This window comes from Amphiprion ocellaris, chromosome 6, assembly GCF_022539595.1.
Source record: "Amphiprion ocellaris isolate individual 3 ecotype Okinawa chromosome 6, ASM2253959v1, whole genome shotgun sequence".
In the NCBI taxonomy this organism is placed as follows: domain Eukaryota; kingdom Metazoa; phylum Chordata; class Actinopteri; family Pomacentridae; genus Amphiprion; species Amphiprion ocellaris.
In genome coordinates this window covers 19,770,328-19,841,939 of record NC_072771.1, presented here as the reverse complement: position 1 = coordinate 19,841,939, position 71,612 = coordinate 19,770,328, and the positions used below count along the sequence as shown (strand labels likewise).

General features: G+C 38.8%; 4 protein-coding genes across 6 annotated transcripts; 1 reads left to right on the top strand and 3 right to left on the bottom strand.

Annotated features, from left to right (window-relative positions):
- Nucleotides 1-15,838: 15,838 nt before the first annotated feature.
- LOC111582159 (E3 ubiquitin-protein ligase NEURL3) lies at nt 15,839-18,631 on the bottom strand. Its single transcript, XM_023290709.3, has 4 exons — nt 18,473-18,631; nt 16,922-17,431; nt 16,662-16,793; nt 15,839-16,575 (listed from the first exon to the last, which is right to left on the bottom strand). Exons 1-4 carry the CDS (start codon nt 18,501-18,503, stop codon nt 16,415-16,417), a joined length of 834 nt encoding a protein of 277 aa, XP_023146477.1. The 5' UTR covers nt 18,504-18,631; the 3' UTR covers nt 15,839-16,414.
- A 3,113-nt stretch (nt 18,632-21,744) lies between these two features.
- On the top strand, nt 21,745-24,581 carry nkx6.3 (NK6 homeobox 3). Its single transcript, XM_023290710.3, has 3 exons — nt 21,745-22,159; nt 22,802-22,971; nt 23,415-24,581. Exons 1-3 carry the CDS (start codon nt 21,745-21,747, stop codon nt 23,643-23,645), a joined length of 816 nt encoding a protein of 271 aa, XP_023146478.2. The 3' UTR covers nt 23,646-24,581.
- Nucleotides 24,582-26,573: 1,992 nt separating this feature from the next.
- On the bottom strand, nt 26,574-47,659 carry inpp5l (inositol polyphosphate-5-phosphatase L). The gene is made up of 16 exons (XM_023290691.3): nt 47,148-47,659; nt 39,589-39,630; nt 39,123-39,223; nt 38,611-38,698; nt 35,314-35,377; nt 34,613-34,716; nt 34,154-34,206; nt 32,249-32,368; nt 31,928-32,012; nt 31,727-31,822; nt 31,572-31,646; nt 31,247-31,320; nt 31,049-31,160; nt 29,507-29,575; nt 29,348-29,407; nt 26,574-28,449 (listed from the first exon to the last, which is right to left on the bottom strand). The coding sequence occupies exons 1-15, from the start codon at nt 47,205-47,207 to the stop codon at nt 29,366-29,368; spliced, it is 1,185 nt and encodes a 394-aa protein (XP_023146459.2). The 5' UTR covers nt 47,208-47,659; the 3' UTR covers nt 26,574-28,449; nt 29,348-29,365.
- A 2,235-nt stretch (nt 47,660-49,894) lies between these two features.
- LOC111582156 (glycerol-3-phosphate acyltransferase 4) lies at nt 49,895-66,637 on the bottom strand. 3 transcript variants are annotated; one of them, XM_023290695.3, is made up of 14 exons: nt 66,483-66,637; nt 65,363-65,759; nt 65,115-65,282; nt 61,329-61,398; nt 60,938-61,238; nt 58,382-58,456; nt 58,197-58,286; nt 54,247-54,340; nt 54,003-54,118; nt 53,695-53,750; nt 53,496-53,581; nt 53,256-53,384; nt 52,517-52,596; nt 49,895-51,323 (listed from the first exon to the last, which is right to left on the bottom strand). In XM_023290695.3, the coding sequence occupies exons 3-14, from the start codon at nt 65,280-65,282 to the stop codon at nt 51,215-51,217; spliced, it is 1,374 nt and encodes a 457-aa protein (XP_023146463.1). In that variant the 5' UTR covers nt 65,363-65,759; nt 66,483-66,637; the 3' UTR covers nt 49,895-51,214. The 3 variants fall into 3 exon arrangements, with proteins under 3 accessions (XP_023146463.1, XP_023146461.1, XP_054867412.1); XM_023290693.3 differs by having other exon boundaries at nt 65,115-65,759; XM_055011437.1 differs by lacking the exon at nt 66,483-66,637 and adding an exon at nt 66,028-66,158 and having other exon boundaries at nt 65,115-65,759.
- Between the last annotated feature and the right edge of the window lie 4,975 nt (nt 66,638-71,612).

Sequence of the window (71,612 nt, the reverse complement as noted above, 5' to 3'; positions counted from 1 at the left end):
GGCCGCGAGCGGGAATCGAACCCGGGCCAGCTGCGTCGGGGACCAGCCCCTGTACATGGGTCGCCCGCTCAACGCGTTGAGCTATACGGGCGCCCCCTGCAGTGTTTCTTGTTCGCAAGTTTTTGGTTTTGCTCATTAGTATTATCTCATATATGCACTTTATAAGCGTAAAATAATAAGTTTGGCGTATATTAATTAACAAATGCAGTTGAAGCGTCCCTGCCCCTTCAGCAAGCAGCCGCTCCTCGCCACATCGTCACCGGAAGTCCAGTTTCATTAATTTGTTGAAAATTGGCTCATTTGTTGTTATGATGTTGCTGCTGATTCATTAAAACCAGATGATCCGTGTTGAAGATAGGTTTAGTTCTAGCATCAGAAGCACAAGAAGGAAAATGGAAGTTTAGTTCTGCTACATCAAAGATTTCAGGATTAAAATAACTAAATGAGTCTTTATGCCTCAAACTTTCTTTTTACAATAAAGAAATAATGAAATAATCACAGATAATAAAAATATAAATAGCAGAGAAAACCTGAGAGAATAATTTCCTGAAAAGTCTGTGAAGGAAAAGCAGCTTTTTATCCTGAAAGATCAGAATCAGCTCCAACATCTGCATCTGACAGCATCAAGTCAACCAGAAAGAAAAGAAAAAAGAAAATGACTTCTTTCTGATCACATCTGTTCCGCTGCTCACAGTCTGCTGCTGCTCACATTCTTCACATTTATAGTCCACTTTTAAAAGTTCAGCAGACAGGTCTCTGCTTTGGAGTGTGACGATGTCGTCGGTGATGTGGAGAGTGAAGTTTCCGTTTCATCCACAGCGTGCTTTATGGCGCCCAGGTCGAACTTGATGTTTGAAATACTGACCAACAGCTCAGATTTAACTGTCTGTAGTTCCGTTTTGATGGGTGTTAAACTTTCACTCAAAGCCCCCAAGAGCTGTGTCTTTAAAATAACCACCGTCTCGTTACAGAGTGAAAGTAGCACTTCCTCCTTAAGGTCAGAGATTGCAGCATCTGAGGGCCTCTTCAAAAGAAGACGTAGTTGATGAAGGCGTTCTGGAGCAGGACCAGAAAGACCACGACCAAGCAGCCTTGAGATCTTCGGCAGCATCTCCCTCAGGTGGGTGTCAACGCTGTTCACGGTCAGGTCTGTGGTAATCCCGTCAAAAAAAAAAAAACAGAAAAAAAATCTAGATTATAAATCAACATGTAACCAAAGCACTCTGTGTATAATGCCATAGTATAGGATGTAGTTCAGAAAATGTCAAAGTATAGTATACTTTTCAAGAATAACATAGTATGGCCTGTAGTTCATAGTATAGCTTGGCAAAAAAAAAAAAAAACAACTGATTATTATGTGGTTCAAAAAGTGCAAAATGATAGGATGTTGCCTAAAATTGTCATGTATGATATGTGGTTCAAAAAATGTCATAGTGCAGTATATTGTGAAAATAGTATGTTATTCAAGAAAACATCAGAGTATATGTCGTCTAAAAAATGCCATAGAATAATATTTCATTGCACAAGTAAAAGTATAGTAATTTTTAAAACTGTTCAAATTCTTATAATATGTTGCTAAAAAAACAACAAAAAACCTAAAACAAAAAAAGTCATAGTAATGTTTCAATTTAAAAAGCCTATAGTATAGCATGTCGCTCTAAAAACGTCATAGTATAGCATGTCGCTCTAAAAACGTCATAGTATGGCCTTTGGTCCAAAAACCGTCATAGTATAGCATGTCGCTCTAAAAACGTCATAGGATAGCATGTCACTCTAAAATTGTCACAGTACAGCCTTTGGTCCAACAAACGTCATAGTATAGTATGTCGCTCTAAAAACGTCATAGTATAGCATGTCGTCCAAAAAACGTCATTGAATAGCATGTCGCTCTAAAAACGTCATAGTGTAGCATGTCGCTCTAAAAACGTCATGGTATAGCATGTCGCTCTAAAAACGTCATAGTATAGCATGTTGCTCTAAAAACGTCATAGTATAGCATGTGGCTCAAAAAACATCATAGTATAGCATGTGGCTCAAAAAACGTCATAGTATAGCATGTCGCTCTAAAATTGTCATAGTATAGCATGTCGCTCTAAAAACGTCATATTATAGCGTTTCGCCCAAACAACGTCATAGTATAGCATGTCGCCCAAACAATGTCATCGTATAGCATGTCGCTCTAAAAACGTCATAGTATAGCATGTCGCTTTAAAAACGTCATTTTATAGCATGTTGCTCTTAAAACGTCATCGTATAGCATGTCGCTCTTGAAACGTCATAGTATAGCATGTCACTCTAAAATTGTCATAGTATAGCATGTCGCTCTAAAAACGTCATAATATAGCGTTTCACCCAAACAATGTCATAGTATAGCATGTCGCCCAAAAAATGTCATAGTATAGCATGTGGCTCTAAAAACGTCATAGTATAGCATGTGGCTCTAAAAACGTCATAGTATAGCATGTGGCTCAAAAAACGTCATAGTATAGCATGTCGCTCTAAAATTGTCATAGTATAGCATGTGGCTCTAAAAACGTCATAGTATAGCATTTCGCTCTTGAAACGTCATGGTATAGCATGTCACTCTAAAATTGTCATAGTATAGCATGTCACTCTAAAATTGTCATAGTATAGCCTTTGGTCTAAAAACGTCATAGTATAGCATGTCGCTTTAAAAACGTCATAGTATAGCATGTCGCTCAAAAAACGTTATAGTATAGCCTTTGGTCCATAAAACGTCATAGTATAGCATGTCGCCCAAAAAATGTCATAGTGTAGCATGTGGCTCTAAAAACGTTATAGTATAGCATTTCGTCCAAAAAACGTCATAGTATAGCATGTCGTCCAAAAAACGTCATCGTATAGCACGTCGCTCTAAACACGTCATAGTATAGCATGTCGCTCTAAAAACATCATTGTACAGCATGTCGCCCAAAAAACGTCATAGTATAGCATGCCACTCTAAAATTGTCAAAGTATAGCATGTCGCTCTAAAAACGTCATAGTATAGCCTTTGGTCTAAAAACGTCATAGTATAGCATGTCGCTTTAAAAACGTCATAGTATAGCATGTCACTCTAAAAACGTCATAGTATAGCCTTTGGTCAAAAAAGGTCATAGTATAGCATGTCGCTTTAAAAACGTCATAGTATAGCATGTGGCTCAAAAAATGTTATAGTAAAGCCTTTGGTGCAAAAAATGTCATAGTATAGCATGTGGCTCCAGAAACGTCATAGTATAGCATGTGGCTCCAGAAACGTCATAGTATAGCATGTTGCTCCAGAAACGTCATAGTATAGCATGTCGCTCTAAAAACGTCATAGTATAGCCTTTGGTCCACAAAACGTTGTTTTGTCCCGGCTGTCTGAAGTAGGTGAGGAGCAAGACAAAAACAGTCCAAACGCTGGTTTCCAGAGGGTTAGACAAGAATTTATTTGAAAGAGTAAGTTTACTGCAACACAACATGTGAGGGGGTTAAAAACAAATGGGTGTTGGTAAAATAAAAATAAATAAACAGAACTAAAGTGAACTTCATGTTGACATTGATGGGCATTCCAACCAGGAACAAAGTAAAAGATAATCAATACGAAAAAAAACTCTTCCTGTTCACCTCTTCAAGCCCAAAAACACACCGCAGTAGCACTCTAAACTAAAACTACCAATGGGTTCCCTGTTTTCCTTTCTGAACAATTCAAAGGTCCCTCTCTACCTCCCTACACATCCACCAACCACTGGAACACATCTCCAAAGTTCTGCCGGGCCAGCTCAGCTTACCTTCAGAAGAAGTTCCGCCACCTGCCAGATGAAGGAGCCTGTTGAGAGGCAGCTGGCATCGTGATTGGACTGTACTTTGGTCTGTTCCAATCCAGCTTCAGCTCCAGAGACGGCAGGCAGGACGAGTCAACGGAGGCCGGGTGGACGAAGGCATGCAGCTGAGTACAATCCAGAAAACAACAGAGGAGGAGTGCAGTGGCCCAGGGCCAGAACAACCAGAGTAGCATCGTATGTCTCTTAGAAAACATCATAGTATAGACTTTGCTATAAAAAAAAACGCCATCATATACATCGTATATTGTACAAATAACAAGTCAAAGCAAAGAGACATACATTGTAGAATTGTAGTAATTGTGGGCTGACTGATTTACTGATTATCAGTATTTTATTTTTTACTGATTTACGGTAATAAATACATTTAAAAATTGTGCTACTTTGGCTCTGAACCTTGATCTACCTGTGGTCGCTCTGTCTTCTGCAGTGATTTGATTGGTTATACGTAACGAATAAAACTCCTTTAACTTAACATCTGTAAACAAAACAAAAACGTATCAACAAAGTTTTCTGTTAGAGTTTGTGTTCTACTCCAAATGTCTCACTAATAATCATTATCAGCCTTAAAAACCCACAAACACCCCTCTATACTCGACCACACTTAGTACAGTCCGGTTCCCCCTTCTATAAATCTGCTTGGAATCTTCCACTTCCTGTTTGTCAAAGTGGCCTTCTACCTGGACAGGTTTTGTTGGAGCTCATGCAACAAACATTTTGGGTAACTGCACTTTAATATGAATGGATGACACTGAATTAGAGTCTGTTTTAATGAGACTGAGTTAAGATGTGTAGGTCTGTCATTAAATAGGACATTATTTCTCAGAATTCACAGAGAAAAGTCTGAAATGTTTGCTAGGTTAGCGTCCCACATGTTATTTGGCTCAGCTAAAGCTAACTCTCTCCAACTTCTGGATCTCTTGAGTTGCTTGTTGTTAAATTATCTTGGTAGTGGTGCTGAAGCTCAGAAAGTCTGAGATGTTTGTTCAAAATAAGTTCATTCTCAAGTCTTATCTGAACTGTCCTCTTTTGTTTGAACTTTCCCTAAACTTAGGAGTTAATAACAGAGCAGCACATCCAGACTCAGTCTCATTTATGTAGAGATTAAACTTCAGTGTCATTCATTGATGTTAAAGTGCAGTTTTTCAAATGTTTGTTGCACATGCTCCCAACCAAACCAGTCCAGGTGGAAGACGATGTGAAGAGAAAGCTCCAGAGGATGAATATCACACATTTACGTTGGAAATAAATGTCCTTTAATTAGACATTGTCATGCAAAAGTTGGATTTCCCTTTAATGATGTTCAAATCTTTGTTGAGTGTTTTGTTGATGTTGGTTTCTAAATGTTTTTTGACACTCGGCCCCAAAGATTAAAACCTTCTACGGCTCACAAGCTGCAACAATTCACACATTATCAACTATCGTTCTGACTAAACTAAGATAAAAAGTGAAAAACTGCCTGATTCCTACATCATGAATGTAAATCTTTTTGGTTTTTATGACAGTAAACTGAATATATTTGGGTTTGACATTTTATAAACCAAAACAAGAAATGAATTACTGGAGAAGACGACAGATTAATGGACAAAGAAAATGTGTTTTCCAACATATATGGCTGAATTACTCCATTACAAGATACATACAATTTAAATTCTATTTTATTTATATAACGCCAGTTACAGGTCAAATTGTCTCAAGATGCTTTATTTTTATATTTTTTTTGTCATACTTAAAATATGACAAAGTAAGAAATTTAAAGCTCTTGACTAACCCAATTTATTATTTGGTTTTTAAGAGATTAATCGACAATTAAAATAACTTTCTCCACTAAAACTAATAAACATGAGGTCAAATAGAAGGAACAGTTTTAAATACTGCAGTCCCACGACGACAAGAATAAAGTTTGTCAACAAAAACTAAATCTGCTGGTGGATTCCATTAAAGTCCTAATAAATGATAAAAGTGTGATACTAAAGGTTTGTGGTGCTAAAAATGTCCAAGTAAAGATATGAAGTTGAACATGTGGATGGAGGTTGATAAAAGTTGACCTCCCTTCATTTCTCTGGAACCAACTCCATGGATTTTATGGATGGTGGTTAAAGACCTGCTCTTCGAGTTGTCTTCCTTCTAGTCGCTGTAAAAAGTCAGTCCATCCTGGCCGACTTCAACACCTCTTCATGACAACTTGTTCTGCCTCCGACCTCGTGGAAACTCCAGAAACTCGGGAAAACCTGTGGAGACTCGAAAAACTCGTGGAGACTCGAAAAACTCGTCGGGCGGGGGAAGGTGTGGTGGGCGGTTGGGGGAGGTGGGGGAGTAGAGGGGGGAGGCCGCCACCCACCTCCCCGCCTACTCTCCGCCCTGACTCCGCCCAGACTCCGCCTTGGCTCTGCCCATGTGGTCACTTCAGGAACTACGATGCCAAAGGGACGACGAATTTATTTCTTTTCATCTGATCTGTAGCTCAGTGAGTTAAGGATTTGCCTGTGGAGCTGCAGGTCGCTGGTTCAAGACCAGACCCTTCTTAAACTTTTTGAAAATCCTGACAAAGACAACGAAAGAAAAAGGCCAGTGGTGGGTCTTGAACCTGCGACCTTCCACTTCGGAGTCTGTCTTCTTACTCCCTGAGCTACTCGCTCAGATACTAATTCTTCTTTTTTTTGCGCATTTATCACCTATTTTTTGTCATTTTCAAGTTTTTTTTTTTAACTCGAGTCTCGACTCGACCGTTTTTCTCAGGAGGTTGGACTTCAGCCTTTGTTCTGGAGGGTGGAACCCTCAGTTCCAAGACTTTCCAAAGCCTCCACACCTCCCGAGTCCTCAGGACCTGAGCTTTCACACAGTCTGAGGGCTGAAATTTTCTAAGTTCCACAGTAGTTCTCTGTTAGTTTTAACCTTCAGACAGTCTGAGGACTGAAATTTTCTAAGTCCCACAGTAGTTCTCTGTTAGTTTGAACCTTCAGACAGTCCAAGGACTGAAATCTTAAAAGTTTCTCAGTACTTCTTTGTTAGTTTGAACCTTCAGACAGTCTGAGGACTGAAATTTTCAAAGTTCTTGAGTACTTCTCTGTTAGTTTGAGCTTTCAGACAGTCTGAGGACTGAAGTTTTAAAAGTTTCTCAGTACTTCTCTGTTAGTTTGAACTTTCTGGTTAACAGAAGCCTTAAAACTTGTGACCATGAGTCTTGATTTCATGTTTAGACCATCCATCTGAGTTCTTCTCAGACCTTCACCTGTGGGTTTTTTAAGAAATCCTTCACAAACTTTGATTCTCTTCACTGAACAGTAAAGTTTGTGGAGATCAGAAGGTAACATTAGTTTGATCAATGCCTTCAACTACTAGTAGACTTTATCTGGAAAGCAGTTTTCTTAAATGAGTTCTTAGTAAATCTGTCCACAATCAAACCAAGAACATAGAAAGAGGAAATGTTTGAAGAAACAACTTGATGTTTTCATTTCAGACTAGAAAACGTTTGAAGACTTTTATCTGGTTTTGCTCTTTTTCATCCTTTTATTGTCTCTTCTGTTTAATTTGATCTTCTAAAGTTTAACTGGTGTCTTTTCAAATGCTTTGTCTTTAGTTTGATTCTTCTTAAATGTTTAGTTTTGCTCTTTTCTCACCTTTTATTCTTTTCTAATGTCTGATTTGATTTTGAAATGTTTTGTCTTTTTAATGTTTGTTGTTTTTTCAAATGTTTTATTGGCTTGTTTGAAAAATTCCTTTTTCTTTCCCAATGTTTAATTTTTTGATTAAATCTGTTTTTTTCTTTTTAAATGTTTTACCACCTTTTAATGTTTCATTTTCTTTTTAAATGCTTCATTATATTTTCTGTTTAATTCCTATTTAAAGTTTTATTGTCTTTAAGATGTAATTTTCTAATTAAACATTTAATTTTTTAATTTAATGTTTTGTCTTTTTAAAGGTGTAATAATCTAATTAAATGTTTTGCATTTTTTAAAATGTTTAATATTCTTCTTGTTGAATTGTATTTTTTAAATGTTTAATCATGGAAAATATTTTATCTGTAATTTTTAATATTTGTATTTTTGACATGTAGGGTTAGATGATGAATGATATTAAACAGACAAAATATTGAATGAGATAATTCAACAAGATACATGTCATTATGAAATTAAACAAAATTTTTAAAATACAAATATTAAAAATTACAGATAAAATATTTTCCATGATTAAACATTTAAAAAATACAATTCAACAAGAACATTAAACATTTCAAAAAATGCAAAACATTTAGATTATTACACCTTTAAAAAGACAAAACATTTAATTAAAAAATTAAATGTTTAATTAGAAAATTACATCTTAAATTTCTTAAATCTTTTTAACAATAAAACTTTTTAAAAGTTTTATTGTATTACATTTTTTTCCTTTGATTTAATTGCTTTTTGTTATGTAGTTTATTTCTTTAATCTTCTTTTTCTGTCAAGATTTTAACCCCAACCTTAAAAATGAAATAAACCCTTAAATCACAATGAAAATACTTCTGTTGTCACAGTCATGAGTTAGTCAGTTATTCAGTTTATCAATTCAACTTTATTTGTTTAGCACCTTTTACACAGATGACAAAACTAAACAAGCAAGGAGAAAAAACTATGCTAAAACTATGATTAAAACTCAAAAACATTTCAAAAAAAGATTTAATATGGTAATAAAATATGTTGTGTTCAGGGGATGGAGGGAGCTTATTGAAGTCTTCTTGGGCTCACATGGTAAATCATTTAAAATATAAACTTGATATTCAGTCTAAGGAAACTGCAGAGCGACAAAAGAACCAACGATATCTCCTGTTTTCTCCTTTAATGAGTCGACTCTTCTTGTGCTTTCAGACCAAAGAACTACAGACTCTTCACAACCTGCTCAAACTCTTGGTACAGGACCTCACCACACGGGTCAAGAAGGTTTCCGTCTCATTTCTACTCTGAAGCTCACCTTCTCCTGCTCAAACTGCTGACAAATGTTTCTGCTGCTCTAAAGTCTGGTCTCCAGAACTTCCTAAAAACTCTCAAAGTCTCTTCTGCTGCAGGTTGCTATGTAGAACTGTTGCAGAAAACCTTACTAAACCACATGGAGGGGCCTCAAGATAGTCATCCAAATGAAACCATACAAAAACCAAACTAGCACAACCCAAACGCTAAAGTCTCCTGCAGCCTACCAGAGAACCTCTGAGAACAGAGAATCAGGACAGGAACTCTTACCTTCTGGACAACCAACGTTGGTTCTCAAACAAGAATACAGAATGTGTCTGACCAAAAACCTCTAAAGCCTCACTACAGCCAAGATAAAGACAACTCAGGTGCACCAAATCCACTAATCACTGCACACATTAGCACCATGTGCTAACTGTGGCTAAAGAACCACATTTACCAAGACAACTATCCAGTACAAAGCCCTAAAACACACCAAGAAACACATTAAAGACGATTTTACTGCTGGAAGCTGCAAGCCAACGCCTAAAGAACAAACTGAAGCAACGGAGCCAAACCCGGTTCTGTGGTGAAGAGAGACAGAGGAAATGTTTGTCTGCAGCTAAATAAAGCAGGAAAACACTGAGCTGCTCAGGTGTTCCTGATAACACCAAGCAGCCACCTGGACAGCCAATAGGAACGCTTACTGGAAGTCCAGAGGGCTGGGTTAGTGAAGGAAATTTAATTTAAAGTTGAAGCAGAAAGTTAACAAAGAAAGTTGAAAACCACCTTCTGATACCTGAAATCTCTGAGTTTTCACACAAAGAATGCCTGAACATGTCAAACTGGTTCCATAGTAGAACCATCATTGTAAAAACGTCATAGTATGGTGTGTTGCTCAAAAAACATTAGGACCCGGCTGTCAGGGGACAAACATGTAAGAAACATGAGAACAGAGAGAACCCAACCAGTAGGTCACAGTTTATCATCCCCCAGTCATCTCCTGAAGTCCATATGGTGAGAGACATCAGTATCTGGTTGTTCATTTACCAGAGGATGCTTATAATCATGCTGATGTGGTCTGTACTCTACAGTATTTTAGTGACTCAATAAATGCCTATGTTGTTTTTTTTAAATGCTTTTTAGTTTTTAAACATTTAATAGCCTATATGTAATCAATAAATGGCCTTTGTCTATCTTAAGAAAAATTCACTCAACTCTGATATGTTAACAGTACTAAATAAATCAATAAATACATGCATACACACAAAAATAAGTTAATACATTAACTGTGTTAAGATAAGATTTAGATTTTTTAAAAAGTTGTTTATGTTTTTGCAGAATCCAGTATTGCTCACTGGTTGGTCATTACATTTTGTTAGTTTGATTTCACTGTTTAAAATGATGCCAATGATGCCTGTGATAATAAAACAATACAAAATTTTTAGTTCCATGTTAATAAAGCACTTAAAGCTTTACGTATGGCTAAATGCTTTTTTCAAAATTAAATATATCACTCCTTAGGTGGTAGTGGCCCCAAGTTCAGTAAAGTTGGAAAGATATTCACAGATTCGGACTTCCAGCATCAATAACTCGTTAGATATAGGTTGTCAAAACATAAACGGTGCCTCTTTCCCATTGTTGCAAGGCAGACAATGTGCTACAAGCCCAGTTTTATCAAAAGTAGCTGTCTTTCAAGCTACAGGAATAACATTGGTGTCTACGGAGTGAACAGGGTCCGTCTGCAATTTGCAAAACCGCTGCAACAGTAAAGAGAGACAAATATTCAATAACTTCACTCTTATACATTGTAGTGTCACTAAAATCACTGCAGCCTTCAACTGGCTCCTGTTGACAAAGTGTTTTAACAGAAATGTAAATGCTGTAATTCGATTCTTTTAATGAACCATGTAACTTGAATGGATGTGATGCTGGTGTGACCACAGTGCACACGTCTGATGTTGCTCACAGTGGTCCAAGGGACGCTCAGGGAGTTTGTGTGTTTGCTCAGACTCAGGAAAAATTAGAGGGAACATTGGTCAGAACCCTGGCAAACTTATTTTCATCAGTTTTTTAGTGGAAGTCACAAATAAAGGAGCTCTTGGTTTTTCCCAGCGTTAGTGAGTCAAAAGCTGCTGTTTCAACACAGACATGTTCACATGCATCCACAAACCTCTCAGTACTCAAACACCCACAGACAGGCGGCCGGCTGGACCGAGGCTCGGTGGCGTCCTCAGACCCACGAGTCGGGGAGTCGGTGAACTTGTTGGTCCAGTTTGAAGGCCTCCGTGTGGTCCAGTAGAAGTCCACGTAGTCGGTGTTGGCTTTGAACAGCAGCGACTGGCCGCCATCAGGTGGACCGGCTCGTCCTCGTAGGGCTCCTCCTGTAGCCTTGAGGGGACCACAGGAACATTCAGTAGCTGTTGGAGTTCTTCCTGTCAGGCTCGTGGTAGAACGGCTCTGAACAATCTTGTACTTGTCTTATCTGGAACAATCTAACAGCCTAAACTGTTAACAGCGGTGTAAAGAAGCAAACACACAGGGATAGATTAGGACTCAAACTAGATTTATTTTAGAAAACAAATCAACTTAGAGGCATTTGTTCACATATGTGGCTGAATAGGAGGCCGTCCAATCAGATTCGAGGTCTTCACTCTGTAGGTTGGTTGTTGGGTGAGACTCTTGGACCTCCATCAGCTGACGTGGATGTTTGATGGTCTTCCTCTCTAGTGCCAGATGATTCATCCATGAATTCAGCAGCTACAGACTGAAATGAAGCTCATGCTGCCGTTATTGAATTCCTGTTCCAGATCAAATGTTCAGAGCTCACCTTGAATGCAGCCGTCTGCTGTCTGATAGTTTTTCTCATTGTAGTCTTCAATAAAGTCTAAACATTATTTTGGCTGACTCTGTATAATGGGTTTCTGACAGGTCACCAGGCAACATCTTTTTATAATAATGACAAACATACCTGCATTCTACAGGAGTGATTTTCCTCATGTGCAGGTAAAGATGTGTGAGGAGCTTAGAGATGACAGGAGCAGGAGTCATCCTCACTAATTCAGCTTCCACCTAGAAACAGAAAGACCACAAACAAACACACTGATATACTCTCAAACGTTCAACCTCACAGCCTCAAAATATCTGTTTAGGAAGTGTTGTGTTTCTAAATTCTGCTGAAAGCATTGACAGACATTCTCTTACAAGGTTGTGTAAAAAGCAGCCTGTCCTCTGAGCTACTGAGAAATTTTCCTGAACAAAGTTTCTACGTGTAAATCAGCTCAACAAAAACTAAAGCCTCAGTCAGCGATAACAGGTATCACAAATTATAAACAACTTTCTTTATTAACTCAGACTTTCTGCTTCCACCTCACATAAAAAGGGGAGTTTAACTCATCAGGTGACTGAAAATGAACAGCTTGTGCAGTTCTAGATCCAAAAGTAGGATGTTTCAACTCATGTTTTACTACAAATACATACAGTAATAAATAAATACAATGGCTGGTTTTTAGTTTATTCACAATTAATGTCACTTTATATACTGGATTGAACTTGAGCAGTAGAAGAGAGAAGGAATTTAATGAAATTATGGAGATTCAGAGAGGTAATGTTGCGCAACGTTAAGTGCGGTTTAATTCAAACCAGCTGAATGTTAAACTTCAGTGCAGCTGAACGGGTTTCAGTTAACCTTAAAGTGAAATAACTTTTTTAAAAGCTAAAATACACAGCAGAGAAATACAGGTTGAGGTCATTCTACTAATGACGGACAACTGTGGCAGCAACTAACACAGGTGTTCAGCGGTAAGTTAGCCACCTGTGTTAATTAGCCCGCTAGCTAGCTAACTTAGCCGCTTAGCTAGCTAACGCGTCCGGACCAACTGCTGAAACACGACAAAACACAACTCTTCACAAGTCGCTGACTTCACGCACAACAAAACAACGTTACTGGTTAGAAGTATTTATCTTCTTACCGTGTTTTACTCCAAAATCAAGATCAACAGCAGCCAGAGATGCTACCAGACGTGCCGACCATAGATATACATAGACTAGATACGCTAGCGCGCTGTCTTCTATATTATCTATGGTCTGACCAATCACTGCTCTCTGGCTCCGCCCTCTGAGAATCTTGTTGTCGTTTGGCTCCACACTTGCTGATGACCACTTCCGGTCTGAGAAAATGAAAAAACTGACCTTTTTTCGTTTCTGTCTCTTACTGATTTTATTTTTTTGTTATTCTAAATGTAAAATGAAAATCAAAGCATTTTTAAAATTTCGTACATCCCTTTTTGATCATGAAAAGGAAAAAAAACACCTTGTATTTCAATTTTAATTTTTGTATTTTAAAACGAAAATCAAATAACCACTCGTTTTTTTGTTTTTCAATACCTTTTTCAGAACGGAAAATCCAATTGCCAGATAAATACACGGACCCTCTTCCTTCACTTTGATAGACTTTGCTTTGAGTGGACATTTCCACGATAAATAACAGCACACTGTCTCATGGTGGTTCTAAAGAGAACTGTCGGGTTTATATTTCATTATAAGAAGCGCCAACAGATGTCGCCAGAGGCTGGAACTTGTCTATCTGCAGAAAGAGTTTCAAGACACAAACTCTCATTAGGTGCTGAAAAAATAAATGCTTTTCCTGCAATTCAGTGTTAGTAAAAGGTTTTCATTATTCAATAAATATCAAAATAAACATTGTAATATTTGCATGTACTACTATTGCAAACTGTAGCTGCGGGAAAGCATACAGAATTAACACATTACTGCATAAATAAATGAAAGCATCAATATTCAGGAGAAAAAAAAATCCAATTGAATTATCTTACATTAAATTACTAATGCATTGCGTGAGTACTTCCCAATATGTTTGAAAAATCATGTCAACAAACAAACTCCATGAAATCTAGGCTGTTTGAATCTGTTAGATTGATATCATGCAGCTACATGCACTATTTAACTGGAATGCACACTTCATGAGGGTTATAATAAAGAAAAACAGCAAATGCATGACCTGGTGGGATTTCCATGATATATGAGGGATGCATCCATCTCTGTGTTCATAAAGATTCTCTTAGTTTGAGTGAACATTCACAGTTCAAGCTGCAGCAGGTGAAAATATCAACAGCAAAAGCCAAAGAGAAATTAAATCTTTATCCACATACGGTGAATTGTTAGTTATATTGTGCAAAATATCGGGCTAAAATTGAGACAAAAGGAAATGAACTTCAGCACCAAAACATGTCTAGTAAGTCTTCACAGATAACTATCATTGCCCACAGCAGGTGGAGGAGGTATGAACTGGTTTATAGCTTGATTTGTTGTTACTTTTGACATAAATGATGTCACCCAAACAAATATTCTTGATATGCAAATATGGGTGTTATTGCACGTAAGAGACAAAGCCTGCGTTTGTGTTTTTTCATTGCCGTCAGGGAGATTAAATCTGTGAAACAGACACATTTCAGATGCGTTCCTTCATTCACGTGTAGCGAATCAGCAGCCAACCAGTCTTCTCCTGACACATTAGGTGCGTTCCCTTCTGACTTAACAACAAAAAAGGCGACAGACCGTTTGATGCTGATTGTGTGAATTTCTTGCACCATCAGCGACATTTAGGTCAAACTACATGACACCTTGGTTGCATTTTTGCTTCATTTGAACCCACTCTGTTAATCTTTCACCTTGTTGTTGTGATGTCTATCATTTTATACAACTCTAAAATACACTAAAAGAGTAATAATGAAACTAGCTGTCCTTTCACATTTAAAGACCTTGAACCTGAGCATCTGAAACGAGGCTGGGTAGAAGGTTAATAATTGAGATAAGACTGTATTCATTTTAATTTATTAAGTGGTAGTTTGTTTCTTTGTTGATTGATTAACTGGGACTTGAAACTTTGTTAACCACCACCTCAGCAATGACTTGCAGGTTCAGTTCCATCTCTACTGTATGCCACTCTGCTTCTGTTCCTCTGTTGTGCAATGCCATGTGCTTATATTTTGTGAAACACGTTTCTATGTCCAACAACAACTGAATGTTCTGCTCTTATCTGAAAACCTGCATTAATTTTCAGTTCAGTTTGTTCTTTATCTTGACAAAACAATCTCTAATGGGGGAACACAAACTTAGTCTTGAGTATTCTTTTATTTAGCAGGTCTCATGTCATGAATGCTGTCAGGGAACGGATCTTAACTCATAAGCAAATAGGCACAGACGTTACATAAGAAAAATAAATAATGTGGTTCAACACTGAAAACAAATTTAATTGGAGCCATGAAAATGTGAGATTAGATTAGTTAAAGAACTACTTGACGAACCATACAAGAAAACTTGCTTTATGTTGCTCAACAAAAGTACATTTCTGAACTCTTTCAACTCATAATTTCAGGTTATGATAACTTAAAAGATGTTAATACTAAGTAACATTTGTCATTTGTTTAGTCATGTTTCAAGTCACCGGTTGGACTTATTTTTGTTCAAAATCATCTTATGAGTTGTGAAATCATAGAACTCATTGAGTCAAGTTAACTAAATTTGAGAAAAGTTACACAACTGTTCAGTTACATGGATCATCTTAAAAGGTAGAGATGTTTAACTTTGACTTTTCCTGGTGAAAAGAGTTTGTTTTTCCGTTAACTTGCAGAATTTACAATCACAGCAGCAGAGTCAGTACAAAGACATCCTGAGATACACAAGTCTGCAGGTGTAGGAAGTGAAAAAAGACCTTTGTCTTTTTTTTGGTTTGAATTGTTTACATTTTTATGAAAAGACAAAGCCATGACTTTCTTATCATGTATTGAAAGTATACACTCAGTTTCAGTCATGTCTGATCTCTTCAGACTACATAAAGAGTCCCTTGAGAGTTTTAACTTGCTAAATATGGTACATGTGGTGAGATTCTAGTACTGTTTCACTGAAGTTATTATCTCATGAGTCAAAATTAGAAAAACTTATTCTTATTCTTGGAAGATCTAAAGTGGTGTGAAAAAAGGGGCTCATAAAAGTGGTTTGACTGAATTTCTGTATGATTTTTCCAACAGTGATACATAACACTTGCAGTTGAAACAAGAATAACAAACAGAATATTGTAATAGGTATATATTTATTTACAATAAAAAATAGAACATAATTTGCATACAAACAAACTTTACAAAAATAAATGACTGATTTATAAGTTATAACTTCATTTTAGGAAACTGTACATATAAAAACATTATCATTACATTATATAAATAATTGTACACATTTTGCTGTGAGTGCAATAAATATCTTCTTCTAAGGCAAAGACTGACTTCACTGTTCACCCGTATCCTTCTTTAACAAATACAAAATGCAGTTTTGAACTTCTTTAAAGCTGTAACATTTATAAGTTTTAACGAGGAAAATGCTCCAGTTTTTTTTTTTATCTTCGCATCAACCTCTCAGTATGTTACTTTGTCTTACACTAGCTGTACAGCATTTACATAAAAACGAAAAATGAGGAGAACAACATGGGACCGAGTTTCCTGGTTGGACTTCAATCAGGGACGTTGCAGCAAAGATCTCCAACATTTATTCTCCTGCACCAGGACACATTCAGCAAGGTCTATTCACAGTGTTTCCTCAGTTCCAGTCTCTCAGTAGCTTGTATTTGCTGATTCTTGTCTGGTGTCCTGGAGCTCAGACCTCCACTGATCCAGTGCTGCTGATCTTGTGTCGACACAATGGGCAGGTACCAAACTGCTGGGAGACTTTGGAGCTGCAGTGGTGACACAAACACTGGTGGCCACAAGGCAGCAGGACTGAAGCCTCTCTCACCATGCAAACCACACATCCTTTATCTAAGACCAGAGGAGAGAATCACCATTACAACACTGACACCAGATTGACAGCTGATGGTTTTCATTTCATTTGGACTCTTTCATACCTGCTGAGATTTCCATGTCCAGACAGGAGATGCAGTCATCAGTGCTTCCACTGAGGCTGGAAACATCAGGTGAGGTGATTGGTTCAGGAGCAGGACAGGATCTTCTAGTGCAAAACCCTCTTATCTTTGAGCCTGCAGCAAAGAGTAAAACATTCATCATTTCACGTCATCTATTGATACCAGTCATTCAAACAACAGTTGGCATTGTCAATGAAAAACATGTTGCAGGACAAGCAAAACTGTGGTTATAGTAAACATACCCAGGAGGAGAATGGAGCACGTCTGTCCATAGATGTCTATCATGGCCCACAGCGGCTGGCTGAGGTCCACTCCTGTTAGCAGCTTCCACTGACTGCTGTTGTTTGAGACGTATATGCTGCCACCTGAAGAAACCCAGAACTCCAGCTCTGAACCTGCTTGACACAAGGACTCAGGAATAGGAACAGCCCAGTGTCCAGGCCTGCTGGTGAGGTCGGGGATGGCCATGGGGGGCAGAGGCAGAGACCTGGACGAGGGCGACACGTTGGTGAAGCCAACACGCAGAGCTCCGTTCCAGATGAACGAATCTCTCTCCACCCTCAGACGAATCCTCTCCTGGGTCTTGACTGTGCGGCTGCTGAACACCAGGCCGTTCTTGAACGTGTCCTTGGTTTTCTCCGCCAGTCGACCCCCCTGACTCAGGCGGACCATGTCGCCCACAGCCTGGCAGTGGAAGATCAGAGGGCCGAGGCAGAGCGGGCCACACCTGTGTGTCACCTCTGATGCAGCAACTGGAAAGATGCAGAAACACAGTTATGAATCTGAATGGTAAGCTGTGTTACATCAAAACTTTTATAGTCAGATGATGCAGATGTAGTCTGTTGTGCAGCATCTGCACAACTATGTCAACAATCACAAAAACAGTGTCTTCTAAGACCTGAATGTAATGTAGGAAATGAAAATGAAGACTTGAATTTTGAACAATAAAATATGAATTACAAATTGAGGATGTTTCTGCTTTTTTAAAATCCCTTACATTTCATGTTATTAATGAACATTGGATGACTTATCATCACTAAAGCCACAAATTTTAATAAGTTCAGGTTGTTGTAAATAAATCACATACAGTAATATTACCATATAATCTCACAGTTAAATGTTATTTTATTTATTTTATATACACTGTAACAACCTTTTGTTAATTTAAGGTCAAACTGTCATTGTTTTCTCTTGAATTGCATCTGAGGAAATCATATTTTTTCTTGCACTGATAACATTTATTCAGGTGGAGATTATGGCAATAAAATAGTAAACAAGCAATAGTAAACGTAGCAAACTCTTCTGTGTGTTTCTTCTGAGGAGCATGTGAGGGTTTGTTATTCATTCATAGATCAATAATCAGAGTGAACAAGTTGTAGTAACTTATGGTCTGCTTCCTGTGTCTCCTCACCAGGGACAAGAAGCATATTGTTTCTAGGTTTCTCTGTTACAGCTCAGCGACCTCATTTCACAACAGTCATCTGTTTAACAGCACTTTACTGATGTTGTTTTGTGTATCATCTAATCAGATTTTTACCAACAACCTATTTTCATTTACAGAATATTCACATGATGCAGTTTTACATAGATTTGAATCAAAAATGAAATAAGAATAACATTTCTAATGATTTAGTTTGACTGAAACAGTCCAAAGGCTACTTTATGTTGTTCTTTGAAAACTGAAATCAACATGTCAGGATTGATTGACATTTACATGAAACATACTGATATTTAAAGCAAAATTACGGATCAAGTTCACTTCAAAAACTGAAGAGCAACAAGAAATATCTCACCAGAGTTTGTGTTGCAGCTTTCCCTCACCATCTTGAAGAGAATAAGTACTTCTTTTTTCGTCCGGATAGAAGATGTGCTCACGTCTGAATCTTGGTAACAGTTATGAAGAGGGAGTGTCTGCTGGCCTTAAATACCGGCTGCACATGTGGTTTCCAAACAGAAACACTGCCTGAATCACTGAAAAGGGAAAGAGGAGGGACTGGGGGAGGAACCAAACTCTGGAAATTTACCTGGGTCCAGCATTTCTTTAATGCCTACATCTGTGTTTATTCAATGCATTTACTGTTCAGAGCAGAATTGCAGCCATGAAACTATCATATGAGGCTTTGAATTATGTGAATATTGCTCCCATGCAGAATAGTTCCACTTTCATTATTTGTCATTGTCCTGTGATTGTGTTTTATGCTGAAAGGCAAACATCACAAGCAACATGTTTATGTATATTTCTGTCTGACTGGCAGATATTTCTCATTTTTCCTTTCAGCTGAAGTCCCTCTAATATTTGAATGTATCCACACATGACCCCAATATTGTACCAGAGCAACAGGACAATAGTTGCCTTTATGAAGTGCAGTGAACTTCTTTCAGGTATATGCACACATCAGATCAGAAAAATCATTGGAAATTCATGGATTCACATCATGGAAAATACCCCCAAAATTTTGTCTATATCCTCTCTGGACGACTCTGTGAATTCCCAGAAACTCCACACACAGTCATGTGATGACAGCAGATTAAGTGTATACACTGTAAAGGTTCCTTTGTGGTTGAGCGGTGTGCAAGAAAAAGGTTTGTCGCCCTCTACAGGAAACGTGCGCTGGGATTTCTTTCATCCACATTGGTTGGCTGCCGTGGTCATGTGACAGGATGAAGCCATAACTCCACATCTGTGGTGACATCATCACTCCTGGAAATTTACAAACTTTTCTCCTGATATAAGCGACGTTCACGTGACCTCTTCCTGGAAATCCTGTCACAGATACTGCAGGTCACACTGCAGGTATATAAAAATAAATATATATCTTTATCAAAAGCTGAAAGCTTGTTTTAATATGAATAACAACAGATGTGAAGTGAGAAAAACTGCAAGTATTAGATTCTAGGTGTAGATTTTTCTGTTTTTTCATACAAAAATTAAATATTCTCTATGCATAATGTAGCTGAAACAGAAATCCCCTCAGTTTATATATTTATACATATTTATACATATTTATACATCAAAGTGCAGTTGAATAAAACTCAGTTTCTCCTTCCATATATAGTGACAATTTTTTTTCAATTATATATTTAAATATTGCTTTGTACTTAAACTGTATTGACATATTTGAGCAAATTCAAATCAGCAAATAGAGAGAACTGAGACCAAGTATGGGTCTCATGTGTTTTTAGTGGGAGAGGAAACTGTTCAGCTGTTGCTACAGATGAAACTGAAGTCGGTCTGAGTTCAAGTCTGGGCAACACTCTGCTTTCCTGAAACAATTATGCAATAAAATGAGTTTAACATTGACCCACAATGGGTGGATTACAACAGGTGACTTCATGTTGTTAATGTAATCTACTAACGTAACAGCATTCCAGACACTTCAAAGAAACTGTTCTGAATTTGGTGTAACTGTGACATGTAAAAAATGAAACACTGATATATTGTTAATCATTTACATACTATGATCTTGTCAATAATCCAGCTCCACCTGACACTCCAGCATTGCAACAGCATTCACCGGGATTTGGAGTGTAATTCATTTGCATTAAAAAAAAACACACACACACAAAATGAATGAATGAATTTAACTGCTCATTGTTTTTCTTTCAAATTTTCAACAGATATCAATATTAGCATCATGATTTCTTTTTTCAGCCATAACAATCGTGTTGTGAAAATCTGATATTATGACCCTCCTAATGTGAATAATTTCTAGGAATGTGGGATATTGGCTTTTTTGTCAATAACCGATATGCCGATATTGTCCAACTCTCAATTTCCAATACCGATATGAATCGATACCGATATATGTGGGCTTGGAAATAATTTCAAACCACAGACATATTGTTAGTCAAGCACAGCAAGCCTGTTAGTGCAGCCACATAACTTTACACACTTCACGACGCAGGTTGATGCTGTGATCATTTGCGTGTCTGTAAATGTCGGCAAAATCCAGGCGTTATTGTATCGTTTTTCATGATAGGCAAAAAAAGATAACGATATTGACCGACATTACCATTTTTATGCCAATATTATTACATTCCTAATAATTTCATATACAAAACCTACAGTTCCATCACTCAGAGGCAGAATCATTAGTTTAAAAAACTTGAGGATCTTTGAATGCCATGAACCAGATGATCATGTGATTCTCTGCTGTCCATTATATGATGTTTAAAGAAATTCCAAATTTAGATTTGATTGATGGTGCTGAGATTGAAAAGCTTTTTGATGACGCATCAAATGCTTTGTCTCAATTTGTTTTTATGCAACATTGAATATGGAGAGAGATGATTAGGTCAATGATGTTTACAGACTATCTATGACATCTCTTTGCTGATGTGAACCTGGTGCATATGTGTAGATGTTATTCCTCTTAAATAGTAAGAAATCATATTTTTTTGTTTAACAGTTACTTTTCCCGTGGTGTTGAATCAGGAAACCGAGCAGCTTCATCTCCTCCTCTGTGTACTCCAGCTGCACCACATTTGGTCAGACATGGCAGGCCATCAGAAAATCTACTTGTTCCCACTCCACCTGTTCAAAACACTATTAATCTGCTGCCTTCCAATAAAAGGCTTGGCTTCCACCGAGGAGCCAATAGAAAGGCATTAAAGCTGTGAGACCCAGGCCAATCCCAGGCTGCATTCTAATGTGGCCTATCTTTATCAAGGTGCCACTCCATTTCCAGATACTGCTTATTTATGATTTCTGAGGAGAGAGCTGGCAGGAGGCATATGTCTTTAGGAGAACACCAAAATCATTGTCTGGGGGACTCGACTGAGACTTCAGATATGGAGCTATCGACCGCCAAGCTGGACAAGAAGAGGTGAAAGAGAGAAGTTTATCTGCTGCTACGCTGTTTCTGATGTGATAGCAACTTCGACAGACACCAGGGACTTTGTTAAAATTGCTATTAGTCTTCTTAATTGTTTGAATATCTGGGGATTGAGGACGCGGTGGCAAGTCCAGATATTTCCAGTGGGTGAGAGAAGCCCTTCTTTGGCCATCAGAGGTCTTTTCCTGCTTGGATCTTACTGGATGTGATACTGAGAGACAGTACTTCCCATGGATCCAAACATCCAGGGATCTTTCCTGTTCAACAACAGCCTGAACCAGTTCCCCTCCGACCTCAAGGCACCGGTGTGCCAGTATTCGGTGCCCAACTCTTTCTACAAGCTCAACCCGGGCCTGAACAGCCAGCTGCCGCCAGGGACGCCTCACGGCATCAGCGACATCCTGAGCCGCTCCATGGTCGGGGTGGGCTCCACGGGCACCACCACCCTGCTGTCCGGATACTCCACCATGGGGGGCTTCGGCCCCTCCGTCACCAGCACGTCCATGTACTACAACCGAGACTACAACTCGTCCCTGGGCGGCTTCTCCAAGCCGGGCGCCGAGTGCCCCATGAAGGCTCGCAGTGTGAGCTGCTGGGCAGAAAGCAGCTGTGAGTGGAGAGGAGGGAGGCAGCAGTGCACCAACAGTGAGTCTGAATCCTGCAGACCAGACTCAGCAGCATCCACATCTAGCACAGAGCAACTTCCCTGAGTCTGTCTGTGGGGAGTCAGCAGGAGATGATGCGCTTTAGAGATGGAGAAAGCTGCAGAGTCATTCGAGTCAATCAGATTTAGATCAAGAAAAACATAGATATAAGTACAGTGAGTGTGGGTCAGATGTTAGATTTGGCCAAAACTTTTATCTGTTTTCTATTTAATTTTATTCTGAAACACTGATCGATGTCCGTATTTTACAAAATGTTACATCAGTGATTGGTAAAAATAAAATATCTCCAAATAGAACCTATTTAGGATGAGCTCAATTGGCTTTTTACACATTCAAACAGATATTTTTAAAATATAATTCAGACAGCATGTAGATGATTTGTAACTAATGCAGGAAACAATAGTGTTTATTGACAGATGCTGTGATTTGTAATTTGTAACACACACAGAACATGAACCATAAATACATGCAGTTTAAAATGCAGGTATGTCTGTGGTAATCATGTCTGGTTATACACATGACATTAATCCAACTTGTAAAATAAACTGTCACGTTTCAGTTGAGAAGGTTCAATCCTGTGTTATGAAGGAAACTGTTTCCGTCTGTGATGTGATTTTTCCAGGCGCTGCTCCTCTCGGGGAGATGTCCAGCAGGAAGAAACACACCAGACCAACATTTAGTGGACATCAGATATTTGCTCTGGAGAAAACCTTCGAGCAGACCAAGTACTTGGCCGGGCCTGAGAGAGCCAGACTGGCTTATTCTCTGGGAATGACTGAATCACAAGTCAAGGTAAAGCTGGTAACACACGTCCAGTAAATCAGGCTTCTGTGTGACGGTGAAAATAATATTCTTTTTATATTTGGTGTTTTTTCTTTGTGGTCATTCCAGTGTTTTTGCTGTATTTTTAAGCACCTGTGCATTGTCCTGTTAAACCTAATTTGAAAGGTGCAACAGAAATTAGGTTGATTTACTAAAGTAGGACACGTTCAGAGATACAATCTTGGCATGTGAGTTATTTGGCTGCAGGAGGAAGTGATGAGAACCAAAAACAGTTCTATCAAATACTCATCATGCAAAAAAGGGAGAGAAAAAAATGCATCACGGATTGTTTTCGTGCCTCTCCACGGCTTTCACAACGTGTGCAAACAAGATGTAAATCATTAAGCAACCCAGTTTGATTCATCAGGAGTCACACCCACCGGCTGAGAGAAAACTCTCCCGCTGTGTTTCAGGTGTGGTTTCAGAACCGACGCACCAAGTGGAGGAAGAAGAGCGCCTCGGAGCCGAGCTCCACGCAGGCCAGCCTCGCCGGGCAGGGCGGGGAGGCCTCGGAGAACGAGGTGGAGGACGAAGAGTACAACAAGCCGCTGGATCCCGACTCAGACGACGATAAGATCCGGCTGCTGCTGCGCAAACACCGCAGGGCTTTCTCCGTGCTGCGCCTGGGGCCGCACCACGTCTGATCATGCGCATTAGAAAACATGCAAACCCACTTAATACCCGCTTCTCAGCAGACCTGCATGCTGTAAGAGATATCATTAGTTTGGAATACGGTGAGCATGTTCAGAAGAGATCAGAACAGGGTTCAATAGACGAAAAATAATATGTTTACTTTTATAAGTTACTGTAAAAATTCTCTGAGGCCTGTTACATTGTTACTGAGGGTCATACTGTTCACATACTTTTGTAAAAATATGAGAAAAGATGGAAAAATCTGCATGATGCCCTTGATAACAGGAATAAATGTAAAAAGAGTAACCTGAAGTTCATGTGCTTTTTGTGATTACTATTAATAATCCCAAAATGAAACACACCTGCCATATGTGAAATAGCTTCATTAAATTTTCATAAACCATCAATAAACTCAATATGTTGGCTACTATTAAAGGTAAAAATCAATTCTTTACACCAAAGAATAATAGAAAAAAATAGGCATCAAATATTCTCAGCTGTTCAAAAAACAGGACAAGTAATTTTTAGTGAATTTATCTTCAAATAATATAATTTTCAATTTTTTTCCCCGGACACGAAATGTAACTTTCTCTTCCTTTGCATATAATTTCACCACAGGTCGACACAATCAAATACAGCCTGTTTAAAAGACAAGAACTTGTGTTTAAGTGCAGAAACAGATGCATTAGCATAATAAATAGTCATGGAGAACATGTATAAGGAAACATTTTCCCTTCACATGCTATTATCAGTTCTAATATTCTACAAGTATGAGTTGTAATTCTGCTAAATGCTTTAATTGAATGTTGACTTGAAGTTGGTTAAAATTCATGTCTTGTTTTTTTTTATTGTCTTCTACTCACTTTTGAAATATACTGTAAAAACATTAAGGTGTACAATGTAAAAGGCACCTGAAACCGTACACAATAAATTATTGTGAATTATTTATCAAACTGGGCGGGTAATTGTCTTGTCTGTTTTTGCATTTTTTTGTGTACTAGCTGTGAAGTGACAGTTAAAATGAAACGGCAGCAAAAAAAAGGCACAAAAGCTGAAGAGATGTGTCGAGGTCAGAGGTCAAGCCTGGTGTGATTTACTCCTGTGGTACGGCTTAATTGAAGACAATGACCCCCCGCAACCCGCTTCAACGTGAAATCAATACCAACAGAGCAGCTCGGTCACCATTTGGGATCAGTGAGTTTAGGACCCAATTGGTTCATTTATCTGATATCAGGCCAGATGACTCAGTCGAACGAAGAGCCGAAGGAATGCTGCTGAGACAGTTCTGCCTGCGGTAAGAAAACACCGTGACATAGCTGGAGAGTTCAGACAGTTCAGGCAAAGAAATGCAAGCAGCACAATTTACCAGCTCTGCCCTGAAAAAAAAAGAAGGCTATTAGAGTTTTCTTAAACCAAAAAACGAGGCGAGGGAAAGAATTCGTTAACTCAAATAATAAAAACTAGACTTTTGAAAATGGTGTTGTGTACTTTTAAAATGAGCTAAAATAAAAAAGGTTTGTGTCAAGAAGCATGAGGAGGCATATCTAGGTCAATATCCTTCAAGTGTTCGTATTTAGATATCTGAACTTTTTACATATTGCTCCTGACTAATGCCCATTCTATCTACCCATTCCATCATTCAATAATTTTTTATTTGTATTAGTTTCTAATAATATATTTTTATATACTTTTAAATTATTATATTAAATATATAAAAATACATTTAATTAGTCTATCTTATGTTCTTCTTGTGAGGTTTATTGAGTTTCATATATCGAGTTTGTTTGCACAGCAAAGTCAGTCCTTAGAATATTTAGAAGCGTCTCTTGTGCTAAACTTTGACCTGTTTTCAAAGCCATCCTTCCCTTTGAAATGGAGGAATGACAGGACAAAAAAAGTCTGAATAACTTGTAAAAGTGTGAATTAAAAAGTATAAAATTACAATAATATAATAATACTGAAGATAACTCCATATGCATTCTTTTATAGTATATATATATATATATATATATATATATATATATATATATATATATATATATATATATATATATATATATATATATAAAAACCAAAGCAAGACTAAAAATGTTTAGTGATTAAGAAGACAACTTAAATGAGCAAACCTTCTAAGTAAACCAACTGAAATGAAACTGATTTGAAAACAAAAACCCACATGGGAGTTAGTTTGGATCATGCAACTGTTTAACAGTTATCAAGAATTCTAAATACAAGTTTCAGTCTCCTTCCAATCTGCTTTTATCTGGGAATTTTGTGAAAATGAAAAAAATAAAAACCAGGATTTATTTGAGTCATACGATCGAATCAACACAAAAATGAAATGGCAATAAAGCTGAGAATCAGTCACGAATTCAGCAGGTTCTTGATTTGTTGGGAGATTTTCAATCTGAGCAAAATGTTCCAAATCGTCAGCCAATTCCAGCTTTAGAGGGCGGCCTTAATACCTCGTCTGTTTTAGCTCTCATTTATCTGCTGCCACAAAATAAATGCAGCTCACTCTGAGTTCTTTAACTACGGAAAGTGAATGTTTAACACGGACATATACAGACTGGGCTGCTAATGCAGGCTAAATGTTGACCTATACAAAAGTCAGCATGGATATTCCTCATGTTAATATAACTCAGTGAGGGTGTAAAATAAAAGAAAAATTCAATTATTTATTGTGCTCTTCTAGGTCCCTGTAGTCAGGAGGTTTGTTTAACTAAAGGCATAAAGGCAGCAGCATTCAGAAAGCTGCAGTCTGAAGCACGCAGTCCTTAATGTAACCTTTCAGGTTTATCAGCCCTCATACGGGAAAAAAAGCCAGAGTCGCTGCAGATGTATAGTAAACGATCACACCTTTCACACTGCTTTTCCCCAAACAGGTATGACCTGAATGACCTGAATGAACCGCTGAATAATGAAATATGAAACACATATTTCTGAGGGTAACACTTTATTTACAAAAGTGAAATAGCACAATGATGTAGTGTCTTACCAGAGTTAATCTAAAGGTAATACTGACCTTACAACAACTCTGCTCCCGTAATAACAATGAACCTCTATGAGTTTTTTTTTTTTTTAAACTTACAAACTGTTTCAAATCTACACAGACATTTGCACAACTGCTCCTTGTTACGGTTTACAAACATGACATGACAGTCTAAACTTCATACCTGCAAGTTTATGCATGAAAAAGCATTTTGGTATCAATATAGGGAGTGTACTGTTCCATCAAGCCATGTAAGTTTCACAAAACACTCAAAAAATGAAGATAAAATAAGTAACAAACATGTTATAAATCCACTTATTTAGTCATTATTAAAGCCAGATCAAAACATCAAACTGATAACATTCAAATATATTACTGCACAGGTGCTACAGTATGAGACTATGAATCAAGAGAAGGAAATAAGACAGAAATCAAAGAAATCTGAGAGCAAACAGTGCCTTCTGTGTTGTGTGTGCACACGTGTGTTTACTGTATACATACAGGATTTTAGAAGTTTTAGCAAAGCCATCCACACGCCTTAACTACAGTAGTAAGTAAACACAAGAGGAGTACGGTATAATTCTTTTGGCAATGAAAAAAGGTTGATATCAACCAAAACAGGGTGGAAGAAATGTCTGGGCAGCAAAGACAAACTGCAAAAGTAACTTTCTCTGAGTGACAAAAGTTAAAACTGACAAAATGAGAACTGCTGAGTGATGGCTTGTGGAATAAAGCACTTGGTATAATGTACAGAATAATCTAACTGTGAGTACAAAAAAGGTAAAACATTATTCATATTAATTTAGTACATTTATTCAGCTCCTACCACAGCAGATGGAAGCTGCTGTAGAGGCTCTGTTGTTGCTATAAAATAATAATGTCCTCTTCCGCTATCTAGTGTCATTTCTACATAATGTTGCTATTATAAATCCATTCTGAAACATCTGACATGGTTAAGGGTCGTTAGGTGTGAAGTACCTACAAGTGTCAGTAAAAATCCATCATAAATCCTGTAGAGGACATGAAACTAAACACGTCAACAAGAACTGAGAAAGCAGCATTTCTCTACTGTGTGTGTCCTGTAAAATGTTGCCATTACAGAAATAAATAAACACCTGAACTAATCAGGGCATAAAATACAAAATAAAATGTAGCCATGTAGAAGTTATGCCCAATAGTTGACAATAAAAATCCCACAATTTTCAGCTTTCATGACAATATTTTTTAGCCACACTGTGGCTCAAAATAACAAAAATATTCTTCTAAATCCTAAATTACACATTACTACATTTGAATTTTAGGATAATATATTAAACTTGAAGTAGCCTAACTGAACCGAGGGTTTAAATAAATTATTTAGGGCCTGTAAGAAATTAGTAAAATCATAATAACTTGTCGTTTTTGACAGTGCCAGTATAAAAGGCGTATATTTAAAAATGCTACAACTAAAATCAGAATTTAGCAGTGTTGTGCATAAGCATGTACACATTCATTTAAAGGGTCCTCTGCCCTCGTTTGGTCCCATTAAAAACAAACAAACAAAAAACAGTCTCCATGACAGCAGGTAGGAATTCTGGAAACATCCAAAGTGACTCTGAGCTTTTAGGTCAGGGGACTTAAAATCTGAGAGTGAGTGGAGAAATCGGAATAATGCCTCAGAAGTGACAGCCACCAGTGAATCTGTGCTCATGGGGCTAAAGCTGTGGTCAGCAGTATACAGATCAGACGTGAGACACTAGTGATGTGAGAACGGAGTGTTCACAGGACAGGCTGGGTCGAGCCCTTTGCTTGGATTACCCGCTGTGGACAGTGTGTTGATAGACCTGCAGCAGACACACACACACACATTTATCATAAATCACACGCCAAATGAAACAAGCAATGGAATGACGTTAGATTAGAACTCTATTCAGCCAGTGTTAAAATTCTTCCTTCCTTTCCGAGTAGATCAGAGTGCAGGTGTGGGATACCATGTGTAGGGCCACGTGCCATAGACAGTTGGATGCTATTGTAAGATAATCAAAGGTGGAATCAAACCACACAAGCATACCTCCCTTTAATGCAGCGTGAGAAGTATCACGTTACAAGTGGACTGAAGTGAACTTTAGGCAACGTGAGCTGCTTCACGCATCTTTCAAGCAGCTTCATTGTGTGGAATGGATCTCATCATTTTGAAGAAGAACCGTCATGAAAAAGGAGTCCATCCTTAAAAAAATAAATTTAAATGGCAGCAAAACAAAAATCATGGCCATAAAAATGCCAATATGCTGTCCTGCACAACGAATGTCCCTCCGGCCGACCATCTAGATGGTAATTAATGAAAAGCGGCCCAGCAATGCACTTAATGTGTCGCCACAGTGACAGTGGAGAGGATTCAATAGACATAGATCAGTGAAAGGTGCTGATCGCCTGTGCTCCAACTACACCAGACACAAAGGAGCGCTTGTGTCCCGCAGGCACTTCATCTTAGTTCATATCCCGACTCCACTGGGCCAGCCTGGTTATGGCTCTCCAGGGACCAGTACAAGATTACGGTGATCATTCTCCCACACTGAATCTACCCTGTGGAATCACCACACAGACACATCTGCACCTCCACATCTGGTACAGTAAGCACACACACACACGCGCACGCGCACGCGCGCACACACACACACACACACACACACACACACACACACACACACACACACACACACACACACACACACACACTCTTACCACGGAGAAGGATCCAAGTCAATGGTCATTTGTCTTCAGTGAGAAGGACAAGAAAACAGGCTGGAAAGAAAAACAAAAACAGGTCAGAGTCACTGGTGGCTGATTTGATACCTGTAAAATATACCTTGTGTTTATCATTTTTATTATTTCAACTGTTACCTTATGGTCTCCCATACAGACGTTAGGACCCACTGTGTTGTAAACAACACTCTTCTCACCGTCATCTCTCTGAAAAGATCAAACATCTGCATCATCTACAGTACATCTGTTCAAGTAACAAAACCAGAAAAATCTCACATTCAGTGTATATTGGTGATAGTAAAAATAATGCATTTTCCTTTTGCTAAACAGTTTGACACAATTTGTTGTGGAACCACAGCTGAATGGTTGGGGTGAATTCCACATACGCCAAGCTGATTTAGCATTTAATTTCTGAGTTTGACCATCAGATTTAAAATACAGATATCAACAATGGAATTTTGACTAGCTGTAGTGACACAGTGTCTAGTCAGAAGATGACTAGATATCTACAAGCCCATGCTTACTAGTCAAAACAACAGATATCTGTAATTCAGTTTGGACTAGGAATAGTAGTTGCAGGTCTGAAATGTCATTAGGACGAGTCCAAATTGTTGTACGTGATGCCGTTCATACGAGGATTTCAGTTGCATGTTGATCCATCAAAGCATTTAACAGTGTTAGGTAATAGCAGCTGCTTTGGTGGAAAAGATCAATAAAAAATGTAGTGAAATAAGAAGAGTTTATGGAGAACAAGAGTTTTGTTCATTTCAGACTTCACTTTGAAATTAACTAGAGCGCTGCTCTGACATGGCAGTACATCATCCTGTCCTAGACAGGTACAGGTGCAGTGCCAAAGTATGTTTGAAAACCAAGTTGCCTCTACATAAAAAATATTTGCCACATTTCACCTCAAAGGTGAGTCAAAACTCTAATAATATCTGTAATTACACTTTAAATTAATTTGAAAAGTCCACTGCTGATATCATGAACTGCAGCTAACAGGAACAGGAATTATGAGCTGTCAGAAGGAAACTGAACACCTGAAACTGGAGTTATTACTAGTTGCAAAGGGAATTACAACACCTGCAAACGTGAATAGTAAAAGTGTAACTATTTGTCCTGGGAAAAATTAAGATATCCAAATCTGAAACGATGATTGTTTGTAGACCGAATGACATTGTAGATACCTGAAAAGTTCTTTTTGACTAGGAAGAATAGAAATACAGATATGTGTTATACATATCCAGTCCAGCCATTAAATGTTGAAATGGGTTGTTTTGATTCCCAGCATTTGCTGCATATTATTCCTCTACTGTCTTTCTTTTTCCACTGCCAAATATGCTGTTGCTTTTCTTTCAAAAGAAATTAATGGAATTTAAAGATGCAAATTCAGTGCAGCAGTTAGTAACATAAACTTCGGAGAAACTTCAGGAGAAATGGCACTAGTCTTATACACATTCTCTGTCTAAAGCCATGTGAAAAGGTAAATATTGTCAAGAAAATGATGTCAGACACATTACAGAGCTAAGATCCTGCAAAGAGGTTACAATTCTACAATGTGTATGGTCTGAGCTTTTAACAGAGAAAACATTTAGCTCTATTTGGAAGGACGGAGAAAGACAACATGCAGAAAGTCATCAACTTCAGCTTTAAATACAGTGACAGTAAATGACGACTGACCCTCTCGATGAAGTCTTGGGCAGCGTGTGACATGAGGATGCGATCACACCACGCAGGACAGCGAGTGTTCATGTACTGGGTTGGTTTGGTGTACTCTTCACTGTAGGGGTAGCTGAGTATGAAACAGAACAGAAATGAAACCTAAGTGCAGGAAACCAGCAGAACAGGAGGATGAAGTAGCTCAGCTCGGAGTTTTACCTGGGTGGAAACTTAATGTCCTCTTCCTTAATTACATCTTGAAAGGCTGCGACCTCTTTGTCATACTTCAAAAGCTGAGAAACAGAAATCATTTCTGATAAGCTGCGATCACTGGTAGCTACTGGAAATGTCAATACATAAGAAACAAGCAGCTTCACTGTCACAGCTATCTCAGTTTCATTTAATTTACTGCACTGTAATGTATTTCCGCTGATAAGACACAATCTAATCTGTGAAGACATCGTATTGTTGCAAAGCAGTCTGAGTTTTACAGTGGAGTAGCTGATGGGACCGATGTAGGTTAAAGCTTAGATTGTGATCTTACCGCTCTGCCGTCGTCCTCTCTGAAAACCGCCTGGTGCAGGTAAGCAAACAGCTTCTCCTCAATTTGGAGCAGTACCTGCACGTGAAATGGAAGTAGGTCACGCGAAAGCACCAGTAAAAGCCGTCACCGGCAACTTTAACCAGTTCTCTTATCACCTTGTGGTCGTTGTCTTTTTCTTCGCAAATGATTTTCTCCACTTCGTTGCTGCAATCCTTCTTTACTGTCTGCACATCTGTTGCAGTGGATAGATGCTGGTCACAGAAACACACACACAAAACAGGATATATGTCAAAATGCACGACTGATGCATTTCATTTTCAGCTGAGCTTTGGGGAAAAATGAATGTTGCTGCAAACCTGGACCAAAGATAGTGTGTCCAGACGGAAGTTGAAATCTCCAAACACGAAAAAAGGCAGAGGAGTGTAGCGGCTGTCTGATATTCTGCAAAGAGATTCTTCTGTCAGGTATCACACAGGGTCTGTTTCTCTAATAAGTCTGACTTTGAGAGAGTGCAAATTCACATTAAAATCATTATGTTTTCAAGATAGTTTGATGTCTCTTTGTTTGCTAGCAGATGATGAACGGTCATTTAGTCAGTTTTATGGTTAACTCACGGTGTCATTTTGAACATTTTACAGTCATGCTTTTGCATGAAATGATGCAGCTGCAAGTCTGACCTGTTGATGACATATCTGAGGGCGTTTTTACGGTTAGCTGAGTAAATAGAAGGACTGGAGTTGCAGGCAATGAGGTTGGAGGCATCATGGAACAGGTGGACATTGACCAGGTCTAGACCTCTGTGAAGAACACAACCAGGCAAAAAACGGTTGATTTGTGGCACGTGACGGAAGAAAACAGGAAATAATCTGATAACACAGAAACCTGACATCAGACAGATACATATATGAGTGGGTGTGTGCATGTATGCATGTGTGTGTGCTAATCCAGGTGTCATTTATGGGGAGTTTTCTTATCAGTGAGTGTGCCTGTGTTAATGCTGAGTCCACAAGCCTAACATTTGTCTTCTGTCAAGTGTTCACTCCCTTTGTTTAGCTGCCTCCGGAAAACAATTAATGTTTATCCTACAAATGAGCTGTGTTGACTCACAGCATGATGTTGTGGCACATATAGGCAGATTGTAGGCTCCTTTTGTTATCACCCCAGGTAAAAATACAGCAGAGCAAACAGTGACTACAAGTCCCAGGAAAGACAGGCTGTAGCAGTAGCACCGTGTGGTTCTTTTCAGGGCTGTACTTATTTCAGTTCAACTTAAGGGGCTTCAAAACATACATGTAAATATATATTATTTGCTAATTAAATAAAAATGTGTACACAGTCCTCTAACAGTCTGTAACAGTCAGAGAGAATTTCTGCGCAAGTAGGACATCCTTTTCACAGCTATGTGACAGTTAAAGCCCAGAGGAAACAACAGTACAACAAACAATTCCATTACTGAAAAGAGGGACTATAGTATTGTATAAACTGGGCTTATTGTGGGGAGAATCAGTTGGCTGCTGACCAGTTTGGGGTTCAGAGAAGTACAGTCTACAGCTCTGAGGGCCTTCGCTTGTGTTTCTGTTCTGTCACTTGGATAAAGCCACGCATGTGCAGGTAGCCAGCAGTGCTCAAAAATCAGTATAAGATGGACACATGCAATAGTATCCCAGTTTCTTTCAGAGTACTCCAGCTAGCAATCAGGTCTCTTAAAACCTGAATAAGGAAAGTACTCAGAGAGCGCGGTATTCCGCAAAGGCTGCTCAGTCATTGTATCATTTCCGACAGCTGAAATCTTGAAAAAATGTGTGGCAGAAATCACGGCACTATAGAATGTAGCGATTTAATATAGAAGTACCCACCAACAAAATTACCTTGCACTGAGCACAGGCGTGTGTGATGCATGTGCATGTTATGTACAGATACCAAATCATGTGACCTAAATATGTAGCGGGTGGTGGGAATTGATGGGACTCTGAAACACCCCCACAATTTAATCCATTCCTCATATCATTTCCGACGGATAAGTCCTGATAAGTATGCAATGGTTGATTTGTAGTAGGACCGCAATCATGTGATCGTCACGTAGTGTTCACTCGTAGTCATCGTTACAGTGACGCCTTACCGCTATCTCGCAATGATACAGAAATCTTTAACAAATCTATGGATCCAGACTATAAACCACATCACCGCCAGAATCTAATCACTTAGTCCTTGTGTCATTTCTGGCCTTCCCTGAAAATATCATCCAAATCCGTTAGTCCGTTTTTGAGTAATGTTGCTAACAGACGAACAGAAGGACAAACAGACAAACGTACAGCGATCGTCACATAACTCTGCTGAAGCTCCACCTCCTTGGCGGAGTAATAAGGGGTTGTCTGAGGTTTCTGAAACTGGAACATGATGCTCGCATGTGCAACCGCTGGCTTTTACATCTGTTTGAAATAGGAAGCCTATGTGTGTTTTATTAAGAAAGTTTTTTTTCTAATAACTGGATTTCACAAAAGTCAACAAACAGTCCAAAACTCAAAGTGAGCAGAGTCCATATCTACTGGTATAAGAAGGTGAGGTTGATGTGCATCACGTACTGGTTGTGTATGATCCAGCGGGTCCTCATGAAGCCCTTTCTGGACCACTTGAACTGTAACAGAGACAAATTGAGTGAGTCACTAAACAGCAGTGAGCTGTGTCTTTAAAGGGCCAAACTGATAATTATTGATTCTCGCACATAATTTGTCTCATCTCCCTGTCAGAGCTGGCAGACGGCCCCTACAGCCCCAGTAGACTCATTTGTCCCAACATCTCCCTTTGGCCCATGCTTACCCCTCCCCACACACACACACACACACACACACACACACACACACACACACACACACACACACACACACACACACACACACACACACACACACACACACACACACACACACACACACACACACACACACACACACACACACACACACACACACACACACACACACACACACACACACACACACAGGCATACACAGATGCACACTCATGCATACATACATACTCACATCAGGCCAGAAATTCTTTGGGAATTTTTCTTTCTCCACTGTGGCGACCCCATCCAGAGAGCCCACGTACTTGGTCTGCCCCGACACCGCTTTAAAATCCTTAGCTGAGAGAGGGAGAGGCAGAGAGAAGGCGATGACATGTAAAAGAGTGAGAAAACATGCAAACAGCAATCAATAAACTGGTGTTAACCTCATCAGAGCGGCATACGTGATGAGAGAATCTATAAGCGGGCCATTAGACTGCGTTTGGCAAACAACAATCGGTTTAGGCCACACAGCGAGTGGCAGCTCTGGGATGTTTATGGTTCTTCCATAAGCTTTTCTCAGGAGCTTTTTCACACCTAACGTGACTGGACTATGCAGCAGCAAAATAACAGCTCCACTTTAAATTCTAGTTCTTTGCAAATATCGGGCCAGGAGAGGTAGCCATCAAAGTGTCATTATGCGCAGAGAAATATCTTAAAAGTTAAAAAAAAAAACGGACGAGAATTTTTTCCAGTCATACACAACAGCACTCTTGCTCCATCAAAGGTGGGAGGCATTAATAAAAACAGTGAGTTATGTAATGGAGGTGGCTGTCGACGACTTCTAAAATTTAAAAATCTTTTGAAAATGAAAAAACAAATACAGATCTATCACAAACTGATGGATGACGAAATTAGAAATGTCAAATGCAAATATCACATTTAAGGAGTTTTTACCTTCAAAGTCATATTGATAGACATTTTTCAGTGCCTTGTGGATGAAGTACATGCTCCCCAAAGCCTATGGAGAGAAAACAGATTTTTTTTTCTTTTTTTTTTTTACAATATCTAATAAATGTACCTAGAGGCAACTCAATTTAGAATACGCAAGATCACTTCCTGTTAAACCACAGAAAAAAATAATAAAAAAGTTAAAGTCTTTATTTATTTATTTCATTTGATGTAACCTTTTTTTAAACCAAGTAGGTCAACTGAGAACCAGTTACAATGACGACCTGCATCAAGTATAGTAGTAGCGATATTTAAGCATCTAAAACAAATCATACTAAAACAGTACAACACTTTGTTCTGGCAAACCGCTGTATTTTCATGCATCCGCTGCAAAAAAAGACAAGAAATGTTGATACGTTTTGTATGGAAAAAATACAAACGCAGCTCTTCAAGTCTAAAAGAATAGTGTCTGAACATGTTCCTTACATATTTCACTTTCATAATGCAAAAACAACAAACTTTTAAACTGAACAATAGAGCTTCACACAGAACCAAATGCCTAAATAAGATGGTAAAAACAGGTGGAGTCCTCTAATTTGCTGAGATGATGGGCTGAATTGTTCATTTAACGGAAATGTGAACCTCGTATTGAATGAGTATTTTGTTACCATCCAAAAAGAAACATGAAACTATAAAGAACAAAAAAAAAAACCACTCCAAGTGAACATATAACTGCCAGCCACATCCACTTACTGGCCCTCATACACACACTTCAGCACCCAATCATCCCTGACATGGGGCTGACAATTTTTAATGTACTAACTGCCTGCTCCACTGATCTGATTAATCATGCCCCGTGAAATCAATAAAGACAGAAAATTAAAACCATTTAAAAGGTATTAAGCAGTAGGCCTGCTGTCTGCCAACGCTGCTGCTGTGACTGGGGGGCCGAAGAAAAATCAGCCGGTGTTCAGAGGGCTCGAGGCGTGACGGACTGCTGTGCGACCCCCCCCTCCTATACACAAACATATCCACCCGGAGCATGAGAGATCTCTCCCTGAAGAGATCATTTATCTTCAGTGCCAAAGTCATCCTCATTTAATAAAATGGTGTGTCTCTGTGGTCGGCTCCAGCCAGCGGCAATTAGTGACCAACTTGTACAAACTAAGGTTAGAGCCCGGCCAGGGACTAATTCCAACAACTCTGATGGGGTTGCTACTTAATGCTAAAGCTGACTGACAAATGGTTTTACGGTAAATGTAGTTCAAAATTGGTGCCAACTCGTGAGGGCTGGAAGAGTTGATACTATACTCTGATAATTACCTCATCAAAACCCGGGACAATCTGGTTTAGTTTATGCCGGTTTAGCAACTTGTTACATACAGAAAAGTAAACATGAACACACATCCACGGATACGCGTTCTCCCTCCACATTCTCCTCCACATACTCTGCCAAACACCTATCTTCATCAATCAGGTTTGTGCACAGTTTAATAAAAAAATATTGACTTACAAGTGATTTTTTATCAAAACACCATTTGTACTGGGAATGCATGCAAGTCTGCCCCCTCTACTTCTGCAACCCCTCTGAAAGGAGACCCCCCCACAAACTCTCTCTTGGCCATATAACTGATGATCTGCAGCCAAGGGGAAACAAATTGAAAATCAATGCAGGTGGCACAGATGAAATGAGAATGAGGCATTAGGTGGGATTAGGGGGGGTTGCAACCCTCTCAGGGCAAACAGTGGAGGGTGCAAAACACTCGAGTGCAGGGGAAACTTAGTCCCAGCTGTCTTCCACCCCACCCAGCACACTTTATTTATCGTGCACAAATGGGCTGGGATCAATAGTTTTAATCTAGAGTTAAATGTATTGACTTTGGCCTGTCTCTCCCACACCTGGCCATTGACTTTGCCGTTTTTACTTCACGCACCTTCAGTCTACAGATGCAGCCATTGACCCCTACTGTCAGACGCTCAGTGTGAGGGTATCACCTGGGAGGAGTGAGGGTTAATAGTTTAAGAAATACTCAGCCACTCAACCACTGAAGAGGTGTTACTTGACTTGGCTTAAATGGGGCAGGATTTCAAAACAACTAATGCTGAAAAACCAGTTCTAACTGTAAACACGGTTTCCAAGTTGTTCCAAGTAATTCCAAGAAAGATGACAAAAGCTTGCATGTGCCATGTGAGGTCTGGTGCGCTAAGCAAGGAGGTCTGACGGAGGAAATGGTTTCCAGGACAGGCGAGGAGATTGAGGCAGAACCCATGACCTGAACAGCATCCCAGCAACTCTGTAATGGCACTTTAGTTGCTTAAAAGCACCAGCTCAGACGTCAGACTCTGGGTTCTGGGTTCAGACTCTGAACTGATGGTGCTAAGAAACGTTGGTAGCCGCATGAGTGACTTAACAAACCAGTCTTTAAGAGCATCTCTTCTCTCGGTGCCCATACTGTGTGACGACAACATTGTTTCATGCTATGTCTTTGAGATCTATATCGTTAACGCATGGCAGTGGTTTGCGCACGTGAGATTCTACAGTGAGCCTTGTTGCATGAATCCCAACCTTTATGCTTTGTACAGTTTCATTTCCTATCTCTGGGTCTGTTTATCCTGTGGTAACCCAGCTTTGTTGCATTTACTCTGAAAGGCTTGCCCTGATGCATACCATGGATGCTTGATGGGATTGGTATCTTGAGACTTTGAAGGCTCTTCGTCATGTTCTTCGAGCCATTCCTTAGTTTTTGCGTTGTGGCAGAAAGACACAGCTGTTGGATAGTGCTGTTTCCATGAATATTGCATTGTAACCAGATATACTTGTATACTCTTGTTGTGGCTGATTGGTGTATACGTTCTGTTGTAAGATGCAGAATGTTTTGAAGAACAGTGAACTTTAAATTGAGGTCATACTTTTATTTAATGGAGTATTGTGTGTTTTTTTTCTCCATAGGCATTTTAAATACACAAAAATGAATCAATTATACATAAAAAATAATCATACATTTTGATTAACTTCTCTTTAGTTGTGACGTACTGGCAGTTTTTGTATCAAGGCAGTGAGACAAAGACATAATGTGACCCAGTTTTCTTACAAAGGACTTCCCGACATGGAAGAAACATTATGCTGCAAAACAGAAGCTGATTTGAAGCAATACCGGAATTTCCACTGGAGTCCAAGAAGCTTCTGATTTTCCCCAGCAATAAAGTGCATTAACACCTCCAGCTACCTCTGAGCATTAACATGGAGGAGGACTCCATCTAGTGGAAGCACATAGGAAGTACTCTGAGAAGAACGTTTCCTACCGTGAAGCTGTCCTCTGCTTGGAACTGGTTGTCCACATAAATGCAAACCCTGTCGAAGTCTTTCATTTCATCACTGGACTCAATGTTCCTGGGAAGAGCAGAGTATGACAGCAATCAGTAGGATACACAGCTAAATATCTTGTTTTTTTGCCTGTAGTGCTAGAAGAATTAGCAGTTTTATCAACTACTTTAACCGAGTTAACTGTCAACAGTTGCATGCATTTTGGAGTTCCATTTTAAGCTAAAATGTCATAATTTCACTGGTTCTAGATTCTAAAATGACTGTAAACGTTGACTTTTTAACTGTTGGCCAGATTAAACAAGCTAGTTTGACATATCAGAGACCTAACAATTAACTTGCTATTTGAGGATGATTCTGGTGCATAAAATATTTCAAGAAAGAGACAGGACTTTCTTATTAAACATTTGTACAAAAAAATCACATAAAACATAAAGGAGGAGTGTGACTTTACAGTGCAACATGGATTATATAATCAGCACATTAACCCTACCAGAAGAAGTTTTCTGCATGGCCCATGTTGGCCATGTAATCCTTGCCTCCCACCTCCTGGAAGTGCAGGGCGATGAACTGCGGCTTGTAGCTGTGGATCGTCTGTTACAAAGCAAAGCAAATGGTCTCAGACTAATGTATAGGCTTACATTGCAGAGTACAGAAGAGGGTCAGCACCGTGTGTTACAGGATGAAGGTTAAGTATCCATTAGAAGTCACACTAGGCCTCATGTTGCTCTGCTGTCAATTATCAGCACAGTGTCAGTTTTCCAGAGGAACATGGAGCACTTGTGTATGCTTAGATGTTACTGGTGTAATGAGGTCAGCAAACTATACAGGCGGACCAGAGCCAGTTTTAATTTGTTTGAACTTTATCAGAATCTCCACAAAATTTAAGAGAAAAATTCAAAGTACTGGCAAGGAATATGAAATATTTTGAATAGTGAATAAAGGAGGCTCAAACTTACCTTATATAATTCTTGTAACCATTCATTTTGAATTTCACCCACCTGTGAAACAAGAAAAATCGTCATGCTTAGGGTAGGGATGCATGATGACTAAATAAACATTAACAGGCAGATAAAGCCCTTCAGGCTAAAAGTTTAAAGTTTTGTATCAAAATGTTACAGCTTAATTATTTTGTGCGGTGAACATGCACATTTGAAAAGCACTGTATTCGGTCCGCATCGTCCCATAGGCCCTCACCTTAATTGTAGGGAATATACCATGTTAATTTCACCTCAGGACAGACTTGCCGCTCACTACAAAAACCATCGAGAGAATGTGCAAGAGAGAGTGTGCAAAGCAGTAATCAAAGCAAAGGGCGGCTATTTTGAAGAACCTAAAATATAAAACATGTTTTGACTCATTTCACACTTTTATGTTTACTACATAATTCCATGTGTTCATTCATAGTTTTGATGCCTTCAGCGAGAATCTACAGTGTAAATAGTCATGAAAATGAAGAAAAACCACCAAATGAGAAGGTGTGTCCAAACTTTTAACTGGTAGTGTATATCGGTGTCGAAAACTTGCCAAAAAGAAATGGAAAACCCACCTCTAGGCATAAGTGTATCATTTATTCATTCAATTACTGACAGAGAACCTGTTCATTGACAGAGAACCCGTAACTTGGACAATAGTAGGGCAGGGATCAACAAGACAGAAATATTCAGAGACAGGCTGCTGTAGTTAGTCACAAAGAGAAAGATGACATCCATGGTTGGTCACCAAACTCTTTCTTCTTAGGCCATTTAATGATCATCAAGAATTTAATTACTAATTAAACCGCTCTAACATCTTGTGGCCACTAGATGTCCCTGCATGACTTCAGCATGAAAATCAAAGAACCAGTGTCTAGTTATCATCTATTCAGAAAGTTGCATATCGGACAAACCCGGGGCTGAACAATTCAATCAATTTCAATTTGCAATTGCAGTTTGACCAAAAAAAAATGCAATTAGCAATCCTCAAAAGGCAGCAGTTTGGATAAATGCTATGCAGTATGTCTGAGCCATGGTTTGCAAAGTCCTGTCAGTGATTTTACAAATTCATGCTGTTCTCCTTGTGACAGTCACCCATTTTTGGTATCTTATGTAGCAAAACCTTATCAGGTTGATTAATCTATTACACAGAAACATTCATTAAGAAGGACAAGATATCTTCTTATGGGTTTTGGTTTATAAATCTTGCACATTTCTATTTTTAGGAAACACTATTTATGAGTTTAATAATGTACTTGGTCACTCCTTTGTTCAGAACAGACTACAGTCTATCTGTCACACAGACTGTACAGTCTATATCTGTCACTATTAATGAACCTGGCAGTGAAGGAAATCATCTCCACTATCTATCTTTAAATGTATAATTTAACATTGTTTCTTTAAATACTGCAAGAAAGGCTGTAAATGCAAGAAATACAGCATACAACAAAATAAGAGAAATAAGAAAAGAGATGTCTTTTGCTGTTTGATTACACATTTAAAGATGAAAATGTGCTTTTTTGACTGCTATAAAAAATCGGATCCATTTCTCTGTATTTTTGTGTTCCATCATTATGATAAAATATGATATTGAATGCAAAGGTGATACCTGCACCATCTCTACCAACTTCTGAAAAAAATATCTTGCTCCTTAGCTTGAGCTGCTAAAATACATTAACATCCTGGTGATTAAATGCTTACTAAATGGTGTGTAGAAGAAATGTAAAGCTTCATACGTCTCCTTTAACTGTCAATAAGGTGGCTAAAAAACCTTCTACTCCCTCTACCACCAGTTAAAAAAAAACAAAACTAGAACATATTGTTCTCATATTTTTGTTAACTAACTTGTTTGTTTACCACCAGAATGGGGGAGTAGATGGGTGATAAGATGATTAGGCGGCTGCAGACTAGTGCATCTTGGGAGACCTGCACAGGAGCCATGGGAGAACAATGGAGGGCGATTGCACTGTTGTTGTTAACCCTTGTGCTGTCCTGCTGGTCAAATTGACCCGTTTTAAAGCTTGAAAATGTGGAAAAAACATATATTTTCACAGTGAAACTTCTGATGTCCACATTTTCAACATTTTTGAGAAGTTTTTGAAAATTTTTTGATGGAAAAAAGAAATACTAAAAAAATGTCTCTTAAGAACATTCACAAAAAACTAACCAAAATCCAGCAAATTTCAGTGGATTTTGGTTGATTTTTTTGTGAATGTTCTTAAAGAAAATATTAGAAGTTTTACTGATATATATGTAGTCACTTTAGATATTTTTAGGATTTTTTTTGGAAGATTTTTACTCATTTTTTGAAAATATTTACTAGAACTTTCTTGCCAAATTTGGGTGATTTTTTAAAATAAAACTTTTAAGCAATTATTGGAATTTTCCTCCTGAAGGTTTTGCAAATTTTCAGAAATTTATCTGGGGAATTTTTTTGTTGAATTTTAAGATTTTTTTTTCAGACAAGGAAACAATATTTTTATCCGACGACGACAACTGGAGGGTTAATGCATCTTTTGTAAGTGCTTCTATGGTGTGTGTGTGTGTATATATATATATATATATATATATATATATATATATATATATATATATATATATATATATATAGCATAGAGTTGTACATGGCTGTAATACACAGAGTAAAGGAAGCAGAAAGCAACAATACTTGTTTGCTAGGTGTTCAAAATGTCAAAAAAAGGACAAATCCAACAAAATTTTGTCCATCTCAAGAGAAAAAAATGTATGGAAGTCTTAAGGAAATGCTTGTGATTGGGCGAGTTGCAATTATTTTTTCATGTCAGCTGGTATTGTCTCGAGTGTCTTCATCAAGGACTATTTACCTATTGATTTGAATGCCCTTTACCAACAACAGCCCTGCTTCCACAAGAAACAACAATGACGAAAGCAGTGAATCAGTCATTGCCATTAGTAAAATTAGAGGCTGAAAACCAAAACAATAGGTTCCAAAGGGCTGAGGGGACAGGCAGAAGCATGTGATCCTTATCTGTGAGTATTTATGAGGGAAAATTGTAAGACTGATTCTTGAGTCAGTTATAATTATAATATGCTATCCTAGGAATGAAATACACAAAAAGAGTGTAATTATTAATCATGAAGAATAATTACAGCTTCAACTACGAACAAACGAGTCAAATGGAAATCAGGAAGTCATCAATCACAAGCTCTGTACAGGTTAAAACAAACCGCAACGATTGCCTGGAAATATTATCCTGTGTGCTTTGTCGGTTTTGTGTTCCAGGATGCAGTCTCATTCAAGTACAGCTGCACCTGTAACAATCTGGCCTGCATCAACACGTCATCTGCGAAAGTGTGTTTAATATTGCATGGCAAGTTGATAGTTGAGTATACTGTAAAACATGTATGAGAAAAGCACACGGATAAACCTTACACACGGTAATATGTCAAACAAGGTGGATTCTTCCTTGTTTAGAACAAGAACATTTCCATTATTGCTGTAGGTACTGACATCAAATGCTGCAAACGCTTGGTAAAACATTAATTTATTAAATCGGAAAAAATAAAATCGGTTTTCTTTGATGCACACTTTATTTCACATTAGATTTTTTCCCACTAGTTAAGGTTCAGTTTATTAGCGAGCTCTTCCTACCATATTGACTTGTGTAGCTGGTAACCAGTGATGTTATCTAAGGTTGTCACTTTTTGACATTTATGAATTATTTGTCTTTCTCTGTTCATTTAATGCTTCTATTAATTTTAGATTTGTGGTATTAGTGACTTTGAGCATCACTTTTTGCTGCAAATAGAAACAAAGTGGTGCCTCCACTCTCCTTTTCTCGTTTGGATTAAATCCACAGTGTGCCCACAGTAGCGCTGTGATGTTTGGATCTGCAATAAGATGTCAGTAGATGCTCATCAAAATGCAACCAGTCAAATGCTGGAAATGCCTCAACAGGTGGTGCCATTAAACCATAGCCAAAGAAGCAAATGATGGAAAACAATGTAGAAATAATGACTGAAATATGACATTCGTGTTAGTTTCGTCCAAATGTTTTTAAAAAAATGTGAATGGAAATTATTCTAATAGTATTGCAAACTGATTGCAGTTAGCGCAAATAATTGCAATAAGGTGATTAAGTAAGAGGTGCATTTAACATCCACTTTGATGAGCTGTATGAGGCTCTAAAAGCAGAAGTGTCTTTTGTCTGAGTTCTCTCTGACTCTAAAGCTAACTTTTCTGGCTTTTAAACCCTCTGAGCAGTACATCAATTATCAGCTATCCCTTAACCTAAACTAATTTGTCATTTAGTACGTTGGTGCTTCCGATTTTGCGTCACAGTTTATTCCCGGGGTAGTGTAGAGTCTTCCGTGGGAACAGGTGCTTTCGTACCACCTGAAAAATAACTTTGCATAGCGTATTTGCATGACAGGGATGACTGCAGCTCAGCGATTGTGACCTGAGAGACTCCTCTCACATCAGTCTGGCTACAAACACACTCTTTAAGCTCTCTTGAACACAGACCCACTGGCTCTGTTCTACAAACCCTAATTCAACCCTTGAGATAAAGTTCATACTGGAGATGCAATTCTGCTTGGTTAACACTAGTCAAAAGTAGATTGAAGTTAAAAATGAAAGCAGGAAAACCTAAAACACCAACATTTGACATTCACAATCCAGCAATCAGACACTGTTTGTGTAACTTCCACAGAGGGACTGACCCAAAGAAACTGAGCTTTTAAGACTAAGCTATTTGTTATTCCAAGCTGTCTTGAGAAAATTGGCTGACATGCATTTTTGGCAACAGCATGTTCAAATAACTAACACTTGTACTGACTACTATTTATCTTACATCACACATAAATGGAAACTTCAACAAAAATCTTCATCTATTACAATTGAGCCCATACATAGTCATCACACAAGCTAAACAATATAAGAGACGGTGCTGTGAGTAGCAGTAAGTCTCACTTGTTGAGCTGCTCAGCTAGTCCAGTACTGTAAAGCAATAGGATTTATTCTGTGATGTGCTTAAGGTCCTGCTCTTACCCTAAAGGCCAGGCAGACCTTCAGGAGTGTTTGTTTATAGGAATAGGGGGGCCTTAGTAAGTAGAAAAGCTCAAGTCCCTCAGGGGAAGATTTTCATCTGTTTACATATCTCCCACAATGGGATCTAACATGTTTTCATTGGAGCTAGGTCTGGCAACCGGAAACATGGTCCTGAGCCAAATTTCCATGAGCGTAAGAGCCCTCCTCCCCCTGCAATGTCTCAAAGTTTTGTCAAGCCAGCGCAAGCCTTAACAAAGACAGAGTTGGATATTTAGACGTGTGTTTAGAAAAGCGACATTATGCTCTAACCTCTCTAATGCTGTAAAGCTTGAACAGGCACAAATATGTAAGACCGGGCTATAAACTACAACTTCTGTGAGCCGTAAAGGCCATATAGTATGATAAGAATGCTTTAAACTGGCTGTTGAGTAACACAGTCCCTCCCAGTATGATAAATGGTGGTTCTCTACTGGGAGTAATGGAAAAAGCATAGTTGTTAGCTGAGTGGTAATGATGAAGTGGACAGACCTGGACAGGGTACACATAGGACTAATTTACTGCATGTAATCTGAGTACTGAGAGGATACTGTAGAACATTTCTAGACAATCTGGAAGACCAATGCAGAAGCACACACACCCAAATACTGAAACACATGACATGTCATGAAAGTTAAGAGCAATATAACAAATGAAAACAAACTTATTTTAAGGTCTGTAGAGTAAATATGTGAGGTTAAATGTTACACCAGGATTCATAATTTTAATTTGAAAGTTCTTCTCCAGTCACCTGTCTAATAACACATTTAGAATCTTTTTTGTTCCAATGAAATTAATCCCCTCCTGCCTTAAAATAGCTTAGATGTAGCTGCATTTGTTTTCTTTACAGTGTGCAGATCTGGGAAGTTCCTGTCTCTAACTTCACATAAATCCCCCACTGCTGGCTGCAGCTCAGCACACCTGCTCACCTACGGCAAACTGTAAAAATACTCTCCTAAAGTCAGCTACATACAGTATCTAAAGTATGCAGCAGAACCCAACTGTGCAAGAGGACAAAACATGTAGCAATAATTGATCAATTTGTTCTTTAGCTATCAACGTTGGTAAAGCATCCAGAAATCTTTCATCACAACACAACACAATGGCAAGTTGTGATATTGGAGCAATTCAGCTGTACATTTTCAAGCTGTAAACTGATGCAAAAAAGGGACACAAAAAGTCCCATTATCTATCTATCCATTATCTATACACCGCTTAATCCTCATTAGGGTCACGGGGCGGCTGGAGTCTATCCCAGCTGACTTGGGGTGAAGGCAGGGGACACCCTGGACAGGTCACAAGTCTGTCGCAGGGCTACATATAGAGACAAACAAGCACACTCACATTCACATCTATAGACAATTTAGAATTATCAATTAACCTCAGCATATTTCTGGACAGTGGGAGAAAGCCGGAGTACCCGGAGAAAACCCATGCATGCACAGGGACGTCTTCTAGCTGCAAGGTGACAGTGCTAATCACCAAGCCAATGTACAGCCCCGTTATCCAAACAGTATTATTCATAATTATCTTATTATGTAGATATAATGGTATGTCTTCCAGCATATTGAAAAATGTAACTGAGCTATAAAGAGTTTCCCACGATGACTAAGTTATTTATTATTCTAAGCTGTCTTGGATAAATTGGTAAAGATGTGTCTTTGGCAACAGCATGTCCTACTAACTCTTAGACTCTTACAGGTTGCAATTTGTCTTACATCCTTTGTACGAATAAATAGAAAGTTTACCAAAATCCTAGTTCTATTTTAAAACCCCATACGGGCATGCAGGTAAAAATATATATATAACTGGAGTTGGTCTTTACATCTTTCATAACCTGTATCCAAACAAAAAGCCTGTTTGAGATTAAAAGTGTCCTGGTCAAGACAGGCAGCACCAGCACAAACTACTTCTAATATAATTCTAGCTGATATATATTCTGAATATATAGTTTATCTAAAATAACTGCAAACCTCCTGAAAAAAATAAATCAGATGTTTTCAAGAGTTATAGTATGTTTTGAGATGACACGTCTATGTTTGAATATGGTGTCACAGGTGACCTTTGAGTGTCACAGTATCTGACGGGTCACAGATTCCTCTGTAACACCGGTGTTCTACTCATGGCAGGTCACGTCAGAGGTGAACCGGATAATAATGGATCAACTTTGACTTTTTCTTTCGATCAGCGACAGCGGATGAACGCTGCTGAGCACATGCTGCTGACAGCTGACAACTAAACAGGACTCGAAGGTATTAAGACATAATACACACGAATTACAATTAAGCTAACGAGCCGTTAACGGCGACGAGCGCTGAGCACACTTGTTACATCCCAGAAGTAGCTAGCAACGGAGCCCATTCAAGGTAAAACTCACCTCCTCCACCCTGTCGGCTACTTATTTATCTGTGACACCTTTAATCCTCTGGCAGCACTGCAGTGAGATGTAGTTTTTCATTTGCTTTTTAGTTTTACTTACATTGTCAAACAGGGAGCCGACGTTTGCGGTGACGAGCAGCACATCAGTGAGTGTTTCCATGTTAACGACCCAACAGTCCGAGGAAACTCCGGTAGAAAAAAACACAAACGACGCAGGCCTACAGCTCCCGGCTCTCCAGGAGCTTATCCAGGCTTATCAAGGGAGCCCAAATCGCGACGGTACAGGTTCAGGGTGGAAACTACAGCAGCATCTCACCGACACCGACACCGAGCTGCTTCAGGTCCGACTCCTCTGCTGATGGCGGGCTGTCGTATCATCGTAAGCCGGAGCGCCGCTCACATTTATCGTCTCGCCGGAGGGGAGTAAGTTAGTTTAAAACTGCCGACCTGCCTGGACGTGGGCCTTCCTCGAGGTTAATTGGACTAGTAGCCGCTTATAGGACTAAACCAGCCCGCACGGCGCATCTGTTGCCGCCTTGACAAGCGCTCAGATAACCGGAGCAGCCGTCAGACAGTGTTGTGTTATGAACTCTCGGTGCTCCGCCCACTGCCCTGCAATTACATTGAGTTCAGTTAATCAGCGCTGAGACAACCTGAACTCCTCTGAACGCAAAACAAGAACACTTAAAATGCACAAGAACTCATGTGTGACTTGTACAAAAATATATAATTACACTGTCTCTTTACACGCAGCTAAATCAGATTAAAACAACACCGAAATATCGTTACACAAACATCCGATTTTCAACCATAACTGACACTGAATCAATATTGACTGAACCATCATCTTAAAAAGCTGCATTTAAGCTAATTAAATATTAAAACAATGTTGGTTTAACAATACTCGCTGAAACATATTCATTTACAATGCACTCTATATGTCAATTTAAGCTGCTATAAAAATTTAAATGATTAATTATTCATACATATATATTGCTTAATTTACAATTATTGAGCCACCCCCCTCCAAAAAATGGTATCACCCAGTCCTAGAGTCAACATCGATGAATTAGTGACGTTTAAGCTGTCAATTAAACAGTATTTTAAACAGTATAATGATGATTTAATCAATTTTTCAACATTTTAACAATAAAATGGTTGGTCCACGATTGATTTTTAACCTTTATCAGATTATTAAAACTCTGTCTATAAATGAATGTTGAATTAATAACTTTTATCTAAGGTTTATTACAAATCAAGCCCCAATACTGTAGTTTGTATTACAATATGAACATTATTTTCTATTTCATTGTATGCTTTTACATGTTTCTATTTTTTCTATCTTTTATCTTTTTCTGTTGTTTGTGTGCACTTTGTTCAACTTGTTAACATTAACCTGTTTTAGTTCTATACCTTTACCTGTAAAGCATTTTGAGTGACCTCTGTGCATGATAAAGTGCTGTATAAGTAAACGCGCTTGCTTAGGAGCTGACATAAAACACCAATATGTATAAGTTAACTACCAGAAGGAATTCAAAATATCTGAAAGGATTCTTAACTGACACTCAGCATACAACTGGCTAGTTTGTAAAGTCACAGTACAAGAATTTATTCATTCCTTGCTTCATTTTGTTTGCTTCTACTGTAATTCCTGTCCTCTTTAGTTGATACAACTGGCAAGCATCCCAATGCATATTTATCTGACTTTGCTTTAGATGTGTGAATATCAGTAATCACTACCATCACTTACACTGTAACAAGCGCTCAGCCCTTTTATAAACCTTATGTGGAGTCAAGCATTAGTAGAGGCAGATATTAGTGCATCACCTACTCATTTTCTCCAAACAGCCTCCTACAGCACTTAATCCTCACCACAGCAGAGTAACCACAATATTTTACAATACCAGTGGCTATAAAACTCTTATTTGGGGCAGTTGGATGTGTGCCATCCAGCAGTCTGGGCTCCAGCCCAGAGTAAAGTTAAGGGTGCTGGAGGCCTGACTCCGTCTCTCCATAGTGCTGTTAGTGAGCTGTTCAACCATGGCATGGGTTACATAACCAACCTTTTCAGCTCGTCTTCCCTGCTTCCTCTAACTCCTCCTCCAAGCACTGTGTGCTTTATTCACCAACGTCAACAGATCCATTTGAAACTATGCTGTCATGTCCATCACCGGTTTGGAAACAAAGACAGTTTTAAGAGAAACTTCCCTGAAAAGAGACTGAAGTGGTTTACTGCAGCCAGAACAGGCCTGACTTTTGGATAAAGCAGCTGCAAAAGAATCAGCAATGTACGTCCACGGAAAGAGAACCTATTTAGACTCGATCCTGAGTATACAGTCTGCAAGGTAAAAAATGCAAAACATACATTGGTTTTACAAATAAAACCTCATGCCAGATTGTGTTGCCTACTAGATGATATAAATGGGACTAGCAAGTGAAAACTGATTTCTGATAAGAATTGACAATAAAAGAAGTGGAGCTAAAACAAGATATTTAAATGAGTGATAAACACTTATATAGCAATGGGACTTATTACATTTTGAACCTGCTTAGCTCTTTCCAAACTTTTATTGATGTCTGATGCCTAGTTGAATCCAATGTGTACTGTATATTTATGTACAGCACTGCATTTAATTGAATGCTAAATAAGTGTATAGTATTTACTATTTAACAACAACAGACAACAGTGTGTCCTTCAAACTCTTTACATGAGTGTGCATTTAAAATATTGTCTATAGGTCTCCACAGTCACTTGTGCTTCCTGTTACGGGGCTTATAGTTTTATATGCATCTGTGCCTACGTGACAGTAAGAGGAGAATAAGCACAAAAAAACCTGAAGTCACAGGTAGAGTCACATTCTTGAACATTTATTTTGATGAACTGATTTGAAACCATCTAGACAACTGTCCCTGATAATATCAAACTAGTGAGTTAAAGGCCTCAGGATGAAACCCGTGAAGCTGCCCGCCATGTTCCTTGAGTCCAGCCGAATGGGAAGTCCAGACTACAGCTGCAGGCTCTCCATGAAACCTCCTTGAGGTTGTCAAGTAGGAGAAAGGTCATTACTGAGCGGGGAAATAAAGACAATCGTTTTTAGAGTTCACTTAAAATAAATGAGGCAAGATGGTCGCTGCACAAGCAGGAAGCCAATGACATGTCCGTTTGGGAGTGTATTAGTATGAATATTTATCAGCTAATTATAGCCATTATAACTATGTTTTAGTCAAGAGACCAGAAGTGATGGTCATTATATCGATACCTGTATGCCATTAGCCTTAAAGGGACAATGCTAAAAACATCCCAGAGGACTTCTTACTGACTGGACTATAAATCTCTTTACTCCAGTTATGCTGCATGATTAGCTGGAACAGGAAGATCTGCCTAAAATCCATAAACCTCCGTCAGAGTAACAATTGGTGCACAATTTCCACTTCATAATGTGAGGACTTACACATTCCATGGAAAAAACACAGAAACAGACAATACAACAGGAGCTTGTCTGCAATGCAGCTCCTATAGTGACCACGTGTGTTCATACGATTCGTAATGTAAAACACAAAGCTTCAAATACAAGTTCTTTGTTTCTCTCTTGGAAAAAGCCCATAACAATATCTGAAATGTAACAAAATCTGGCATTGTGCCCTCAACCATGGGTACAAGTCAGTCATGGAAAATCCCAACTCAGTCGCAGCTTTTGGCTTTAGAACAAACTAGTATTTATCTACAATAACTCTCTTCTACATCCCAGGTACGACCAGGTCTTAAACACAGCGTGATACAAACATGACAGTAAAATCTTAAAAATTAAAGTTGTAACTATCAAACAAAGACAGGAACTCAATGATAGATAATAATACACGTTTTCCCCCTAAAGACTGCCACCAAGGAAGACTTTCTGTGTGCACCGGATTTTCATTTCTAATGCAAGCAAGGCTTCAAGTCAAGCTATTCCAACACAGGGCAGCAGACCCAGAATGACCCGTAACAGCGATGCAAACTTAACATGCCGGGCTGAGGCAGTGACCGAGGAAGCCAAATGGAGTACTGTTGACATCAGGGAGAGAATTTTCCAGTCCAGGTGCTCCAATACAGAGAGACCACTGCTGTCTGTTTAGACAGAGGAGCACAGCTGGGTCTCTGAACCAGTCCACGTCCATAAAGGTCCTTCAGGAGCGGCTGCGATCCTCTTGGGTGCCCACCAGCATTTTACTGTACAGCTTCTGCTGCTCTTCTTTAAAGGTATCTTTTACCTTTCCTCTCTTCAATCCTCCATCCCTATGAAAGAGATGAGGAACAATTATTGGCATAGTCGACAATTATTGAGGTCGCCCGTATTCTCTTGCTCGCTTGATTCAACCCAAACAATCTGCTGTGACATAAGCCTGGCATTTATGACACTGCGACAAACTAGATATGTAGTATTCTCTAAGACACCAGGAAAACATACTGCAAAACAATGTAACAATCTTTTACTAAATATAACATTTGAAGTGTTTATTTATCTTACTTGAATTGTAGGGCACAAGGTGTCAAAGAGTTTATTAAAGTAAGTTGAAGTAGTTCTTACAATGCTGCAGTTTGTTGAGTTACACTTGAAATATGTTTGGACACACCTTCTCATTCAATGCTTTTTATTTAATTATTTTATATGTTGTAGATTAATACTGATGACATCAAAACTATAAAAGAATACATATGGAATTATGTTGTAAACAAAAAAATTGTTAATCTTCAGTATTATTAAAATGATACAAATTTTAAAAAAAAGCACTGAATGAGAAGGTGTGTCCAAACATTTGACTGGGAGTGTATATAAACATTACTTGTTGGTCTGAAAAAAAACACAAGTGTAACTGATAATGTTAACAGGCAGAATTATAAAAATGAACTTTCATATTGTAAGCTATCATGTTTTTTTGGAATGTGTGAGTGATGGAGAAAATATATTTAAATATTTGAGCACATTAAATATAATTAGTTTTCTATATCACTGTTATTAATAACAAAGCAGCTATTGGGCCTTGTAGAATGCGTTACCATTTTTTTCTGCTCTTCTTGATTTAACTTTGCATAACAGTGTTGAAACAAAGGTAATTAATCATATTTAGTTGGACCAGTTTGCTCACTCTTTCATATGGCAATTCCAGCTTATATTTTTAGAATTTAATAATTATGTGTATGGGACTGCACTCACGATAAAGTAGAGATTTTCATTTATTTTAAAGCTGAAAAACACATGGAATTAGTGACAAATCAGTTCTAATAATAGAGCCAATGAGAAAGCACACAAGATCCATAGACCGGGTGATCTAAATTCAATACAGTTGTTATTAATGTCATTAATTACATCTGTGTTTTTCCTGTTATGACATGCCTGGTAGAAATATTCACCAATGTGCTGAAGCATGTTCATTATTCCCTATCAGTCAGGGGCTGTATATGTGAAAGTGCTGTGGGCGTTATCTTACCACAAGAGGTCAACCAGTCCTCCTTGCCTGGCTATGGCGGCTTTTACACGATTGGCGAATTGTACAGCGTCCTCTCCCTCCTGGTAAAGACGACAAGCAAGTGGTCATAACAAATAATTAATACCTAAAAAACTTTTCTCCAAAAATAAAGCTTTGTTAAATGCTGCTGCTTTAAGGGAAAACCTTCACATTCAACAAAAATATTGTGGTTATTCTCAGTTTTAAGAGTTCATGAATGTACAGAGATGAGTACAGAAAGAGAAGCTCTGCAGGATAAAAGAACTGGAGCTACTGATAAGTTTCGAGGCCACTGGGTCAACTGATAGATACAGAGCAGAGTTTATTGTCACAGCCATCTTATTATTGTAGGTAGGAGTGCCAAATCAATCCAGCCTTACAACCATAAATCAACTTTAGCTCACTGTCGGCGAATGTAGCTTACTCTGAACAAGGAAGAGTTATAGTCTAGGTGAAAACAGCCATCCCCAGTACTCTACTCTCACTCCAGTGACCCATAAACCTTCTGGTATACTTGACACTGTATATCTTGCATCTCTAAGTTTTAATATTGTATGTTCTGCTAGACAGTCTATATTTGTTCTGTGACTAAATTAAGCATCAAAAATGATTATTCTTAAGACTATGGAGGCAAAAAATATTCGCTGACCACAACAAACAGAATAAATATGATTGATACATTTATTAAAAGATAATTATTAAGTTTATGTTGGGGTCTCACCTCTCTAGACATGGGAGGAAGGTACCACACGCTGCAGACGATGGCCCAGCTGCTCATCATACGTAGGAGGTAGTTGACCATTCCAAACTTGCTGCTGTTCCAGAAAGCGTCTCCAAATCGGGGATCATACTGTGAGGATCAAACACACCAGAATGATTCATCAACACATGTATTATTTAAAAACTAATTCATGTAGACAGGTAAAATTACACTGTGCAGATAACAACAGCATAGTCTTACCTTAATGGCAACAGGGTAAACTGTGGCTCCAATCTCAAAGCTGCCCTTCTTGAACATCATAACTGAGGTGTTGTTAATGCAGGTACCTGTGGATTTGAGAATTTATAAAGGGCAAATAAGACTTGTGTGTGTGTTTTTAAGAAACAAGATGATCATAGCGTAATTAGAAAATCTGCCACAGCTCATTGAAAAAACGTACCTTCTGGGAAGATGAGAATGGGCAGTTTAGATTTATCCTCTACATGATCACTCAACCTGCAAGACAAGAAGTATGTAGGTTTCTCATTTTGAGATTATTGAGACGCAAAATTTATAAAAGCCAACAATATTTTATTATTTTTAAATCACAAAAGAAAAAAAATTAATAGGCTTCAGCTCAGTTTCAAAACAAATTGCTATTTTGCTACAACTAACTGAACGCAAAACCCTATCAAGGTTACAACTGAGGGGGAAACCAGCACAAACTGTACAACAAAAACAGAGTAGAAACACAGACTGTACTGCTACCTTTTGGCCACTAGATGTCTGTCTTTTACTTCTGAGCGTTCAAACCAAACGTGTGGGCAGGCTTTGACCATGGATCTCTGAATGACCCCCATCAAGCCACCGTGAATTTGGCCAACCTGACACAACACAAACACAAGCAAATAGCAACACATCTATTTCTGGGAGAAATGTCACTTCAACAGACAGTCAGCTACTAGTGTCTAGGAGTTTTTTACAGTCTCCTGCTAGGAAGCAGCACAGTTACCATAGCATAGCAGCCGTCACTGGCCAGGATGATGACATCGATCGGCGATGTGTGGTTAGCAACACAGATGCCTCCATTCTTGGGTTTATTCTCACTAGGAAAGTGGGGACAAGAGAATTGTTAAACTATGCATTTTGAAGGCACTTTCTTTTACCAAGAATTAGAACAAAGTTGAGTGTGGTAGCACATGGCAAAATACAGAGAGCAGTGTAAAATCATGGTTAAGACATTATTAACAGAAATTGGGTTCACTGCTTCTCCCACTTTTCTTGGAAGAAACAAAGCAGCCCATGCTGTCTATGTGAAAAGATCTGACTCCCCGAGTATGCAGGACCTGAAAGTACTGAGTCCACATTCCATAGATAGAGTTACGATCTTAAATAGAGAGGGAGAGAGCAACTCTTCCTATGTCAGTTGAGTATTTATAGCACCGGACTGGGGAGGAATACATGTTACAACAGACAACGCCAAATAGGCAGATATTCAAAGTCAGAAAGTACTTAACTTAAATCAGTTAATCAATCACTGACAATCAAATATCATATTCTGGATCCATTTTCTAATGACAAATGAAAGTGTGTCAATTGCTTAAATCTAGGATTATGGCATCGTTAAGATTTTAACGATACTACTGCTTTAACCGATACTGCTATTCGATCCGATACTTTAACGGCATTTTTATCTGTATTTTTAATTTGTTTTTGTTTTATTTAGTTTTTTTAAGAGACAAAACAAAACAAATAAGAACAGAATTAAGATGGCTTTATTTTCTCATATGTACTGTGTAAGAATTAAAATTTACGTAGAGCATTGTGGACAGTGTAAAAGGTTTTACTCACAAAATAAAATATTATCCAATGTGTTTCAATAAACTGTCCAGCATTAAATCAGAATTCAAAGCTCCACCTTGAACAGATAAGTAAATGTCATCACGTTGTTCTGATAAAACCTGTTTAATTTTTCACTTACAAGGGTAAAATTAACACAGGACTTTGACAGTATTTTTACTATGTGACTTTAATAGTTTAGCAAAGAAAACAGTTAAAGTACTTCTTCTACCACCATTCAGTCAGAGAAACAGATTTTCTCTGCAGCCTCCATATCACTAAATCCTGCTACTCTGTGCTCTGAAAGTGAAACTAAAATACCTGATCGACAGTTCAGATGATGCTCTGAATTTTAGACTGAATTCATGAACACAAAGTTTAACAAACGGTTGGAGAACACATACTTCTTACTTACTTAGTCATTAGTTTGTTTAATTTAGTAAACTCTGCGTTAGGCTGCTAGAAAACATAAACCTGGTTACTGAGAAATGAACTAGGTGCTCAGCAGTCTAACATTTCTCTGTATGTGATGAACTTCAAGCTAATGTCTCAACAGACTGATCATGTTTCTGCTCTTAAACGCAAACGACTTGTTACTTTTGTGGCAAGGAACGTTTGCTGCATCAACCACAGTGAAGTTTAATCATAGTTTTAAACGTTTATTTCTCCTCCATGATCACCTGTGTTTGCTGCACAGAGTTGCAGGTGAGTGACAGAGAAACTCTGCCCCTCAGACACCTGATGTTATGTTTTGGATTCTGAAAGCAAATATGCATCATAGACACATGTCTTATGGTGATGAGACCCAATGATCTTCTTACTTTCCAAAGTACAGGTAACTGTCAGGGCTTATTGGTAGTCTGGTATTTCACCCCAGGGCTCGGTACCCATCCCTACTTAAATCTTACCTATCTAAAGTCTGAGTTTGCATAGCAACGGCAATAAATTCTTATGGTACATTTACATTCTAGAAAGAACCTTTTTTTATTTTAGGTGGGACAAGATATGAGCACATAAATGGTCATGCTTCCTGTCAGGTGAAATGAGCAATGTCACAAACAATGTCCCTTGATGATTTCACATTCAGTCAAGCCTGCAGTACAGTTAACCCGAAGTGACACCAGCTGCTGCAGACTACAGTTCATGGGTAAGTAAACAAGGCACCAGCTTCCTCCTACACATCCTGTTTCATGTCAGTTCCTCTTGATAAAAGTTCTGTCTCCTGTTTAATCATAGACTGTCACTCTGTCATATTTAAGTAAACCGTTTCCTGCTTGAATCAGTAACAGTAGATAAAACCTGTACATAATCTATTCAGGGTAGTGACACTTTCACATTCAGCAGCTCTGGGCATTTTAAAAATGACCAAATCTTGGCTAAGCACTTTGGTGCGTCTATAAGAAAATATTACTGAGTTTTGTGCTTCACCTAGACTTATAACGGCAGTTGCAGTGAATACGAACGTAGAGAGTCTGACTTTGCTCGAGGCAACCTTCCTTTCATGTTCACACTTTAGGTGCTCAGATTTAAACTGCTAACACACCCTGGTTTCTGCTCTCTGCACATAACTCATCTGCCGTTACGTAACCTGGATAGGCTGCTCTCCTGTCAGAACAGGTCTGCTGTGGATCACGTTCGAGTAAGAATAATAACGGAATTACATGAATGAGCTTAGGAGGCCTACAGGGGCTTGGACTTTTTGTTCTTGTGGGCTAAAACTTTATATCAAACCTTCATGAAAGCTACTAGATGGAACACTGAATCTCTGAAGTTTGTTACCTCATGTGAAACTGTGAAAAAATTATTTTGCCAAAAGCACAACATTGCATTTGTGAAGCTGACAACTGACACCATTAATCATTTTATGCACATTATTTTCTTGTTTGTGAAATGTAGTTACGCCCACAACAGTGAACAAGTGAGCAGCAGTGCAGAGCTCTACCCAAACAAAGCATCTGCAGTGCTTTAACCAGAGGCGTGGCTGTACACAGTTTATTTACTATCAAGTAAATGTTTAAAAAAAAAAAAACAAAACATTGTACCATTCTATATTTTCTGTGAGACCTTAAGATTTGTTGTCAAGACATAGCACACAAAACAAACGCAGAAAAAAAATGGTGAAATTAACCAGGAAAATTGAGAAACTGCATAGAAACACTGTGGCAGCAGTGTGAAGCAATGTTGGATGGTCATCTGACTAACCTGGTGGCAGCCAGTGGAAACCATGGGTGCTAAAACCTCTAACCAACCAAGTTGAGTTAGTCAGTAAAAAATATTTGTGGTAGTGATATGATTACTTGAAAATAACAAGAAAAGCACTCAGAGAGCGCAGTACTCCACCAAGGCTGCTCAGTCATTGTATCATTTCCAATGGATGAAATCTTTGATAAAATATTACCTTGCGGTGTGTACAGGCGTGTTATGCATGTGTACGTTACGTACGGAAACCAAACCACATGGCCTAAATATGTAGCGGACAGAGGAAATTGATGATGACCTCCACAATTTAATCAATTGTTCCTTGTATGACTTCCGACAGAAAAGTCCCAGTAAGTCTTTTTTTTTTTTTTGTAGGAACGCAATCATGTGATCGTCAGCAGTCAGCTGACGTAGTGTCCACTTGTCATAGTTACAGTGACGCCGTGCTGCTATCTCAATGATACAGAAATCCTTAACAAATCCGTGGATCCAGACTTTAAGCTGCATCACTGCCAAAATCTAATCACTTGGTCCTTGTGTCATTTCTGACCTTCCCTGAAAATTTCATCCAAATCTGTTAGTCCGTTTTTGAGTAATGTTGCTAACAGACAGACAGATAGACAGACAGACAGACAGACAAATGTACGCCGATCATCACATAACTCCGCCGCGTTCCTTGGCAGAGTAATAAAATGTTTTGCTTTAGCAAACCGGTCTGGTTGTTGTGGCAGTTTAATGCATAATTGCTTAGCTGTCGTTATTTCTGTTGACAATTACCATGAGTCATGTGCATCTGACTTAATGTGGTAATTTGAAATCACTCATGTATTTCCATACAGAGTTTCAGAGCCATAAAAAAACTTCTCAACGAAAGTCTTTAGTCAAATAACACGAATATGAGAGGAAACAGCGAGGGCCTCTTACCTGTCATGGTAGGTTATAATGGCAGTCAGAGCTCTGACACATATTCTGTAGCACATCAGATGGACTTTCTCACTCAGGAAGTTTTTCATCCTGCAAAAAGGAGAATACAATGGCATGTTCATGTCCAGAGGTCTAAGCTGATATTTTTGATCAATTAAAACAAAGTAGCTTGTGTTCAGACTCACCTTCCATTTGGCAGCAGCCCAACAACAGAGGTGAGGAACACGAGGAGGCCTACACCTGTGAAGGCAAGAGTTACCCTGGAGGAGAGATAAATGGACAGGTTACTTCTAAACATCTGACCAATGAAGCAATCCTACAATAAAACACTATTATAAATGAGATCATGATAATCTGTTTTTATATCAGTTGATGTGGATAATTATTTAACATTTTTCTGACATTTTAAATAAATGTGGGAAGAAAAACGGTTTATTTTGAATTTTAACACTTTAGTGTATTATTAAAGACACACAAATAATAATATTAATGGTAACAACAATAATAAAATGCAAACAAAAGCACAATTAAAACACAAACGACAGACAGCAAAGGGGCTCCATTACCAAGGTATGGCAGATTATTTATGAGCCAGGGAAGGAACACACATCTGGTTTGTTCATGCTACCAAACTTCGTGGTTTTTCCTTTATGTGCTTTCATGCTGGTCTGCATCTCATTCATCTAGGTAAAATCATCTCTATTCAACAATTTTCTCATTGCTCATGATAAAGTGCTTTTTTGTTGGTTCATATCGCTATTAATTTATCACCCAGGCCTACTGTTTTCATTCAACAATTTTAAAACTTATTAGTCAAAAACATGATAATTGCCAATAAAAGCTTCCTTCTGTTTTCAAAACATTCACAGAGAACATTAACTCAGTTAACATGTAAAGGGTGTGAGTAAGGGTTCTTGTTATAGATTAACAGTAACATGCTCTCCTCTACTCCACGCAGTCACTGATAAGAGACTCCACAACTTGCAGGAAGGCATATTAAGCAATGGTTAAGCCGGCCAACACATCGACTTAATCTGGATGAACCAATCATCCACGGTTGGAGAAAGTGGTGATTAAATCGTGCAAGGATTTTAAAAACATTAGCGAGGTGAAGGTTTCATGCAAGCAGTGGGACAAGCCAGTATTCAGCTGGACAAGTACTGAATGTGACAATCTATTAGCAGGACAAGAGACTAAAGTGATGTCTTTGCAGTGGTGGCCTGATTCGTCTCCCCACTGGCTACTGGACATGAGCCAGCCAGGCTTAGTACTGAGTCACTGTCCTCTCTAAGATGAGCTGGACTGAGGATCTCTTTCACTCTCTCTTACTCACTGCATGTGCCAGCATTTAATGTCACTTTTGGAGCAGTGTCAATGTCTATGCGGTGCACACATATTGGTTTTTAAAAATATAAACACATCACAAATGCAGCTGTATGTTGTGTCAGTGTCTTTTAAACACATGTACACATTTTTAATCACAACTAGAATAGAAAATAGACTGATTTCACTTATAAAAATATGTAACTCCATCTTATTTTAGACTTTTATAACAGAACTTAAGACAAATAGAACACAGTCTAAAATAATAACAGAGACATTGATTGCAGACATTAGGTTTGTATGGCTGTTCATTTGCTAGCACTGTTGCATTAAATCAATAAAGACCTGGATCTTAACCAAACGCTGCCAGCTGGGGTCTTGTTGCCTTTTTTTCTTTCTGTGTCAGTATAGATTTGTTCCCAGTCAAACAACATTGTCAGGTGGGTTGGAAACTAAATTTCCCACAGATATGAATGTGTTTTTTGTGTATATGTGTTAGCCTGTGATGGACGAAAGGACTGTCAATGATGTTCTGAACTCTCAGGCCTTTTGAAACAAAAAATGTTTTCCAACTTCTCCTTTGATGGAATTCCTTCAGTTCACTTGAATTTAACGACACAAAAATGTTTGTCAGTTAACAATTTTGTAGCACCGCATAAAAACAAAACAAAAAAACCCACACTGATAGAAAAAGTTAGGGTTAAAACCTTGAAATGTATTAACAAAACACAAATATAGTTTCTGTTTAAATGAGGGGCCTCACATTTGTTGCTGCAGTACTTAATAACAGCTCTAAATTTGCTAACAAGTTGTTATGCTAGTACTAGTGAGAATGCTAAAGTCCAATTTTGTTTCTTTAGCCTTTCAATAAATGTAAATCAAGTGAGAGTGACTCCTCTAATATTAAACAACCAGTAGCTGCGCTCCCCTGTAGTTCTTCAAGAAAATTTTGTTTACAAGTTTAATAAGAAAGAAAAGCGAATTGGACTCTCTTCCATTAACTCCTCTGGAGCAAATTAATTAGGCTACATAGTGTAGTCAGAAGATGTTGGTCCAGCCTACATTACACATAGCTGTAATAAACACAGGCAAAGAAGCCAGACACAAATCCAGTCCTTTGTCAACTAGTAAAAAAAACTTTTTTAAGAACAAACTATTTGGGCCATCTGTAAGAGAAACATGGAAAGAAGTCTTCAGGAATTGTTTTTGGAGGGAGGAGTTGTAGTAATTCTTTCATATCAGCTGGTATTGGCTGGAAACAGCTCATCAGTCATAAACCAAGTGTGAAAACTTCTCTGAGAAATTGAGGTACTTTTTGAAAAAAAATACAGTGTATACCTTTTTAATGCAATACTTCAAAATGCACATAAAAATATGTTACAGCAACATGGTTTCTGTGTTGGAGGTGTACTTAATACCTGAGAGGTAGCAGGAAACCGTAGCGGATCAGCAGACCCAGCCCCCATAGGACGGTCAGTCTCAGGCTGATATAGTGAAAGTTGTAGTTGCTGCGTGTTAGCAGATTCCAGGACTCCAACTCCTCAGCAGAGAACCGCTTTGTCACCTCATCATCCATGATGCTCTCCACTCCTCGTCGAGCAAAATAGAAGATGTCAGACATCTCAAACTCGGGGGCTGCGTCCAGGTCTTTGTTGCTGCCGCTCCGCCGGATCTCCTTGATTTCCTCCTCCAAGGACGTGGGCTCCCTGGCAATGATAGCTGGAGCAGCCCAGAGAGGCATACTGTCAATGATACTCATCTCTAAAACAAATACACCTACTGAACAGAAACACTGACAAAGTATCTTACCATTTGAGTAGGGTTTATACAGGAGGTGATTCTTTTCCTTCGCTCCTCTCTCTATCCTGAGTGTGGCCCACTAAAAGAAAGAGCAAAAGGTGCAGAAGTACTTGAGTGACCCATTGCTGAAAACATAAAAAATAACAATAAATTGTTCATTTTAAGCTTCTGTTTGAGTATGAAAGGCAAAAAATTTTGAGAAAAGGCAGTCCAGACACTGTGCAAAGTTTCCGTGGTGACTGCTGAACTGGAGAATTACTGAAACTCACTACAAGAAACTACTTAAGTTTCCTCCTGCTTGTCTGTCTATTCTAAATTTGGTTGTTTATGTTATAAACAGTTTAGAGTACAAAACTTCAACAAAGCTGAAGAAAACACATTCTGAATAGCCAGAATCTGATCTAATCCTGAGCCAATGATACAGTCATGTGAAAAGAGGACTACATCCCATCCCAGTTGTTGACCTCATAATATTTAAAGACTCAACACTTAATCCTTTTTGAACTCTCTACATTATTATTAATCATTCCACTGTGACGAAAACTGTCTACAAGTGAAGGGGATTTTAAACTACTCCAAGTTTGTTCAGGACTAGATACCCCATAAAAATTCATCAAGGGCAATTTAATGTAAAAAGAAGTCTACATAAACCCCAAAATGTCATCACAGGATCCCCAGTTAACTGTAGCAACTGATGATGTCATGGTGCATGGGTCTACAATCAGAAAGAGACTGCACAAATTTGAATTGCATGGGAGGTGTACCAGGAAAAAAAATGTCCAAAAAGAACATTAGAGCGGAACTAAAGTTTGCCAGTGAACTAAGTTAAAAGCAGGCCTTTTAGAGCATTGTGCTCCAGACAGATAAATCAAAGACAGAGTTGTGTGGCCACAGTAACAGTAGACAAGTCAGGTGCAGAACAATGGCGGCGTCTTAGGAGAAGAACCTCAGACCAAGTATGAGGCACTGTGGCAGAAAATTATGGTTTGGGGTTCTTTTGCTGCCTCAGGAATGTGGCAGCGTACAATAACTGACTCAACTATGAATTCAGCCTCATGTTAAAGAGTGACTGAACATAATGTGAGGCCATCTGTCCGAACGTTGGAAATGAGCCAGAAGGTGACTTTTCAACAGAATAATGATCCTGAGCACACTAGCAAATCTGCCAAGGGAGAATTGGAAGGTTATCTAATAGCCTAGTAAAAGCCTAGGTTCGAGTTCCATTGAAAACATGTGGGGGGTTGTAAATGGGCAGTACAAGCATAAAAACCTTCAAACATCTTGCAACTAAAGGAATTTTGCATGGAAGAGTCGTCAAAAACCTCAGAGACTAGTGGACAGTTCTGCAAAACATCTACAAAAAGATACTTCTGCTATAAGAGCAATACTAGCTCCTGAAGAATATGACACATTGATATTTTTAAATAACTGATTGACAAAGTTAATTTCCTTGTTGCGTTATTTAAGTATATCATCTCTTCTGTGGGAACTGATTCAATAAAGATTAAGTGATCGTTTTCCAAATATGTCAAAAAGTCTCCATTTTTACTTCTTGTTTTCCACATGGCAGTACTATCAAGTATATCTGTACCCACAGCAATAATAAACTTCAGTCATAATGCGTACTTCTCCATGCCTAATGTTAAAATCAGCAATTCTAATCCAACAGTTTTTGTCAAGCTCATTGAATATTTTTTAACGGTCCGCTTGCTTTCTCTTCTGTGTGCGCTGAAAAATAAATAAATCACACATCCATGGCTTTCTGAACGGGAACAAACTAAGAGGCTAGATCCAATCCTGACAGCGCTATCCCAGCATGTCCTGAGTGCACGTGTGCTCGTGTACAGGACGGGGGAAAAGAGGGTGGGGGGAGATGGGAGGGTGGGGGGCATTGGGAGCAAGAGGGACTGTAAATCTGATACATGCCAACTATACTAACTAGTTAAATATCAGCAATCCTTCCACTAAATCACATACTCCACCTGTTTTTGTGCATACTGCACAACAATACGTGTCAAAAGTATATCCGTAGATGTAAAAGTCTTTAGCATGTACTCTGCATGCAGAGACAAAAACAAACTGAGGGGAAGGAAAAGGACATAGTGTTCTCCCAGCTGTAAGCCAAGCAGCAGAGATCAGGAAATTATGGACTGGGATGTGCCGTTTAACCTAGCCAACAGTTTCAGAATACGCTTAGTACCACAATATGTGATAACCTCAAGCTTTGTCTGCATCAATCAAAGACAGGGATTAAACAGACACTGAGAGAAAGCTCCATGTCAATAAATATACAACAGTTATGCTGGGGGTGAGTGTCTGTATAGGTCAGAGGCACTGGAATTTAGCCAGGGGCACTTGTACAAAAAATTATAGGAATGTTGGGTGATGTCATGGCTTTGCTGTGCATGAAATTCATAAAAACTAACTCTAACTCATTGAAGGTACAATTCTTTCCAACATGCAGCAGCCTAAAATGGATTTTAAATTCACATAAAAAAAAAGAGACATTTGGAACATTCTAAAAAGATTTGAAGATGGAGTACTAATATGTACATATGTACACCTGATTGCCCTCATTGTCCAAACACAATAGACACACAAATTACCAGCCAATCTAGCGTTACTTTTCTTTTCTTTAACAGTAACCTCTAAATCGTGTCATGACAAGTTGCAATACTGAGTCATTGTCTGAAAATGCAGTTGACAGTTACTTTTTTTTGGGTGAACTGAGGAGAACACAGAGAACAAAATGAAGCGCAAGCATCAAAGCATGTGTCTCTGGAGATCCATGTGAAAACTACTTATTTATCCTGTATGCAGAATTACAAATGAGGGTTTAAACTCCTTTAATTTACATGTTCAGGGAATAGTGATCAGAATCTACAGTCACACTAATGGATTACAAAATCTGCAAAAAACTGACAGCAGAACAATCATTCAAAAGTAGTTGTGGGCCTAAACCAGAGACTTCCACAAACATTAAGACATACAAATAGCACAAGTCAGAAAACATTGCTTCAGAACACCACACACTCTGTGCTGCATCTGTCCCTTGACCTTTACTCGAAATATAAAGGCTGCAACTGGAATCATGAGCAAAGAACATCTCCTGTATCCCCCACTGGTTCATGTATTTCTGGCACAAGATCTGTTCTCAGAGGTACAAGATGAAAAGTGATGATTGCTTTACTAGTGTGATACACCACAGCAGAGCAGCTGATGCATTCGTGCCATCACTGTCGAATCACACTCCTTCCTTCAAAGCCAGAACTGCAAATCAGTAAGCAATATTGAGCCACATCATGGACAACAGTTACTGACAGCGTCTGTACCGCTGCTCTGTGGTTACATAACGAGGGAAGAATGCCCCGTGGATGTGATGTTAATCTGTATCAGCCAGTTAATACAAAGGCTGCTGGTTAGACACAAGTATGAAACCTGCACTTGACAAATGCCTTAAGATGTGCATGTGATGCAAGTAATTTCCTAAAACTTACTTCCCTTTTTAAACACACCCTTGTAATAGTAAACTTTGATACAGTTCTCTGCTTTCTAGTAGAAAAAAAACACACAATCACTGAGGAGATTTTTGGCAGGAGCTGGAAACAAAATTATCTTCACTGGGAACTACAAGATTAAACACATTTAGCTGTACTATCATGTTGTGTGTGCAGCTTCAATCATTAATTAATCATATATTGTTGCCACATCACCACAAACATCAGTAAACATTCTGTTTCCTCCTTTCTTCAGATAAACAGGAAGAAAAAAGGTCTAATAGCAGCAGGCGCTTACCTCAAAGATCTTTAACAACGTTTTCATGTAAAGACGGCGAATGCCAAACGACACCCCAAAGATGGCAGGCACAATGATGAAGACCAGCAGCAGGGTGAACCACACGGTGAAGGAGATGCCCAGCAGGATACACACCAAGTTATCAAAAGGATTGAAGAAGAGCTCCATCTTGAAGTCAGCAGGACAAATAGATTAAACTGTTGAAATCACGGGGTGGAGCAGATGTCAAAGGAAGTTCTGGTCCCCACCTCCTGGCCCCAAGTGGCCCTTGTCTTTTGTCACAAACAGGCCTTCATCGAGAAACCTTGGGGATGGAGCTTCTCCTCACAATGAACAGAGTATTGATACAAATACAAAGGAGCATTTTGAAGTTACCCTTGTGGGAAATATCCATGAATTTCATTAGTTTCACCATGAACCAGCTTCTGAAACTGAGCTGAATTCAACTCCAGGAAAAGGTGAGTTGACTCTTGAAAGCAGTTGTGCTGAAGTAATGGTCTATCCTTTTCTGCAGATGTCCTTTTGCTGTTGGAGAGGAGCTTCCCGCTGGTGAAACAGATGTAAACAATGAAACCAAAACAACCGAGCCCAGCAGGTGGTTCTCTTGTGTGGTGAAGATCCAGGGGCTTTGCAGCTCAGTGTCACCTGCAGAGATGTAAACATACACACAGAGTCAGGACAATCTGTGTAACAACACTTTGTCCTCTTCGGCCTGAAAGCATGGCGTGTAATTTAATAATGTGAAACAGAAAGCATGTCTCCTTTGAGTATCTCAAACACCGGCGTGCACAACTTGATGCTAAGTCTCCGGCTACGCTGAGAAGAAACAGATGCCACCAATCTTGGAAAGCCTGAACAGTCATATGTGTTTCTTTTCTGTGAAGGAGCAGATAAGTCTAAATTTTACTGTTACCAGCCGCGGAGGGGAGATAACAGCGTTAGCTGGAGGCCCTTCATCCTCCTGCCCCCTGATGATGCAGCAGCGCGGCTAACGGAGAGCCTCATCCCCGGTACGACCCCCCTGGATTAGCTTGGCTCACTAACGTTTCACATTTAGCCAAAGCTGTCTGCTATAATTTAGCAGCTCACTAAACACTCAGAGGCAATTAAATGCGAGACTAAGTTAAAGGCTGGTAGTGAAACCGAAGACTGAAGCTGAAGTTAGCTAGTGGCCTCCGAGCTAACAGTGGAGCTAAATTCTGTCTCCTGGCGTGCTAAACCTCGCTAACCGCGCTAGCGTTAGCCCGCTCCGGGATACAGCACCGACTGAGACAACCGTGGAGTTAAAAGCCTGCATTCTGTACGTTCGTTTATTATCCTAAGTGTAAAAAAACACACGTAGTTTAAGAGACCCGATAGTAAACCAACCTCCAGTCACGTTGGGTCCAGCGTCGGTCCAGCTGCTCTCACTGCTCCATCACTTTGTCTTTGTCTGGCGGACTGAAGCCAAACTCCACCCGTCGGACAGCGCGAGCGCTCAGCGGGCAGCCTGGCTACGTAGGAACCGACCAGCCCACCGGACGAACACGCTCAGGTCCGCTCTGACTCCTGCCGGTAAAAAGACGCCACTACACCGAGACTTCACACAAGAGTTGCTCCATGTTTGACCACCGATGGACACACATTTCAACACTCTCACATGGAAGTATTAAGCTGCAGTGATATGTGCACACAGATTCAAAAACAATCATACTAAGTACTAAGGCTACAGATCAGAACAGCAGTGTGAGAGAAATATTTAGATTTACTTAGTAAAAGTACTCAAGTTAAAGTATCATAACTACATTGCAAAAAGTCTTGCATGCAAAACTCCATTCAAGTAGAAGAACCAAATAAAAAGTAACCCTAAAGCCAATTTTTGAATCATATGCATTATATGAATCGATTGTAATTATTAACCCTGTAAGACCCAAATATAGAAAAAAGCAGCGAAAAAATAAAACAAAAGAAAATAAATTATATATGATCATTCTCTCTCTCTATATATATATATGTATATATATATGAACCCAAATATAGAAATAAAATGAGCAAAGAAAAATAATAAAATTAAAAACAAATGTATAATAGTTATTTTTATATATAAAAATCCAAATATTGAAAAAATTGCAAAATAATATATGTGTGTGTGTGTGTGTGTGTGTGTGTATGTATATACATAAATAATAGAAAATAATAATAAAATTAAAGCTGCAAGCAGCGTTGGACGGGTCCTCGCATCCTTGCTGGTCGGCGAATCCACGCATGTCCACCAGGTGGCGCTGCGACCAAAAGTGCATGTCGGCCAGTGGATGCGATGAGGGCTGGACTCTCATCACAGCCGTAAAATTTCAGGCAGACTGGAGCATGTTCAGGCTACTTACAGAGCTCTTCCTGTCCATCCACCAGGTGGCGCTGCGACCGAGAGTGTATATTGGCCAATGGATGTGATCAGGGTCAGACTGTGATTCCACATATAAAATTTCAGGCAGATCGGACCATGTACAGGCTAGTTATAGAGCTTTTCCTTCTATCCACCAGGTGGCGCTATGACTGTGGCTGTATTTCAGCATGTGAATGTCATCAGGGCGGGACTCTGATCATACATGTAAAGTTTGAGGCAGATTGGAGCATGTTTAGGGCGGTTACACAGCAGTTGATGTTTCATGTCGAAGCATCAAAGTTCAGGAGGCCGCCATGGCCACGCCCTCAGACTTTTGCGGAGCATTTTGATAACTTTTGATCACCCATGTGTGTAGTACATCCTGGCCAAATTTCATCTCTCTCGGTGTTACCCTGTTTGAGTTTATAGCTTTTGAAAATGTCTAAAAATGACCCAAAATCGTCAAAACATATGACATATAATTCAAAATGGCTGACTTCCTGTTGGATTTTGGTCATGGGTGTCAATTACATTTTTGTGTGTCTTGATGAGTTACATATGTGTATGTTTTTATGTTCAGCTAATATCATTTCCTCTGGACAATGTTTGTGGTGTTAGAAGTGGACGTTTGTAGGGAGTTTTCAGTTGCGATACTTTAATGCATAAATATTTGCAGTGGTGGTTTCACTGCAAGCATCTACTGATGTCACCAGTGAAGTAAATAAAAACAGCATTTGTTGAACTTTACGCCTCTCAGTGTCTGCAGTTAGTTTAGCTGAATCAATGCAAAGATATTTCTATTTTTCTACATGACAGGAATGTCAGTGAAATCCAAATGCTAAGAATAAACAAGTGATCTGCCTGGTCACAGATCCCACTTTAATCCAAAATAAAGACTTTGCAAGGAAATGAACTTGAAATATGAGCCACCAGTAAAAGTTGTGATCAGACAGAAGGGCCTGTATTTTATCTTTGGAGAAGTTTAACATGTAAGTTTGTGCAGCTGATCAGTGGTGAGGCCTGTGGATGACTGGAGATGTGTGTGGACACTTAGACGAAGCAGCAAATGTGTTGAAAATGAGTTGTCTTCTCAGAGTCTTGAAGATGTTTTGTCAGAGCTAAGAAAGAAGTAAGAGATCCTGCAGGTGATTGTTGAGTGGTGTTGAGGAATTTGAATGTAGAGGAATAGCAAAGAGATTTTGAAGATATTTAAGCCATAAGTTGTATTTTGTTTGCTGTTCTCTCCCATTTGTAGTGAAGAGAAGTGATTTGACATGAAGAATGTGATTTGTGTGGCTTTGAAATTGTGTTAAAATGTAAAAATGAGTGATGAGGAGAAGAGTGTGACTTTTTAGTATTGTGTTTTTTAGCGTGTTCTTTAAAAGTTGTAGGTAGATTATGTTCTTTTTTTGATTTTGTGGATTGTTTTTTTTTTCTTTCAGTGTTGATGTCACCGCCTTGACGAATAGAAGAAAAGCCTGTATTTGGGTATGTAGGACCGGTAGTCCAGAGGTAGTGATGGTGGTTTGGAACCTGGAGAGTGCAGGTTCAATCCCCCACTCTGCTCAAGCTTTTTTTTCACATTTGGGCAAAATTCACCAAAAATCTACTTGAAAGACAGTTTGCGCTCTTTGCGCTCTTTGCGCTCTTTGCGCTCTTTGCGCTCTTTGTTGAGTGGTGTTGAGGAATTTGAATGTAGAGGAATAGCAAAGAGATTTTGAAGATATTTAAGCCATAAGTTGTATTTTATTTGTTTGCTGTTCTCTCCCATTTGTAGTGAAGAGAAGTGATTTGACATGAAGAATGTGATTTGTGTGGCTTTGAAATTGTGTTAAAATGTAAAAATGAGTGATGAGGAGAAGAGTGTGACTTTTTAGTATTGTGTTTTTTAGCGTGTTCTTTAAAAGTTGTAGGTAGATTATGTTCTTTTTTTGATTTTGTGGATTGTTTTTTTTTCTTTCAGTGTTGATGTCACCGCCTTGACGAATAGAAGAAAAGCCTGTATTTGGGTATGTAGGACCGGTAGTCCAGAGGTAGTGATGGTGGTTTGGAACCTGGAGAGTGCAGGTTCAATCCCCCACTCTGCTCAAGCTTTTTTTTCACATTTGGGCAAAATTCGCCAAAAATCTTCTTGAAAGGCTCTTTACGCTCTTTACGCTCTTTACGCTCTTTGCGCTCTTTGCGCTCTTTGCGCTCTTTGTTGAGTGGTGTTGAGGAATTTGAATGTAGAGGAATAGCAAAGAGATTTTGAAGATATTTAAGCCATAAGTTGTATTTTATTTGTTTGCTGTTCTCTCCCATTTGTAGTGAAGAGAAGTGATTTGACATGAAGAATGTGATTTGTGTGGCTTTGAAATTGTGTTAAAATGTAAAAATGAGTGATGAGGAGAAGAGTGTGACTTTTTAGTATTGTGTTTTTTAGCGTGTTCTTTAAAAGTTGTAGGTAGATTATGTTCTTTTTTTGATTTTGTGGATTGTTTTTTTTTCTTTCAGTGTTGATGTCACCGCCTTGACGAATAGAAGAAAAGCCTGTATTTGGGTATGTAGGACCGGTAGTCCAGAGGTAGTGATGGTGGTTTGGAACCTGGAGAGTGCAGGTTCAATCCCCCACTCTGCTCAAGCTTTTTTTTCACATTTGGGCAAAATTCGCCAAAAATCTTCTTGAAAGGCTCTTTGCGCTCTTTACGCTCTTTACGCTCTTTGCGCTCTTTGCGCTCTTTGCGCTCTTTGTTGAGTGGTGTTGAGGAATTTGAATGTAGAGGAATAGCAAAGAGATTTTGAAGATATTTAAGCCATAAGTTGTATTTTATTTGTTTGCTGTTCTCTCCCATTTGTAGTGAAGAGAAGTGATTTGACATGAAGAATGTGATTTGTGTGGCTTTGAAATTGTGTTAAAATGTAAAAATGAGTGATGAGGAGAAGAGTGTGACTTTTTAGTATTGTGTTTTTTAGCGTGTTCTTTAAAAGTTGTAGGTAGATTATGTTCTTTTTTTGATTTTGTGGATTGTTTTTTTTTCTTTCAGTGTTGATGTCACCGCCTTGACGAATAGAAGAAAAGCCTGTATTTGGGTATGTAGGACCGGTAGTCCAGAGGTAGTGATGGTGGTTTGGAACCTGGAGAGTGCAGGTTCAATCCCCCACTCTGCTCAAGCTTTTTTTTCACATTTGGGCAAAATTCGCCAAAAATCTTCTTGAAACGCTCTTTACGCTCTTTACGCTCTTTACGCTCTTTACGCTCTTTACGCTCTTTACGCTCTTTACGCTCTTTACGCTCTTTACGCTCTTTACGCTCTTTACGCTCTTTACGCTCTTTACGCTCTTTACGCTCTTTACGCTCTTTACGCTCTTTACCTTTTTCAGGCAACTTCTTGCTTTTGCAGGAACCACCCTTGACCTCCAATCCACTGACACTCCACACCACAGACCACAACCTTTCCACTCCGCTATCATCCTCCACAAGGTTCCCAGTGGGGATTCGAACCGTGACCCTCCACATGACAGACACACAACCTATGTGTGAGCTATCTTTCACACAAGGTCCTTCGTGGACTTTGTTGTAATGATGGTTGAAAGAGGTTGTTATACAGCCAAAGTATGTATATATTGTAAATAAAGCTGCTGTAACAATTTAAATTTCCCCTGGAGTGGGGAGAAATAAAGAACTTTATCTTATCTTAAAAAGTGTCAAAAGAGCCCTGGGCTGGATTCGAACCAAAAACCTCCTGCATGAGAGGCAGATAACTTACCACTGCGCTATCCTTCCTACTGGGTGTAACTGTTAGTTTTCGTAAATGATGGTACACAAAACTATTAAGGAGGTGAAGATAATAAAGGTACTAAGGTGGATTTCAACCGGGGACCTTCAACATGCCAGGCAAAAAACTTACCTCTACACCACCTGTCCTACAAGATGCTGCTCTAAGTTTGCTTAAATGATGCTAGCAATTAGTACTGGAGCATCCAAAGGACACATAAAAAGTGTGAGTGGGGATTTGAACCATGGACCTTCAACGTGTGAGGCACAGAACTTACCTCTGCACCACATTTCCTACAAGGTGTTGTTGTAAATTGGCTTAAATGATGGCATCAATCAGTACTGGAGCAATCAAAGGACAAATAAAAGGTGTGAGTGGAGA

Coding starts and splice junctions, on each gene's coding strand:
- LOC111582156 (XM_023290693.3), bottom strand. CDS start 65,282: ATGGAGCTCTTCTTCAATCCTTTTGATAACTTGGTGTGTATCCTGCTG. Junction 53,751..54,002: donor AGACATCTAGTGGCCAAAAG/GTAGCAGTACAG, acceptor CTTGTCTTGCAG/GTTGAGTGATCATGTAGAGG. Junction 51,324..52,516: donor GGACTGGTTGACCTCTTGTG/GTAAGATAACGC, acceptor TCTCTTTCATAG/GGATGGAGGATTGAAGAGAG.
- nkx6.3 (XM_023290710.3), top strand. CDS start 21,745: ATGGATCCAAACATCCAGGGATCTTTCCTGTTCAACAACAGCCTGAAC. Junction 22,160..22,801: donor GAGGCAGCAGTGCACCAACA/GTGAGTCTGAAT, acceptor TGATTTTTCCAG/GCGCTGCTCCTCTCGGGGAG. Junction 22,972..23,414: donor TGACTGAATCACAAGTCAAG/GTAAAGCTGGTA, acceptor GCTGTGTTTCAG/GTGTGGTTTCAGAACCGACG.
- inpp5l (XM_023290691.3), bottom strand. CDS start 47,207: ATGGAAACACTCACTGATGTGCTGCTCGTCACCGCAAACGTCGGCTCC. Junction 39,224..39,588: donor GGTTACAAGAATTATATAAG/GTAAGTTTGAGC, acceptor GCTTTGTAACAG/ACGATCCACAGCTACAAGCC. Junction 35,378..38,610: donor AAGCAGAGGACAGCTTCACG/GTAGGAAACGTT, acceptor TTCTCTCCATAG/GCTTTGGGGAGCATGTACTT.
- LOC111582159 (XM_023290709.3), bottom strand. CDS start 18,503: ATGGTGAGGGAAAGCTGCAACACAAACTCTG. Junction 17,432..18,472: donor AAGCTGCAACACAAACTCTG/GTGAGATATTTC, acceptor GCATCTTTCCAG/TTGCTGCATCAGAGGTGACA. Junction 16,794..16,921: donor GTGCTCCATTCTCCTCCTGG/GTATGTTTACTA, acceptor TCTTTGCTGCAG/GCTCAAAGATAAGAGGGTTT.